This window comes from Lissotriton helveticus, chromosome 7, assembly GCF_964261635.1.
Source record: "Lissotriton helveticus chromosome 7, aLisHel1.1, whole genome shotgun sequence".
Classification (NCBI taxonomy): domain Eukaryota; kingdom Metazoa; phylum Chordata; class Amphibia; order Caudata; family Salamandridae; genus Lissotriton; species Lissotriton helveticus.
The window spans coordinates 366,065,142-366,137,230 of NC_136068.1; the positions used below are offsets into that span (position 1 = coordinate 366,065,142).

Below are 72,089 nucleotides of genomic sequence, written 5' to 3' on the forward strand. Positions count from 1 at the left end.
TTTTAAATCAAATGCACTTGTGTATGTGTAGCCATTGTAGATCTTTGGTGTGGCCAATTACATCGGAGTAGACACGAAGATTCAGACTAAGCTGAGCTGCAGCATTCTAAATCACCTTAAGGTATTTAAAACAATAATCAGTAATTCCACACAAATATTTTGCAGTAGTCTTGTCTAGAAGTAATCATTCCGTGTACTACTACTTTTCTGACTGTCTCTTACAGGCAGGAAAAGCTTTTGTGGAGAGTTCTGAAAAAATGAGAAAGCAGGACGCCTCAACTTTGGTGATTTGGTTTGACAAAACAACTTTATGATCAATCAGCATCCCAGGCCCAAACCATGAGGTCATCAGGCAAATGACCAAAGAGAAGAATCTTTGCCAAACAGTAGAATCTCCGCATTGTGAGAATGGAGTTTCAAACTCCTAGACCTCATCCAGGATGATAAAGTGAACACAGGAGTCATACATTTGATAAAGTATTAGGAACGCTGTGAGAAATAGATACTATTATTTGTGTCTCGTCGGTATGTGATACTATAGCAAAAATGTATGATTGTACAGGAGGTGCTAAAGGATAAACATATACATTAAAGATCGTGGGATGAAGGTGGAGTCTTAGGGGACCCCAAAAGGAATGTTGTTATGTCTACCAGAAACATAGATTGTTAGATAGCTGAAATGGATGAAGACAGAAAGCAATAGAACCGATTTGTACCTTCAGATACATTCCTGATTGAAGGAGATGATAAAGGAAGCTACAATGGGAAACATTACCAAAGGCCACAAAGAGATCCAGTAGGTTAAGACATCTGAGCACCCTGATCCTGATCCTACTTCAGATGGTGCAATCCTGTAGGAACGAGATGTGACCCCAGAAGCTATTTCCTAACACCACCTAACTACTGACTCCATTCAAATGGGGACAAAAGATTCCAATCTTGCCACTACTCAGGGGAAAGGGGAAGTGAATAAGAGATAAGGCCACGTCCTCTGCTAATCTGGTCCTTCTGAGTGCAGATACTTCACACTGGTTCCCTCTCTGGTCGCTACGGAATGCGTCTGTGTGTATCAAAGTCTTCCCTCTTTCCCACTTAAGAATTTGGTGTTTAGGAAAACAGTATATACGTACTATTTAAACACATAGGGAGGGCCTTATACTATGCAAAGAATCCCGGGAATCATATTGTAATTTCCTCAAAACTTCCAAAAGTGAGTTAAAATGGAAATTGCATCAGAGAATTAGTGAAAAATCTCCAAATGTCCAATAATAGAGTTTAGAACAACAGTCTTGTGAAAAGGCACTTTTCTTTCTCTCATTTAATGTAGTTAGATTTTTCAGGTACTTCAAAAGAACTGTATAACAGATGAAGCTTAAGAACCGGTAACCATTAGGGGAAGTCCTTTTCAATATCACATTTATAAATTGAACCTTACCAATTAATAGCAGCAGTTCTCTCTTGGCTAGTGCTTTACTTAATCTTTTGCATGTCCCCAACGTCCTTCAGTGGAGAGGTGATGCAGGCGAATAAATGAACAAGCACCAGGACTCCCCGAGAGGCAGGAGATTAGCAGGGACCAGGAAAGCAAGCAGATATCCAGCCCTCAGGATAGGCTGAACAGCGTGGAGGTAGGCATGGAACAAAACCTTAAAAGACAGGCGCTGCAAGGTAACTATTCAGGTACATTTTGTTTAATAGCAGGCATTATGCAGGATTTTAGATGCAGCTATTATTCCTGCCACGTCCAAACGTCCAAACGCTCGAGGATGCAGACTTCAAGAATGGGCATGGCTTCCAACCCACTGGATGTGGTAAAAAAGACTAGACTGCGCCCTGCGTGACGGCACCCACTTCCTGGTCAAGGTGGTCTTAGTGTTCTCCCAGATGAGCTGTGGCCGCCTTGAGAGGTGGCAGCTAGTAAAGCACACTCCATGCTGTAAGAGGTCCAAACACAGTGCTTAGTGCTTAAGTTGAGGTGGTGATTTCTAGTGCCTCGCACCGGTAGGTAATTGTTAAAACTGGAAAGTGTGATAATCTGCCACATGGTGGTGCTGTTTGATTAATTTAGAAATGTGTACAACAGCAGTTGTTTGTTCATTCAATGTATCTTAAAAACGACTGAAATCTGTCTCCCAAGCCATTCTTATAGCTTTGGAGACTGGAATAGTGTAGCTTGTCACACTTGGAGAAGTGCAGCAGTTAGTTGTTGTGTTGGTACTGATATGGCAACTCTGCCAGTGCCAATGGGAGGTGCAAGCTGCAGTGGCCTCCTGACAAGGCCTAGTACTTTTTTTTCTCACAAATTAAGTACTGTACTAAAAACCTGACTGAGAAAGATCTAGAAATTGATAATGCTCTAAATATTAAGTCAAACGTTTATTGCCAACTTTGGGGCTGATTTCGATCTCGCTCAGAAGGACTCCAAACGCGATCAGGCCGAAAAGTACGAGCCTTATGTGTGTTTACCAACCGACTCGTACAGCTGTACAAGCGAGCAAGTACGATGAGAGAAACGCAAAATCGCGACCGAATCGTTTCCGTGTCTGAACCGCTCCGTACGTCTCGTCCGTAAGAAAACCGTGCCGTGCAATGGGGGCGATTTCCGACCGAGCCAGTACGATGCATGATTTGGACAGCCGGATCGAGTCAAGGCCTCCGACACATAAACACTCCAGGAAGCGGACTTCGTTGGTCCGCGCCGGACCCCCTTTCACCCGTAGTCGTACGAGTCGGTCACAGGAGGGACTCAAGATTCCCCCTACATATGCATGTACGGTGCGGGTGGCACAGACGCGTCCCCACTGCAAGGGGCACCCTTGTGCGCAACATACCTTTTTCCTCAATGGGAGCCTATGTACGCATTGTACAACAGGTTACCATTGATTTTAATGGGGCACCGAGCGACCCGTGTCCGTCAACACTTGTTTGCATCGTACTCCGGTGCTCAGAGCCCCAGAGCAAGAGTCGATCGGAAAGCCTTCCGGATCCGAGTCTGACGTAGCCTTCTCCCAGCGAGATCAGAATCGGCTCCTTTGTCTACTAACTAAGGGCCCGATTCCGATGTCGGACGGACTGGAGTCTGTTCGAAATCGGTTTGGTACTGAAACCGAATGACCTCCTGTCATTGGTTCCAGTCCAGGAATTAGGATGCGACCAAACCCTGTTCGGTCACAATCCTATACTTTACAATGGGAGCATGCATTCCGAACGGAATGCATGCTTTCAATGTAAAGAGCAGGGGTGCAGTTCATTCCTAAACCCTGAGGCAGGCACCTCTAGGTGCCTGCTACCGGGTGCAGGGATCAACAAGGAGAAACCAAGATTGCCCCCTAGGCCACCATTCCACGCCTTGCACCCATGGGGGGCCCTGCTGTGGGCCCCCAAAGACAGATTCCCAATGCCTTTCTGTGTCAGAAAGGCCAGCACAGAATGGCATTACGAGGTTGCCATCATAATCCCTCGGCCGGAAAGAGCTGGCTGAGGGATTACTGCAGGTTTCTGAATGGCAGACGGCTTCTCCGGTCCATTCGGAAAACCAATTTGGATTCCCTTCCGACAGTCCCCATCAAAATGGGTCGGTCGGAATGAAATCTGAACGGGCAATTCTGATGTGGTTGGAATCGCATCGGAATTGGGCCCTATGTAGGAAAAGGTAGTAGTGAAAATAACAGGTAGTTTGTAGGGTCCAGAGGACTGATGTCAGGCTTTCTTTTAATGAAGGAGTCACAGATGCCTGTTTCCATTGTTAGGGGACCATGTAGTGGAGTTAAGTGAAATGTTGCAAAGATTATTAGGAACAGGTCTGGTAACATCAAACCCTAGGTATAAATTGTGGAGAAAGGGGCAGATATCTCTAAGAGAACTAGACATGATAGTGGGAAAGATGACATGCATTGTCTCTATGGTAACCCAAGTGAATTCCATAAATGAAATAAAGTTAGGAGAGATAGCAGATATTCAGGAGTGTCCACTGTTGGTTGAAGTCCGAGAACAGCTTCGATATTGGCGATCTTATCTTAAAAATGACCAAAAAGGGGTGAACACAACGCTTGCCCAGGGCGATTGGTATTACTGCAGTCTTTGGTCTGTAAGAAGCTTTTAATTATACCAAACGTGTTCCTGAAGGGGTTGGAGGGATGATCTAATATGTATTTTAGGTGGTGAACATGGTTGGTCCCAGACTAGGGAGTTGGGGGTCTCTTCTTACTGATGACGTACTGGAACGAGGATGGGTACATATAACGAGACAAAGTTTGTTTCGATTCTATATATTCTAAATTCTAGGTCGATAGGGGGGTCTTTAATGTATGTGCAACTTTACTGTCTTTTAACCCATCGCGGCTCATGTAGTATGTTTACCTATGAACTACGATCATTTATTCTTGTGAAAATCTTCAAATCGTCCACGGATGGCCGATTACGTGCGTAATACAAGTTTTATGCCGTAAAGTTGCCGCCATAATGACGGTTCCTATTCTAAAACCGCAGGGTGTGGTGCTATAAATAACTTTGTTTGCAGCATTTTGGAGAATAAATTCCCGCGAGCGATCCAGACATCTGTGCTGTGATTTCGTCGATCACTGAACATTAATTTGCTGCAATGCAACGAACATGCCAGCCATGTTTCTTCATCCAAATGAACGAGATTGGCCATGCTTTGAACTGTAACGTATAAATGATGCTGCACTGCGGGTATGCCTAATAGTGGGATAACATAGTGCATGCTTCCCACATTGAGTACACTAAACAAACTCCATCACTGGCAGGAAGCCACTTGTCAGCTGTGCATCCGGAAAATGATTTTTTTTACAAATTCCTGCTGTGAGTTTTTCTTAAGAAGAGGCATAAAAATCAGCAGGACATGATGTTCAGCCAGCAACTGTCAAATTTAGGAAAGCTTAGAGGGGAGGTTTCGTCTGCCATAGTTAATAAATTCAATTTATAGATATTCTCTCAGGCAAACTATTTTTCAAACCATAGCCAAAAACATCCAGTCCTCACGTTTCATTATTAACTGAGCATGTTCAAGGGGCCTCTACTGATGAAACAGGTGAATATAAATACTCGAATCCCACGGCGGTCAGTTCAGTGTTTAACAGACGTTATTGATGGTTATTTTATTTAATTATTTGAAAAGTTTAATAAAGTGCGAACATAACTGTATGGGTATCAGAGCGCTGTACAAAGTAGCGGATTGGAAGGGAGGTAGAGGCATGAATGCAACACAATAAAGAACCTTAACTACAAAAATGCAACAAGAAAAACAAGAGCAACAACCCATCTTGTGGGCCATGGTATCAGGAGAGCAACAAATCCTATGGAACACGTGGAGTGACAAAATTACCACGATGAGCATAGGTATCAAAGAGTATCCTCAGGAAATAAAAGTTATTTAAGGTGGCATCGGTTGGTTTGGGGTGGTCGCTATATGTTGCATACGATACATTGCAAGGCATTAAATATGCCACATCAGTAACATCGACTAACTGTAATATTGTAATGTAAGTATATACTGTGCGTGCTTTAGCACTGGTGGTGCCCTGTGCGACAATCTTTGTTAGCGCTCCCCCAAACACCTCCTTTTCCACAAATTTCCTCACGCCCAGTCTCCACCAGTGCTCCAGATCGCTCCATAGTTCCTTTGTAACATGCATTTAATTTGTTTTATAGTGCAAATCATACCAGCGTATGGTGTCAGAGCACTTTATATCACACTCACATTATACAGAGCCTATGAATCATACAAGGTTAAATCAGTCTAATGAAATGTTACATAAAACAATGAGGATTTCAAGGTGTAGAGGAGTCACATGTCACCGATACCAGTATGCAGTATAAGAGTGTTTGGTCTGGAGAAGCTCAAATTTAAGATTTACAACGTGCCACAGTGGTTGGCTTTGCTAATAAGAATGTATTTCTACCCAAATGAACCCTTTTTAGCAACATGAGCATAATGAAAGACTGGGGGAAACAAATAACGTTCTAACCTACACAATGCAGTTTGCATGCAGCTCCTTGATGACAGTTCGCTGTGTTATATTAGGGATGTAACTTATGAACTGCAAGAAACAAAAGAATCTCTGTGACAAATGAAGTAACCTATTGAGGTACAATACAGATCTGTGATATGCATGGTACACTTTCTTTGCAGTAGGCACAATAACCCTATGTGCTACTTTATCGTGAGTGAAAACAGCTATTAGACAAAACTCTGATCTCTCACCAGAGAGGAAATTGTACAGGCAAGACGAAATTGCAGCTCCGAATCCGACTTCAAAGCATGTACTGATGCATTGATACAACGCTTTAGACATAGGGGCTATGACAGAAGTACACTAAACAAAGCACTAACAAGAATAGAGAAAACTGAAAGAAAAGACACTCTCGGGGAAGACACTAGAAAAAGAAAAAAGTCACTAAAATCAGAATGATTACTAATTATAACAACCTCTCAAGTGTTCCTAGTAAAAGTATGAATAGGCACTGGCCCATATCAGTGCACTTAAGGATGCCATTGGCAACAAACCGGAGGTAAATACAGAAAAAGGATGTGTCTTAGGAATCTCCTAAGCCCTAGCTACCCCACACAAAGAACCAATACCGACTGGATAACTCTCCAATCGGTTGGTTTCTTTGGATGCGTATGCTGCACAGCTTCCAAATGGGCCCAGAATAAGAAACTTGATTTCAAGGGCCCGGGAGGTAAGCAATACAGGATTAAAACACACATAAACTGCAGAACGAATTTGGTAGTTTATATAATTGAATGCAGGTGCCACAAAATATACGTGGGAAGCACCATAAGACTCTTACTTGAGAGAATTGGGGAACACATGAGGGCAGTGAAACAGAGTGACCGCAGATACCCTATTTCAACACACACTGCAGACTGCCACGCACAAGGACAACACAAGGATTTCTCTTTTTTTGGGCTAGAACAAACCATGAGACACCCAAGGAGGGGGGGGGGGTAACAGAGAACTGAAACTACGCAAAAATGAAGCATCCTGGATCTTGAAACTGCGGGCGACTGAAACAGGGATAAATGTGGACCAAGAGATGCACAATTTCTTAGGTAGATGAGTACACCATCACCTGATCCCATTCATACTACCTAACTGTGCAGCGAAACATAATGGGATGTTCTGATTTCTGATGTAACAATGATACCTTATATTACAACCTAAGCAGCAATGTATCAATATGTTATTTAGTGTAAGGTGTTTAATCATGTTTGTACGCTTCTTGACTGTCACTCACACATACTAGTCACTGACGAACTTATACGTGGAATAAGACATACACACAAACATCAACAGGTATGGATGACTGTATTTAGATTATGTTTATAAGTGATGAACCACATCACTGTAATATCATGAAATTGTATTGTAGAGAACATGTGGCTCAAAATGTACACATCGGACACCTTAGCTGCAATATATCTATATGTTATTGAGTGTAAGGTGTTCAATCATGTTTTTATGTTTCTTGAATGTCACTCACACGTGATAGTCACTGACGAACTTATACATGGAATAAGACATACACATAAACATCAGCAGGTATGGATGACAGTATTTAGATTGTGTTTATAAGTGATGAACCACATCACTGTGTTAACACGGGATTTCTGGTCTATGGTTATTATTCCAGATCCCAATTCAGGTCGACTAAATCGTTGGTACCTGTCATTGAGTAAAAGGCAATCCACTACTAGGACAATCAAATAAGGACTTACTCCACTCTGAATAAGCACTTACTACAAATAAGTTTTAAAAGTTTATTATAAAGCCAAAGTTATCTGGAGATACAAACATCTCAGAATAAGATTCAAAAGATATACGGGAATCAATACAAACAAAAATTCTCTAAATGCTCTTAGTCGGCAGAATGATATTACTAAAACAAATTCAAACAGCATTAAAGTTGCTAGAATCGACACTAACTGTAGCTTATGCGTCATTTACAGAAAGGAAAAGTTCAGGTTAGACTGTCCCTACACTAGACTAAGTGACATCCCTACTTAACAAGATCTTTACCTAAAAAGGTGTCAGCCGTGGTGACTTCCAAAGAAGATCACACACTTCTCTTAGTCTTTGTTGCAAAATCGATCTCTTGCAGTTAACCTATCTGCCTACCCATCCGCTCTCTTAGGCTCCTCAGACCATCTGCTCTAACTCCACCCAGGGGTGCTGTCCCTAATACAAAATCACATTTCCAATAGAAACGCCCTTAGAGACGCCCCTCACGTGGTGTTGGTTCTGGCGGCAATTTCCATGCTGGTACTCCTCTGGGTCCATCGTTAGCGTTGACCTTGCTTCCCAGGCTCTTCTCCTGCTGGACGGTACCCCCCAGGAAATTCCTGAAGCCTCCTACAGGTCTGTGCCGGCTTCTCTGAACAAAGCCCATTCATCACTTTCCTGATTAAACCCCCTCGCACCTGCAAACAGACACTTTCTCTGTGGGCCCCAAATTCCGGCCTCCACCATATCTCCTAAGTCGTAAACCATGTAACAGGCTCTGTGTCTTGTGCTTTACTTGACCTCTCTCTAACGAACCCATGCAGATCAAACGAAATGACTTTATCTATTCAGGCCTACTAGAATTACATGAAACAGGCCTCTGCACTCTGCAAACATTTCAATTTCTTTAGTTTAAACAGTATTCTAACTATAACACATTGATTAAATGAAACACTTCTATAAAACATATATTTCAGTTCTATGATCAATAATACTTTGCATTACAACAACATTAGATCCATATTGTGTGGAAATGCATCAGCTTCTTGTATTCTCTGTGAACTGCCATGTGGCCTACACATTTCTACATTTAGCAGAATTACATTGTCCCTTACAACAGCCACATAACATGGGATTTCAACATCATACTAACATCACTACACAATTCTATATTAGTTTTTTCACACTAGTATATGTATTATTATTCTAATTAAACACTCATATATATTTGCCACTCTATATATTTCACACTCTTATATCATTTCTGCTAGGCCAATGCAACGTGCTTGTAAATATGGTGCACTTCTACATTTTTTCTTAATTTGCGCTCTCTCAGTCCCCCCCATTGATGACTTTTAGTAGTCCTCACAATCACAACACCATCCCTAAGATGTGAATTTTCAAACTGAAGTCGTTGCAGTACCCCCTCGTTTCATCATCTCTAGAGCCCTCAGACTCCTGTACTGATTCTCCTGCATCGCAGCTAATCTCCTTCCCTGCTCCCGCATGGATCTCTGCAACCTGTTTGATCTATACCATTGGTACAGCCGCACCAATCCCCACAAAGTGAGTACACAAATCACTATTATGATGATAGGCTTCAACATGTACCAAATGATTCCCTTTCCTAGGTTGGCAAACCAACCTCCAACTTTACCCATTCCTTGACCTACTTTCTCCCACACATTTACCTTTGTCAAATCCTCAATCTCATGATGTATTTCAGTAATTTTCCGTATGTACTTCTCTAGAGGTTTTGAATTGTCTGGAATGTAAGTGCAACATTCCTGGACCTTCAAAGCCTTACAGACTCCTCCCTCTTTGGCTAACAGAACATCTAGAGCAAGTCGGTTCTGAAGAACCATTGCCCTTATTGATTGCATCTATCCCTCCACCAGCATTAATGATCTAGCAGTACTGGCGGACAACCTATCTACGACTGTAGCCAATCTTCTAATCTTGATGTCATTCAGTATGATTCCCAGAAGAGGAAATGCAGCACCAAATACATCTCCAACTACCTCCTCAGTGCTGACATCTCTTCTTCCTCTAGCTTGAGTTCCTCCCTCTATGATTTCTAAATCCTTAGCATGGTATATTTTGGGGAAGACAATCGCTAAATAGCATGATCCATACCAATTATCTGGTAGTTTCACATATGCATTCCTCCCACAAACAAAATATACATTTGGGATCACCTGCATTTCCTTCAAGAAATCCTTTGAATAGTATTCTAGTTGGAAAGCATGTTCACAACTTACTTCTCCCACAAACACATTTCCGTAATAGGTTTGACCCCTATGTATGCACAATTTCCCTTTCTTCTCTCGATCTAAAGCTATTGGACCATTACTACCCTTTCTCTGGTGTGATCTTTCTTCCTCGGTCCAATCTGTTTTCCATTGACCTTAAGATTTTAAAATCTTCTGCCTCCTATATCGAGCATCCACCTGTCCCACAAACTTTTTCTCAATTTCTGACACTGTACAAGTCAAATTATTTCTTCGAGCATGTGAAGTATCTAAAGTTTTCCATGGAAGGAAAAATTTCTGTAACCTGTCTTCACTCTTGTAATAATCCCATTTATTGAGGTGCTTGTAATTTGGCACCTCTGGCAACACGGAGTCAAAGTTCGAGAAGTAGTACTCGAAACCATCACGTTCATAAAATATGCTCAGCAATAAACTACATGTGATTCCATAAGTTAATGGAAGATGGTGGTACCTAATGCCCTCGTCTACAGATGCTGGCAATTTCATACATACATAGCAATCCTTAGCCTCCATAGCATCCACATATTCATAAAGCAATTTAGCATATGCATTTGATTTAAAATTTCCCTGCGATTCATCTACATGTAACCTCTCAGCTGCTAGCAAAGCTTTCCCTTTCTCTGTATTGTCCCCCTGTTTACCAGCAGTTGTAGGTTTCTGTGTTGATACACTTTTTGCTTCCTTTGCTGCTTTCACATCATTTTCATGTCCCACTACATATGATATAGTAACCACTAACACTATAAGAGAAATCACTCCCACTAAAAGTGTGCCTATTATGCATTTTGTCCTGCGGTTCGGGTTGCCAGCCTCCATGATCTCAAAACAGTGTAGCTCTGCTTTCTCTTTCACAGCACAAAGTCTCTTCCCTTTGCTTCTTCAGCCTTTTGAACCACACCTGGAAACTGATAATCCCCTCCGCAAATTCAGTCTATGAGTTCTGTAATGATAGACAACCCTAGCCCTTCTCCATCCGCTAAAATGGAAGTCTCTAGTCTCTTCTTCTTCTTCCACTTGGCGCTAGGTTATCTCTCAATCAGTTTATTTACAAAGTTTTTCAAAGTCTTTAGCAATCCGGCATTATACGTGTTCCAACAACTCTCATCACACACTCTAATATTTCCAAACGAAGAAGGAGTTCCTCAAGTATTGGACACCTTGAACAACAAGCCGGAAATTCTACTTTGTTTAGAACCAAGTCTCTTATTCCGCTCAGGTAAGGAGGATAAACGATATTGAGTGTCAGCAACCCTTCGACCTCCACTCCTGGTATCAGCAACTTTATTTCCACTATTATGATGGGGTCAGTACTGGTCAGGGTCACTTCCCTCACCCTCCCCGTTCTGCGTGCTTCGGACATCTGCAGCGAGGTAGGTCCACTCAGGAGTAGCGTATCTTCTGCAAGGCACTCGCACCCTCCTTGATCTTCTCGGACCTTCCTGTTCCTGTCCTTGTGCACCTTCGTCTGGATCTGAGTCTTCGGATATAGGAGCAAGGGTTCTCTCTGGAGTTGGCTTTAAGTTCGGCCTCTGTTTTCTTTCGGGCCAACTAACTTCTCCCCGCCTTGTTCTCCTATTCCTCGTCCTCACTAACCCTGGGCAGGCGGCTACGTTCCGTGCACGGAGTGTGCGTAGTGCCGGCTTCTACGCATTTTGCGTAGCAGGCGTAGAATCCGGCACTATGCACGCTCCGCAGACGGAGCGTAGCTGGCCGCCACCCGCCTCCCTCCCGCCCTCCCTAAATACTTTAAATAATAGTGTAAAAGAATTAAAAGGCACTTACCTTGCCCGCCGCTGCCTGCCGCGTCCCCGGGGCTCGCTATCTTCATTGCTTCCGTCTTGTGTATCTAATGCGCATGCGCGAGCGGCCGCGCATGCGCATTTCTCACGAGAAATGCGCATGCGCGGTCGCCCGCGCATGCGCATTAGTACACAAGACGGCAGCCATGAAGATAGCGAGCCCCGGGGACGCGGCGGGCAGCGGCGGGCAGCGGCGGGCAAGGTAAGTGCGTTTTAATTCTTTTCCACTTTTAATTTAAAGTATTTAGGGAGGGCGGGAGGGAGGCCTGCGGTGCGTAGTGGGGCTACGCAGAGTGCGGAGGTGGGCGTAGTTTCTCGCCCACTTCACGTAGCTCCGCGAAGCCCCACTACGCCCACTACGCCCAGGGTTAGTCCTCACACTCTGTTCTTGATCACTCTGGTACTGATCTGTGTCCGAACCGTATTCACAGCAACTTTCTCCTTCTGTGGCAACCTCAGTTTCACTGCCGTCCTGCCTTTCTTCTTCTGGATCTGTAACACTCCCAACTTCTTCGGACACCCCCACAGCTTGACTGATCCCCTCTAGTGGTTCACTGTCCACTGCTGGATTTTCATCTGCGAGAGGAGCTGTTTCTTCCAGGGGTGCTGGAACTCTTCGAGTATGGGAAGCGTGGATCCAATTAGGCAGTCCTCCGCACTTCACGGCAGTGTTCGTCGTTAAGATGATCTGGTATGGCCCCTTCCAGCGCACGTCTAGGCAGTTCTTCCGGACGTGTTTCTTAATTAGCACCCAGTCCCCTGGACACAAGTCGTGACATAGATCTCTGGAAGATGGAACTTCAGCAGCCTGCACCTGAAGGGACACAGAATAAAGGGCGTCAGACAGTCCCTTGCAGTAATCCAAGATCAAGTCATCTGTGATATTCAACAAAGCAGTGGTTGGGACGGTTGGAAGTATCATTGCCCTCCCCATTAGCACCTCGTGTGGAGAGAGACCTGTCCTCCTGTCGGGTGTGCTACGCATACTCATAAGCACCAAGGGCAAAGCATCAGGCCAACTTAAGGAAGGTGGCTTGGGCGCCGACTGTGATGGCGGCGTGAGCCCGGAGCTCCATCCAGGATCCCGTAATTCTCCTGAAAATCCCTGCACCGGAGCTGGCGCAACGACTGGAGAGTTCGCCCCCCGCACCCGACTCTCTGAGGCGAACGTTGCGGGAAAGGCGGAGGTCCGGCGGAGACGGGGAAAGCCTGCGCGGCGCTCCTGCGGGGTCGCGATCCAGCGCCTAAGATGGCGGCGGCGGCCCTGAGGCTGAGGTGACGGAGGTCGGTGAAGCTGCCTGACAGTGGTGCGAGAGAGGCGGCTGCCGGCGGACGCCCAGCGGGACGGCGACCTGCCAGCACAAGAGGGGCCGGCGACATCCGCGCTGAGGGGAGCGCTCGCCGGGTCGACGACGGGTGGGCTGGTGGCTCTTCCCCCACTGCTGTGCAGGTCCAAGAAGCGGGCTGCCCTTAGAGGTTGGGGCCATAGCTGGCGATTGCAGAGAGGAGGAGGGGGCTGCCGGGTGTCGGCGCGCTGCAGTGGACCCCTGTGCTGTGGTGGAGCAGCTGCTTGGAGGGAGGCCCTGGGCCCCAGGCTGCGCCCGACCTTCGGCTGGGACTGAGAGGTTGCAGGAAGAGCTGCGGGCACGCAGTGGGGCGGCTCTACCTAGGGATCGGATGCACGACCAGAGAGGAGGACGGAGGCCGTTGTCTCAGGACGCTGGGGGCTCTCACAGGGCCTGACCCGGAGGGCTGCTTTGAGGGGACCGCGGAGGTGGCGAGCTCGAGGGCCCGCTCCTTTTCTCCACTTTTGGGCCTCCGGCGTGGGCGGGCAACGAGACACCGAGTGGCGGAGAGCCGCCCACTACCGCAGGGGCGAAGTGGGATGCGGCCCCGTGCTACAGTATAGCTGGGACCTGCAGGAGGCGCGGGGCTGTGCTGCTCCTGGGGACGCACATGGGCACTGCTCCTTCTTTGTCATCGGTGGTGCTTCCTTGCGCAGGACGTCCCTCGGTGGAGTGCAGCGAGCTTGCCCCAGACACAGGAGCTGTGCTAAAGTAGGGCGATAGTCAGGCCTGCGGATTGGGGGCTGCAGCAGTACAGTTCACCCTCCAGTGCTGTGTCGAACGTTTGGGGGTTCTCTCAGATGGCGGACGTGGATGGCAATATGGCGGCTGGAAGGAGCCAGGGCGCGATGGCTGGGCCGGGCGGGTTGACGCCCGACAGGAATGCCCGGATACCTCAGCGCAGGAACGCAGGTTGAATGCTCGCCTAGATGGCATATTGGAGGCGATTACTGCGACCAAAGAGTCACTGCACCAGGACATAGGGCAGGTGGCTACGGGGCTGGGCCTCCTGAGGGCGGATCACGCCAACTGTCTGATAGGGTGAAAGACAATGAGTCGCTTCTTCAGGAGCTTAAACCTGCGGTGGTCACCGCGGAACATAAACTTTCTGATGTCCTGGCCCGACTGGCGACGCTGGAGAAAAGAGCGGAGGACTCCGAAGGTCGCAACCGCCGGAACAACGTTAGGGTGGTGGGCCTGCCGGAAAAAATTGAAGGGGACGATGCTGTGCGGTACATGGAGGACTGGTTCAGATCCACGGTTGCTCCTGAAGGCTTGTCCCCGTTCTTTTCCGTTGAGAGGGCGCATAGGGTCCCGTCTCGTCCTCCCATGCAGGGCAGTCCCCCCCGACCAATGGCAGCCAGGCTTCTGCATTTCAGGGACAGGGACCTGTTGATACAGAGGGCGAGATCGGTGGGACCCTTCCAGGTGGACAATAGCCGGGTGACTATCTTCCCGGATTACACCCAGGAGGTTCAGCGGAATAGAGCGACCTTCCTTGCGGTCAAGAAAGAGCTTAGAGAGGAGGGTATTCAATATTCGCTGCTCTTTCCGGCCCGGCTGAGAGTGATACTGGATGGACAGACTCACTTTTTCCACACCCCTGATGAGGCCTGGTCATGGCTAGAAAGGTATAGGATGGGGACCGACCGCCCACACCAGGATGGGAAGGAGAAGAAGAGGCCGACGCAGATCCGTAAGTCTCAGAGGATCCGCAAACGCGACAGGCTAAAGCAGGCGATGAAGGAGGAAGCGCTGGCAGTGGAACGGAGAGGAGCGTTGGCTGCCACGGCGACGATCACGGGCTCGCTGCTCAGGGAGTTGGAGGAGGACTCGGAATCGGAAAGCGGAGGCCGCAAATCGGGTGGAGAACTTTCCGAGGCGGACAGCTCTGGGGGACCGTCGGTCACGCCGCAAACGGCGGATGGGCTGTTTAATGTGTGAAGGTGGGGGTGCGCTGGAGGCTCTACAGTGGTGAACATTTGTCCAGTTGGCCAGCGTTTAGCAGGTACTCTGTTGTAATTTTCACATGGGATCTTGGGCGTGGGGTGTGGGTTGACCTGCCGCGGGTTGGTGTTGAGTTACCCCCCTATTGCCCTTACGGCTCCTGTGGCGGCTGCCACAGGTTAGTGAACTGTGTGTATTGTTGTGGGTTTGGATGGAGGCTGAAGCGCCGTTGTCAGGTCCTGTCCTGGGGAGTGGGGTTGGGGTAGTTTTTTGGGGTGTTGGGGGGGGTGGGTGTGGCTGCAATGATGTGCTGGGTTGGTTGATGCGGGCGGAGGGGAGGAGAGACAGCAGCGATGGGGTCGTTACCTGATGTGAAGTGCTTAACATGGAATGTTCGGGGTCTCAGAACAATGTCTAAGAGATACAAGGTGCATGCTTATTTAGTGAGGCGGGGTGTTCAAATTGCCATGTTACAGGAAACTCACTTAACCAAACTTGAGTGTGATGCACTGCAGAAAAGGTGGCGGGGCCAAGTGTTTGGAACCTCTTATTCGGCGTTTGCGAGAGGGGTGCTGATATGGGTCAGGGCGGGGGTCCCATTCCAGGTCACGGATCGGGTGGTGGACCCCGGAGGTCGATATGTGGCAGTGAGAGGGAGGCTGCATGGTTCTGAGGTGGTGCTATGTAGTGTTTATGCCCCTAATGTTGACCAGGCCCGTTATTTTGATGTCCTCTCGGGCTCCTTAGCCCAATTTCTGACGTGCCCCATTGTCCTGGGGGGGGACTTTAATTCTATCACAGATATAGTGTGGGATAGGTCCCACCCGCCGCTAGCGGAATCCCCGGTGCGTAAGCTGTCGGAACGTAGAAGGGACTGGCAGGACAGGTGGGGATTGCTGGATGTGTGGAGGAGGCAGCATCCTACTGATAGGGATTATTCCTTTCATTCGGCGCTGCACGATCTACATGTCAGAATTGATTCTATATTGTGTGACGCCCATATGGCGGCCATGGTGACCCATACTGAGTATCTTGCTAGGACCATCTCGGACCATAACCCTTTGCTGGTGGCGATCAGATGGCAGAGGGCAAGATCTGAGATCCCCACCTGGAGGTTACGTCCGGACACTTTAGAGGACCAGGTGTTTGGAGACACGGTTAGACAGGGCTTAACGCTGTATTTTGATGAGAATGAGGGCTCGACTGCAACGAGATCGCTGGAGTGGGATGCAATGAAGGTGGTGGTGCGAGGTGTATGCATGGGCAGCTTCTCGAATGTACGGACGTCCGTACTGGCGGATTTGGGGAAAGCGGAATGTGTGTTGAGAGACATTGAGAGGGTTAGGCCGGAGCGACCGGATTTGCAGGAACGACTACTGGACGCGAAGGAAGTGGTGGCAAGGGAAACGGAAAGGTTGAGATGTTATGATTATAAGCTATACCTCATAAAGGTCCATGCGGAGCGGGATAAGGTGGGCACGTTGTTGGCAAAGATTGCTGACCCAGTGCCGAGGAGTGGCCCGATTCTGTGCATCAGAACCGAAACGGGGGAGGTGGTCCATTCACCGGAGGCCGTTTTACAGCGTTTTCAGCGGTATTACACGGGCCTGTATGATACTCGGTTGGAGGCGGGTCCCTCGGATATCAGTGATTATTTACACGAGATACAGCTCCCAGTGCTAGACGAGGAGCCAGCGAAGGATCTGGGGAGTCCGATCACTCTAATGGAAATCCGTGGGGCTATTAAACAGATGGCCAGGAACAAGACACCGGGGGTAGATGGGCTGCCTGTTGAGTTTTATGCAAAATACGCGGATGTACTGGCGCCCAGATTGTTGGCGGTGTACTCAGAGGCGATGGCACTGGGGCGCCTCCCCGTTTCCATGAGAGAGGCGCTGGTAATCCCGCTTCTGAAACCGGGTAAGGATGCACTGGAGGTGACGTCCTATAGGCCACTGTCCATGCTGACGGTAGACTACAAAATCTTGAGTCGCATATTGGCTACCCGACTGCTCCCGCATATGACCATGTTGGTGCACGGTGACCAGGCGGGGTTTATCCCTACTAGGAACACAGCCATTAACACGCGCAGGCTGATCGGTATACTGCAGGATGCCTCGGGCTCGGACGGCGCGTCGGCTGTTCTATCGGTGGATATCGAGAAAGCCTTTGACAGCCTTGAGTGGTGTTACCTGGATGCGGTGCTGGAGAGGTTCGGACTCGGTGAGGGGTTTGCGAGCTGGACGAAGGTACTATATTCGTCGGCCACGGCCAGGGTGCGAGTGGGGCCGCTTATATCATCTGCTTACCCGGTGCGTAGGGGAACTAGACAGGGCTGCTCGCTCTCTCCCCTTCTGTTCGCTCTTGCGATGGAACCGCTGGCGGCACAGGCCAGGGCGGGGCACTCCTTTCTTGGAATCTGCTGCGGCGTGAGTACTCACTACATTTCCTTATATGCCGACGACATGTTGCTGTACTTGGAGGACACGGAGGTGGCCTTGCGTGGAGCCATGAGACTGCTCTCTTCCTTTGGTGCATTATCAGGGCTCAAAGTGAATTGGTGTAAGACCTGTGTTTTTCCGCTGAGAGCGGAAGCTCAGCGCCCTACTCTTGCGGCGAACGTGGTATGGGAGGACAGGTGCTTTACGTACCTGGGAGTCCGGATTTACCATGATGCGGAGAGCCTACTGGAGGGGAATGTGGGGCGGTGTATCAGAGGATTGCGCGGCTGCATGTCCATCTGGGCTACTCTACCTTTGTCGGTGCAGGGACTGGTAGCACTGTTGAAAATGGTGGCACTCCCTCGACTGTTGTATTATTTCAGGACCTTGCCTATCTGGATCCCGCAGCAGGTTTTTCAGGAGCTGCGATCAATGATTATTGAGTTCCTATGGGGACAAGGTAGACGCAGGGTGGCGTTGCACACCATGACTCGGCCCAAACTTGAGGGGGGGCTGGCAGTGCCGGATTTTGAGTTATATTATCTGGCAGCCCAGCTCCAGATTCTGACGCAGAATGTGGCTTGGGAGTTTAGGGGTCCTGACCGGGTCCGGGGGATGGGTATCCAGAGACACGTTCTCTCCTACATTGTTATGCAACAGCGGTTGGCATTGCGGGGGCTTACTTTAGAGGAAAAAACCCTCCGACTCTGTTGGAATAGGAGCCTGAGGCAGGCACGAGCAGTGCGGCCATATGCCCCGGAGATTCCCATTGGGATGCTGACGGCTCTACCGCATGGGGGTGATTGGTCTCCGCTGGCGGTGTGGGAAGAGCTGGGGCTACAGGTGGTGGGAGATCTGTTTGTGGAGGGGGTGTTGGCCCCGTTTGCGGTGCTCCGGGAGCAGTTTGGTCTCCCGGATGGGGATTTTCTCCTGCACGCAGCGGTAACTGCGGCAATACGGAAGCACTGGAAGGGGGGACTGATGGAGCCGAGCATGACCATGGCCTGCCAATATGTGGTGATGGCCGCGGGTACAATCAAGGCGGTGACCTGTCTCCACTCACGGATGTTGAACGAAGGGCTGGAACCGCTCACGGCGCTGAAAGCTACATGGGAGGACAGTGTGGGCAAGCCTATTCCAGATACTGAATGGGGCCACATTCTGGCTCGGACATGGAAAGGTAGCAGGAATGCCAGGTTCCAACAAATACATTTCTTCCTTTTGCACAGAGCATATCTGACCCCGGGGAAACTCCACCGGCACTTTAAGGTAGAAGATGCGGCATGCCCGAGATGCCTGGAGGTTGAACTGGACCACATGATGTGGGGTTGCCCAAAGTTGGGTACGTATTGGCCCGAGGTGGGCGCCCTTCTGAATGCGGTTACGGATAGGGAAGTGGACTTTGACATGGCGGCTTGCCTCCTGCTGTGGTTTCCCCACACGGCAAAAACGAAAGTCACGAGCAAGTTCATTGATTTGGGGCTCATATTAGCGCAGAGGGAGATCACCTGGCGTTGGAAAACCAAAGAAGGCCCGGCTGTGGGACGTTGGACGAATGAGTTGTTGAAGTGGTTGAAGTGCGAGAGTGTATTGAGACTGTGGCAGGCCACGAAACTGGGGAAAGAGAAGGGATTAGAGGCAGCTAGAGCTTGGGAAACAATTGTGCAGGCTTTGAGTGATCGCTTAACGGTAGACACGGAGGAAAGACTCTCGGAGGCTGAGTTCCAGGGAACTGGTAGCACGAACGTTTGATCAATATTGACGACGCACTGTTATATCCAACGCATATCATCGCCACCCACACCAGCAGCAGTTAGAGGGGGGGGGGGATAGAGGAGTACGTAGACTGCCCTGTTAGATCATAGAAGTAGATGGTGCAGAGTATGCACCGGGCGGGTGGGCCTGTTGCAGTAGGAGCAGGTTAGGTTCTGTGGATCTATTGAGCTGGGATGTTAATAGAGTGGTGGGTACGACCCCTCTAGGGGGCATTTGGGGGGGGGGGAGTTGTTGTTGAGGGTACAGTAAATGCGGAACCAGGATTGTGTTGTTGACCTACCGTCCCTATGTGCCAGGCGGGGAGACATCTCTTGCACACTGACTTAACGCCGCCCTGCCTCCGGGATGTGGGCTGATGGGCTGTGTACTACTGAAGTTCAATGTGGTGTCTTGTATGAGGACGGGGCTGAAGGTTGATACTCTCGATGTTTTGTCTGTAATTCTGCAATAAAAACATACTTTAAAAAAAAAATCAGGCCAACTTAAGGAAGTCGATGAACATACTTTGGCAATTCGGCATTTCAACGTCCCGTTTATCTGCTCCACGATACCTGAAGCCTCTGGTCGATAGCTACAGTGCAACTTCTGATCAATGTTCAATGCAGAGCAGAGCATCTTCACAATTTCACTGTTAAAATGAGTTCCTCGATCTGATTCCAGGTAGTTTGGCACCCCGTAGCGCGGGATCAACTCTCTAAGTAACAATTTTGCTACTGTGAGTGTATGGCACCTACGTGTAGGGTATGCTTCGACCCATCTGGAAAATATGCATACAACCACCAGAACATACCTGAGGCGGTTGACTTTTGGCATCTTGATAAAATCTAATTGCATTCTATTGAAAGGCCCCCCAGACCTCCCAATGTGACTCATTGTAACTGGTGTTCTTTTCCCTACATTCAGTTGCTGACATGTAACGCATCTCCTACAGTCTGCATCTGCTGCGATCCTAAACTTAGGACAATACCAAGTTTGCCTGAACACCCTCAGCATGGCATCCCTTCCTAAGTGTACTGGACCATGTATCTGTCTTGCCAATGGACTCACTAATTCCTCAGGTAACACTGCCCTTCCATCTGCTGAAACCCAAAAGTCCATCTCACTTTTCACACAACCTGCTGTTTCCCATGCCTTTTTCTCAAAGTCAGGTGCATTGTCTTGCATTACCTTCAAATCCTCCCAAGTATCCACTGTTTCTAACATCATTTTTAATTCTGTCTTTTCCTGAATCCCACCTACTTCCACCTCCGTGAAAGAATATCCATGCTCCGCGCAGTAACGGGCAACTTCGTCTGCGTATCTGTTACCTTGCGACACAAAATCTGTATTTTTGGTGTGGGCTATACATTTAACTATTGCTATTGCATCCGGACCTTGTAATGCTTCTAACAGCAATCGCACAAATTCCCAATTTCTGATGGGCGAACCAGAGGAGGTCATGTAACCTCTCTGAGACCACAATTGCCCGAAATCATGAACTACACCGAAACCATATTGGCTATCAGTATAAATGGTGACTCTAATTTTTCTACCTGCTATGCAGGCACGGGTCAATGCAATGATTTCTGCTACCTGTGCAGAGTGTACTCCTTCCAGGCAAGCGGCTTCCACAACTCCAGTAATGGTGCAAAGAGCATAAGCTGCTCTCAACCGACCAGTATCGTCCCTTAAACATGAGCCATCAACAAAGAAAATTTAATCGGGCTCAATCAACGGCTCATCCACAATATCTGGTCTGGGCTTCGTGCATAGTTCAGTCACATCAAGGCAATCGTGATCTTCACAGTCTTCGCCTTCTATATCATTAGGAAGTGGCATCAGTGTAGCAGGATTCAAAACAGAGCACCTCTTCAGGGTCACGTTTTCCGCAGCAAGAATAACTTGCTCGTAACGCGTGAGCCTACTGTTGGTCATGTGCTGTGTCTTGGTCCTGGTCATTAACAATTCCACAGAATGCGGTACATACACCACTAACTGGTGTCCCATCACTATATTCTCACAACGTTCAATGCTGACACCTGTTGCAGCAACGGATTTGAGACATCCGGGCAACGCTGCGGCTACCGGATCTAAAGTAGCCGAGAAATATGCAACTGGTCTACGGGCATTTCCATGAGTTTGTACTAACACTGACAAAGCACAACCTTCTCTTTCGCAGCAGTAAAGTGAAAATGGTTTCTCATAGTCTGGCATCCCCAAGGCCGGAGCACGACACAGGTCCTCTCTCAGCTGTAGGAACGACATCAAACACTCTCTGTCCCATGGTACCGGATCACTCACCTCCTTGTGCGTCAGTTTCTGTAAGGGTTTTGCTTTCAGTGAAAAGTTAGCTATCCACTGTCGCCAATAACCAACCATTCCTAGGAACATCCTGACTTCTCTCTGTGTTGTAGGCGCGTTCATTTTCATTATCGCCTCTATCCTGTCTGGTGACACTTTGCGCTTTCCCTTTTCTATCCGATGACCCAAGTACTGTACTTCGGTCAGACAGTACTGCAATTTGTTCGGAGATACCTTGTGTCCATTTTCAGCTAAATGGTTCAGCAAGGCAATGGTATCTGTCTTACAAGCTTCTTCTGTTCCTGCCGCAACAAGTAGGTCGTCTATGTACTGGACCAGAACCGAACTCTGTGGCAGTACTAGACTTTCAAGATTTTTCTTCAGTATCTGATTAAAAATTGATGGGCTATCTGTAAACCCTTGTGGGATACGACACGATGTTAAAACGCGGTTTTCCATTTTAAAAGCGAAAAGGTACTGGCTATCTTCATCTAATGGGATTGAAAAGAAAGCCTGACATAGATCTATCACTGTGAACCACTCAGCTTGGAATGGTATCTGAAACAATATTACTGATGGATTCGGTACCACTGGACAACATGAAACAACTATGTTGTTAATTTTTCGAAGATCCTGTACTATTCTAAATTTCCCACTAGGCTTCTGCAAACCCATAATCGGTGAATTGCATGGACTACCCACGATTTCCTTCAGTATTCCTTGTTGAATCATAGAATCAATCACAGGTTTTATTCCTGCTATCGTCTCCTGGGACAATTTGTATTGAGGCGTTCTTGGATAATCAACATTTGGTTTCACCATGATCTTTACTGGTTCTACACCTTTGATCAATCCTATCTCTTCACCAGTAAAATCCCATACCTCTGAAGATACTGCCTCACGTAAGTCCCAAGGAAGGTCCTCCACAGTCAGAGTAGGATACAGTTCTATACATGTTCTCGAGTTTGTAACTTTAAAAGTAGCATCATCGTCAGTAGTCTGTACCTCCACTCCCTGAGGTGTGCAGTATATTGTGCAGTTCAGTTTGCACAATAAGTCCCTTCCTAACAGACACACAGGACTAGAATCACATACCACAAACTGATGTTTATTGGTGTAGTTTCCTATTTTTACTGACACTGGTTCCGTCAAAGGGCTAGTCATTCTCCTGTTTGCGACTCCTACCACTTGAATTGTTTCCCCCGACATTGGTAAATCTGGTACCACTGCTGATCTCAGAGTTGATCGAGTAGCTCCAGTATCCACTAAGAATGTTGTAGGACACCCTGCCACTTCAGCCTCAACAAACGGTCCCCTTTGATCCACCTGTAGAACTGCCCCGAGGGTACAGTCCTCTTCTCTGCTTACACGTTGTCCTGTCAATGGATCAATGTAATAACATTTTTCTTCATCTATAAAAAGAGGCATTTGTCTATAGACCTTTCCTCCTGTCGCAATCTTTGGTGGCTGCGGGTACTGAGCTCGTGGAGCCGAAGTCCCCCCTTTGGCCACATTACTTCTTGTCACTGTCACCCTTTGGACTGGGATTTCCTGGACTTCCTCCTCTACCTCTAACTCTCCGTTTTCAGGGTTATAGGGACACTCGCGTCTCCAATGTCCCACCTGGTGACACTGGTGGCACTTTGTCGTTTTCTTCAACGTAGCAATGTCTACTCTAGGTCTCGAGTTTTCCTCGCTGTCTTTATTCTGATTACTCGATTTCCGTCCCATTGTCCCTGTTCCCTGCTGCTGTCCACCCTTTCCAGCTGACTGCATCTGCACCATCATGAGCTTTTCCTTTAATTTCTTTGCTTTAGAATCTATTTCATCACTGCAGTACCTTGCATACCTCAAAATCTCATCCAATGGTTTGTTTTGCCAACAAATTAAATGTTGCTGAATCATCAAACAAATATCAGGTCTCAACCCCAAAACGAACTTTGATACAAACTGTCCTATATCCTTGGGATCCATTACATCTATTCCACTGTATTGTTTGAATGCTTTCAGCAATCTCTCATAATATTCATGAACTGTCTCCTTGGGTTCCTGCCTTGTTCGGTCTATTTTTCCCCAATCTATATCTTGTGGTGGCACCTTCTCTTTCAGCCATGTCATCACCCTTTCATATTTTAACATTACACTTTCTGACGGTCCATTAGTAAGAGCATCCCTCTCTGGTTCTACAGTTGGCCAGTCGCCACTAACCTTGCATGTTGTCCACAAATCCCCTGGAACCACAATGTCAAACAAAGTGTTCAAATCAATCCACAATACCTTTGAAATCTTGACAAACCTCTCTACCTGCTTGTACCACTCTACAGGGTTCTCTCTTAACTTTGGAATGCGGCCAAATCTCCTCTACTCCAGGGCACATGTACATAATTCCCATTTGCTATTTCTCGCAAAGGGAATGCCTCCATCTTCATTAGCCTTCCCTCTGGAGACATCGCATTCACGCTCCGTCTAACAGTTCCCTTTTTGGACCATCTCTCTTCCCATTTGTCCAGATCTCTCCATGCTCTTATTCCTGTGATCAGTTCTCTTATGTGTGTCTTTAATCCTGTAGTTCTCTTCTCATCCAAATCCTGGTCTGAATACTGCAACCTATGGTTACCCTGCAGTGTCTTTGTTCTGGACAAATCTACCATATATTTTTCTGCTAGTTCAGACAGTTTCTCATGAGCTGCTCTTGCCTTTCGAGTGATGTCCTTAGCCATAAACAGTAGCTCATCTTGCTCGTACGTCTCAATCCTTTCTATTTGCAACGTACCATCTATTATATCTTCCAGATCAGATCTTAAGCTGGACACATATAGTCTTTTAGCTTTCACCACAGCTTTCAGTACGCCATCTCTAGAGGGTCCATTTACATCTCTCCCATCACAGCTCTGAGTCCTACGTCTGGGCTCAGGCGTGTTATGGGGAGTCCTCCCTTGTTCCCACCTCTCTAGGTCCCATGCAGTGCCATCCTCTCTGGGTGCATGGTGAAACACCTTTCTATTTCCCATAGTCCCAGAGTGTCCATCCTGCCTGGTTCCCCTAGGTGCATGGTAAGACACTTCATTATTCCCCATTCTTTCACAATTTGGCGGTGACCTTTGATCCCTCGACTCATGGCAAGATCCCTCGCTGTTCCCTGAGTTCCCATGATTCCAGTGCTGTACGTTTTCCTCAGGTGCGTGGTGAGTGCACCTAAACCTGTCTCTGTACTCTCGTGTACTTTGGTCTCCCTCACTTTGCATGAGACGAGACATCTCTCCACATCCTGTACTTCTCTCTCTTCGCTCCTGCCCATTTCCTCCATCACTGTATCGTATAACTCCTCTACTCTCCTGACTTTTACCATCCCACTCCTGACTGCTTGCGCTAGCCCCGCAGTGAGACAATGTCTCTTTTCCTCGATTTCCCCATTCTGCTTCCTCTCTTGACCTGTTGTTCGGTGCTTCTGTGGACCCATCCCATTCTCTCAAGTCAACCCTCAACTCTTTTTAGGATTTCGGCCATGGTCCCCTCAGGTCCATCGGTCCTCTCTGACCCCCCTGCTCTGTTACGGGATCCCCTGCCGAATCTAACGGGGTGCTCCACGTTATCGGTCCTGGCAATTGCCTCCAGGCATTTGTCGTGTTATTCCTCCTTTCCATCTCGACTCTTTCCCTGTCTAACTGTTCCTGTTCTCCCTCTTTCCCCTTCTCTGGGCGATAAATCGACCGTATAGGACCTATGGTAACGGGTACTTGAAGAGCATCTGGCAATTCATAAGACTCAACTCTCTCTGTTGCTGGAGTCTTCTGTACCACAACCCTTCCGACTACACTCTGTATGGTACTATGTTGGGGTGACCCTTCATCTTTGGTAGGTACCCAATCCGCTAAAGGGAGTGGCCTATACCCTTCTATGCCAACTCTGTCTTCCCTTGGGAGCCTCGTGCCTTCCGTCTCCCTATTGTCCGGGGGTGGTCTATCCATCAACAACCTATTTATTACAATGTCCTCCGACTCACTCTCCTCATCCTCTTCCATGAGCCTCTTTTCTCCTGCAACCTCTCTCACTGGGTACAACTTATCCACCTCAATTGCCTGTACCCTCCATCTCTTGGCGTCCGCATCCCATTGGGCATCTCGCACTGCCCTTACTGATCGCCTCACCCTTTCCTGGCGCCTGTTCAGATTTCTGTCGTGCGCCGCCCTAATCCATGCGTTAAGGGCCTCAAACTGTGTTGGTCTAGGCAAAGGTCTCAATGAGGACATAACTGCTTTCAGCTGATGTAATACTTCTAACCTAAACGTTCCGTATTTCGGAAAAATCAATTCCTCATTCCCTTCCGTAATCTTGCTCCAATCACCAATCAAAGTATAGTATGCAAACCAACGTTCGTTGCCATATAGTAAGCTGGTGTACCCTCTGGCGGTGCCTCTTCTCCATAATAAGAATTCCTTCTTTTTCTCTTAAAAATCTCCCTCAAACATTTAAAACACTTCATGTTCAAAACCTACAAAATTTCTATTTTCTCCGCGTTCTCTGACCTCCTGATGACAATACACCAATCTCAGCGCGGTTTCCGCTAACTGGCCTATCAGAGCGCGGCTTCTCACTGACATCACACCAACCGCCCTATCCCAGCGCGGCTCTAGCTGACGTCTCACCAACCGCCCTATCACAGCGCGGCTCTAGCTGACGTCACTCGTCCCCCTTTGCAGCAGTTCCCCTCCTTTCTCAGCTCGTCTCCGCGATCATGCATGCGTCCCATTCATACTCCGAAAAATGATTACTTCCGTCCAAGCGATCACTTTCCTTGACTGTACGTCCACAGTCTAACTGTAATTGTCACCTTAACCGACGAAATGTCTTTCCGTGTACGTCCAGACAATCGCCTTCTCTGATAGGTTACTTAAACACGGTAACTTTCGACCTGCGTCCGTTACCCACACTCTCACTCTTGCATTCCCCCTATCTCGGTCCTGCGGCGGTCAATGGTACCTCATGACCTCCTTACTCTGGTCGACAACTACTCTGGATGTTCGATATACCAGAACCACTTAAGCTCTACCTCGAACTTAAGATTTTCACCAGTTCACCCGTTTACCAGGTTACCAGTTTACCAGGTTGTGCGCGCTCACAACCTTCTCTCAATCACACTACAGGCATTCAACTCTGCATGACATTACAATACAAATATAACACAAAACACCGCAATCTGTCCACGCATGACCCTTGTTATACTCACTCTCGTCCGATTCTGCTGCTTCTCTCGCACCGTCAGCACCTTCTTCGGCACGCGATTCTTCCGCTGCTCATCTCTCGATCTCTAGGGGCCTTGGGATAATCTAACCTAGTCTAGATCACCTTCCTCAAGAAGATAACCATCCTCACTCTGCTACCAACTGTTAACGCGGGATTTCTGGTCTATGGTTATTATTCCAGATCCCAATTCAGGTCGACTAAATCGTTGGTACCTGTCATTGAGTAAAAGGCAATCCACTACTAGGTCAATCAAATAAGGACTTACTCCACTCTGAATAACCACTTACTACAAATAAGTTTTAAAAGTTTATTATAAAGCCAAAGTTATCTGGAGATACAAACATCTCAGAATAAGATTCAAAAGATAATACGGGAATCAATACAAACAAAAATTCTCTAAATGCTCTTAGTCGGCAGAATGATATTACTAAAACAAATTCAAACAGCATTAAAGTTGCTAGAATCGACACTAACTGTAGCTTATGCGTCATTTACAGAAAGGAAAAGTTCAGGTTAGACTGTCCCTACACTAGACTAAGTGACATCCCTACTTAACAAGATCTTTACCTAAAAAGGTGTCAGCCGTGGTGACTTCCAAAGAAGATCACACACTTCTCTTAGTCTTTGTTGCAAAATCGATCTCTTGCAGTTAACCTATCTGCCTACCCATCTGCTCTCTTAGGCTCCTCAGACCATCTGCTCTAACTCCACCCAGGGGTGCTGTCCCTAATACAAAATCACATTTCCAATAGAAACGCCCTTAGAGACGCCCCTCACGTGGTGTTGGTTCTGGCGGCAATTTCCATGCTGGTACTCCTCTGGGTCCATCGTTAGCGTTGACCTTGCTTCCCAGGCTCTTCTCCTGCTGGACGGTACCCCCCAGGAAATTCCTGAAGCCTCCTACAGGTCTGTGCCAGGCTTCTCTGAACAAAGCCCATTCATCACTTTCCTGATTAAACCCCCTCGCACCTGCAAACAGACACTTTCTCTGTGGGCCCCAAATTCCGGCCTCCACCATATCTCCTAAGTCGTAAACCATGTAACAGGCTCTGTGTCTTGTGCTTTACTTGACCTCTCTCTAACGAATCCATGCAGATCAAACGAAATGACTTTATCTATTCAGGCCTACTAGAATTACATGAAACAGGCCTCTGCACTCTGCAAACATTTCAATTTCTTTAGTTTAAACAGTATTCTAACTATAACACAATGATTAAATGAAACACTTCTATAAAACATATATTTCAGTTCTATGATCAATAATACTTTGCATTACAACAACATTAGATCCATATTGTGTGGAAATGCATCAGCTTCTTGTATTCTCTGTGAACTGCCATGTGGCCTACACATTTCTACATTTAGCAGAATTACATTGTCCCTTACAACAGCCACATAACATGGGATTTCAACATCATGCTAACATCACTACACAATTCTATATTAGTTTTTTCACACTAGTATATGTATTATTATTCTAATTAAACACTCATATATATTTGCCACTCTATATATTTCACACTCTTATATCATTTCTGCTAGGCCAATGCAACGTGCTTGTAAATATGGTGCACTTCTACATTTTTTCTTAATTTGCGCTCTCTCAACTGTAATATCATGAAATTGTATTGTAGAGAACATGTGGCTCAAAATGCACACATCGGATTTCAAAATATACCTGGGTCTGCAGATAGGACCTTTCTACTCACAAAGCTAGTTTATGACTGTTTGGGTTCTCACCCATGTCCCCACTACTCCGAATGTATAGATATAATGATATTAGAATTTTGGGGCAACATCGTGATCAGTACGCTAATGGGGCCACTACTTACTCTCACAAACTAAATAAATAAAATAAAAATACGCATTCACGAAGGTGTAAATAGTGTGACCAAATAAGAGAAAACATTGATATTGGTAAGGTTTGTTTATATACAAAACAAATGCTGCCATTTAGCAGAAATAAACGAAAGAAGGGGAAATTTTCATAAGTATATACGGCCGCTACCACCATTCTAAGATGGCACCTACAATGGCAGGCACACGAGATCACGCGCAGTAGCATGATCATGTGATCAGGAAGTGCAGCATATCTCACGTCCGATAAAACTAGCCGGCACTCGCACACGAGTTACCAGCGTGAGAGACCGAGATGCGAGGACGTGCCCGACAGACACAGGAGAGGTAGGTGACTATAGAATCTCTGGAATAGCATGCACAAAGTTCTTAGCTTTCAAGGGGGCTTTCTGTAATAGAGGCATTCTAGAGAGGCGGCCGGTTTAAAGATCGGTTGTCCTTTTTCATTTTCTACCCAGATTTGGAATACCGATTATCGGAGGGGACCTAAATAAATTTGGAGATTGGATATTTTTTCTCCTCACGCCACGGGACCATGTGGCATGGAAGTATCACCACACAAAAAGTATGTACTTTCGACACTTATATTCTATGAAGGCCAGCTTTGTAGCTTGTGTGGATATGTTTGTAAATATCAGGTTACCTGTTGGTGTACAAACTTTCCTTTTGCTTCTTGTATTCACAGAATATATTACTGAGAATACATGCAGGTTAGTGAGTTTCATTGAATATGATTATTTGAGCACCAGTCACTATAATGGTGATGGCAATTCTGGAGATTAAGGTTTTTCTTCTCACAGACATGTCACTGGGTGACGTAGCTGTGTGTTCTGATGAAATAGGAAGCGTAGGAATACACATATGGATAACTTCCAACACATAAATAACCAGAATCTTCATGCACCTGCTGGGATAAATGGGAACTATGAATTGTGCATTGTTATATGTATGAGCACTATGAAGAACGAAATTGCATGCAAAAAATGTCACGCGAATCAAATATCCATTGGCACAACACCCTAATCTATTGACAAGTACAAAATGAGGCACATAGGAATTTCACTTGGATGTTTCCTTGGGAGCCCATGTATTCACCCAAATCTATGCTTTATGCATTTTATAATATAAAGTCTTACACAATGTATATATGTATTTTACCTAGCCGTGAACAAGACGCATGTACTAAATTACAAGAGGCGACGAAACACGTGTTGGCTTGGAAAAAGAAAGAGAAAAAGAAAGAAAAAAGTTTACTGAATTGTTCTACTTTGTTTTGTGCTTTTACTATACTCTGAAAAGAATGTTTCTTTGAATTTACGTGTGCTTGGGTATAGTTTTGCTTTGGTCTGTTGGTTTACCACAGAGATCTAGGGAGAAAGGTGGTTGTCCCTAACCCTAGAACACCGTCACCAATATATGAATACATAATGAAGAATTCTAAGTGAAAATACCCGATAGCACCTATTACCTATCGCCTATACCACTGATCCCACTTTAAACTGCTTACCATAGCGGTAACCCCACCACCAGTAGGCTGCCTGTGTCTGGTTCACCACCATCGTGAGGCCAATTACCGCCCACCAGATTGTGATGGTGTGCGATTTGCTGGTGGGCAGAAGGCTAGGAGGGATTGACTTGGGGGCCCATTGCGGGCCCCCATTGGGCAGGGGCAGTTTTGATTTGCATTTGCCCTACCCCTATGTTTCCCTGCACCATGTGGCAGGCACTGCTTGGTGCATGCCACAGAGTACAGGAAAAAGCAAAAACTGCCTTTTTAGCATAGTGACTGGTGCTGCAGCCAGCAGCATCTGCTGCAATATTAAAAATGCCTTTTGGCTGCATTGAAATATCATACGTGGGTCCGCCTCCTTATAGGCGGGCGGTCCCCATCACCGGGACGATGAGGGACGGACAGAAGTCCGTCCGCCATCGTAATCAGCTCTTGTGCTACTTCTAAACACCCTCCACCCTGAGGTTAGCTGCACCAGCTGCACTGCTCTAGAGCCGGCTCTGAAAATATATAAATCCACTTTTTGTTTCCCCTTCCAAGGTTTGTATGGGTGGATTTAAGAATATTATGTATATTCTCATCCTACAATATAGTGATAGGCTTGATGTAGAGATGCAATTATATTGTAGGTTGGAACTAACAACTGATTTATTGTTACATACAGATGAGGATCGTACCTTGTAATCAGATTACAACCATAATATTGTTGATAAATAGCGTCCAACATAAATTTCATTTACAAAAATATCGTCCTATTGGGTGTAAATTTTCTTTAAATAATTCCAATGGAATGCTATTTTTTGTAGGTGATATTTAGGACACTGCTTTTATGTCCAACAACATTCTGACTGCAATTTCAATGTCATACAAGAATGTTCAGAGCTTTCACAGAGCATGGCATGAGAGTCACACCTATGCCTGTTACAATGTCAGTCGTAAAATCTCTGACCTAAGGTCAGTTTCTATTCTGACCGGCTGATTACAGTACTGCCGGTTGGAATTGAAACCAGCCGGTCATTCAATTGAAACCAGCCGGTCATTCCTTCTGGCTTCCAATGGGCTAAAGGAGCCCGTCGGCCAGTCGGAACTAGCCCATAATCTATACGGACTGCTTTTTTCGTTATCCTGATTATGATGCACGGTTTCCAACAGGCTTCCCATGCCGGGCTTTCTGACATGGAACGCCTGTTGGGAAGCAAATTTGGCGGCCTCTAGCAGAGCCCCTTTCCCCTGTGGCCTCCGTTGGGGGCCGAGGGGGAACTTATGGTGCCCGCCTCTTAATTCCTGCACCTTGTGGCAGGCACCTTGAGGTGCCTGCCATGGGGTGCAGGGATTTACACAATCTCCCATTCCTCTATGGGTGCTTGTGTTACAGCCAGTTTACGGCCGTAACACAAGCTCCCATAGAGAAAGGGGAGAATGTGACAGCACCATATCAGGCCCATTTTCCGCCCGGTCACCTATGTGACCGGCGGAAAACCGGTGGATGGTCTTTCCATCCGCCGGGGCCCCACGCCATCCTAATATGGCGGGGGTATGGGTGGCGGGCGGGGAATAATATCGGGCGGATAGCCACTGCCATAAGGGTGGTGGTGATCCGCCCGACATTATAATAGACACCTTAGTGCGAAAAGTGGATGTGAGATGAAAAAGTTCCCAAGTGTGCGTAAAAGGAAAAAGTGAACCCTGATCACACAATTGAGGAACCCAAATCAGTCCTTTAGTTCTCCAGGAAGGCATGTAAATATAACGATTCATTACTTGAATATATTCATTATGCCAAATAGTAGAGCTGAGAAACAAGGGTAGAAATGTGGAAGATTAGGAACGGACAGAGGTTAATAAATTACAGGCATTTTTGATAATTGAAGTAGAAAGTTTTGGAGGTTTTCACATCCAAAGAAATGCAGATAATAGTGCATGCATTCTCTTATAAGACTGAAGAGGGTCATGTAACGGTATATTAGAAAGAGTAAAAAGTATGATAGCAACTAACATCATCCTAATGGTGGCAAGACAACCCCACCAAGGCAAGTGCAGAGGGTGCCATTTGCTGTTTAGGGAGGACATTTTCTGAATACATGTATCAATGTTGATAGAAATGGAAGAGGTGAACGATGAAGTGAATTATTGGAGACCAAGGTATTTAAGTGGTTTGAATTGCCATTTGAAATTAGATGAAGTCAAATCTTGCCTGAAGGTGAATTTGTTAAGATAATAGTGCATGCATTCTCTTATAAGACTGAAGAGGGTCATGTAATGGTATATTAGAAAGAGTAAAATGTATGATAGGAACTAACATCATCCTAATGGTGGCAAGACAACCCCACCAAGGCAAGTGCAGAGGGTGCCATTTGCTGTTTAGGGAGGACATTTTCTGAATACATGTATCAATGTTGATAGAAATGGAAGAGGTGAACGATGAAGTGAATTATTGGAGACCAAGGTATTTAAGTGGTTTGAATTGCCATTTGAAATTAGATGAAGTCAAATCTTGCCTGAAGGTGAATTTGTTAAGATAATAGTGCATGCATTCTCTTATAAGACTGAAGAGGGTCATGTAATGGTATATTAGAAAGAGTAAAAAGTATGATAGGAACTAACATCATCCTAATGGTGGCAAGACAACCCCACCAAGGCAAGTGCAGAGGGTGCCATTTGCTGGTTAGGGAGGACATTTTCTGAATACATGTATCAATGTTGATAGAAATGGAAGAGGTGAGGGATGAAGTGAATTGGAGACCAAGGAATTTAAGTGGTTTGAATTGCCATTTTAAATTAGATGAAGTCAAATCTTGCTTGAAGGTGAATTTGTTAAGGGCAAAATTTCACATTTATCATTGTCCAATTTATATCCAGAGACAGAGGAAAAGGAAATGTCTTCTGATGTAAAAGCAGGAAGTGAAGATTGGGGTTTAGAAATAAATAAAACAATGTCATTAGTAAATGCAGCAAATTTACTTTGTTGAGAATCATGAGTGAAGCCGTGTATAAGGGCATTCTGATGAATCCAGAACAAAAATGGTTCTAACGCAAAATTGAAAAGGAATGGGGAGAAGGGGCAACCCTGACGAACTCCTCTGCGAAGATTGAAGTAAGAAGATATCAACCTATAACACAAATGGCGGCCTTAGGAGAGGTAGTATAAAGAAGAGAAATAAAGACACCATTTTTGTGCAAAAACCAAACTAGGCTAAAGTATGAAATAAATAAGACCAAATAACATGATGAAAAGCCTTATTAGCATCCAGGGCAATGGCCACCATAGAATCAGGCAGTATTATCCGAACAATACCTACCCTTTACAAATCGAGATTGCTCTTTTCCCAGGAGATCAGAGAGAAACGATTCAAGCCAGAAAAAGCTAATGCTTTAGAAAACATCTTATAATCCAGGTTAACAAAGTTTAGGAAGAAGCAATTTGGAAAAGTGTATCTAAAATCCAGCCGTAAAACCATCATGACCTGGGGTCTTGTCCTTTTTAAGGGAAAGCAGTGCAAGCTAAAGTTCTATTTGCATGATATCAGACTCTGAAGAAGAGAAGTTGACCTGAGATAAAGTTGGTTTGGACGCAGAGGATAAATAACTTAAAAATTCGGGCTTTGAGGGGAGACTTTCCGGAGTATAAAGAGATGGGTAAAATTGTTGAAATGGAGCTAAAATGTCTGGATCCTCACGATGAAAGGAACCAGTATCATAGATAATTGATGCATTGAGTAATTTATTGTGTTTAATTTTAAGATAGTTAGCTAACAACTTCCCAGATTTGTTTTGACCCCTGTAGAATTTAACACTAGTTTAGAGGAGAAAAGAAACCACACTATCAGTAGAAACCTTATTAAATAGAATTTTGCTTTTAATGAGTTGATTTAAAAATTGCTGAGAATGACAAGTATAGTAAGAGTGCTCAAGACGTTTAATTTCAGCAAGAATTTGTTTAGAGCATGATTTAGATACTCACCTTTTTTTGAAGTTGAAATTAATCATGAAGTCATGAGCTGAGGGCTTAAACACATCCTATACAGTGTGAAAAGAAAAATCCCCATCTGATAAAAAACAAATCAAGAGCACAGGTATATAAGGAGGAAGTAAAGTGATGTTTATTAGTAATGAGTTATTGAATTTCCACCATTTAGAAGAGGTGGTTTGGGGTAAGATATCTAAATGCACAGATACCAGGGCATGATCAGAAACTAAAAATAGAACCAATATCCACTGAATGTAGGTATTTATTTGTTAAACTTGATTTGCATTCTTGGTATAGCGCACAGCTCATCCCCGAAGGGGCATCTTGATGCTGCAGGGCAGGTAGGTGAGGGAAAAGCAGCAATTAGAACAGCCAGGTTGTCAGGTGTTTCTTGAAATCATCTGAGCTACGGCATGATCGAATGGAAAAAGGAAGTTTATTTCAGTGGAGTGAAGCAAGATAGAAGAAGGCATGACCTCAGTATTTGGCTGTGCAAATAAGTTGGGAGCATAAAATAGATTGATGGCTAGATCTGTGGTTTTTACAGATATAGGGGGTAAGCCTATTGAGGAGGTATTTTGGCCCTGACCCTGAGAGAGAATGAAGGATGTGAAATAAAAAAAATACAGTCAATTTGGGATTGCGTATGATGTACTGGGGATTTTTTTTATCTCCCTCAAAGTGAGGGGACACTGTCTCCCAGCATCTGTAAAGTGATGTCTTTGAAAACCTTGTGCAAAATGTTTTGCATTTGTTTGGTATGTAAGGAGATAAGGAATTTCTATTCAAGAAAGGAACAGCAGGTACATAGCAGTCACCCTCAAGGACTAGGTTGTCATATGGATGTTGCAAAAGCTTCTGTGAGATCAGGGACCAAAATTGACAATCAGGTGAATTAGGACCATATATATTGAAAAGAACAATTGGAATCTTATCATTGCATAATTTAAGTAATACCCACCTTTCCTCCGCATCTATTTCCTGAGAAATCAACTGAACTTTTGAAGACTTGTCACACAAAATTACAACTCCATGCTTTTTTCCCATAGCAGGTAAAAACAAACTTCCGCCACCCACCGATCCATAGTTTCATGGATTTAATGTCAGATACAAGGTATTTCTGCAAAAATCTATGTGTGCATTAAGCTTTGACAGATGAGTAAGACTTGTTGTCTTTTGATTGGAGAATTCAAACCTCTGACATTCCAGGAGACCATTGTCAAAACCTTTTAGATAAGGCAAATTGAAGTTTACAATCAGACCTCAATGGAAAGATAATATAATAGAGCCATACAAATAATAAAGGAAATAACAGCTTAGGAAAGAGAAGAAAAAGTAGAGAATCCAAAAGAAGAAAGGAAAAAGGGAAAAGAAGAATAGAGCCAAGAATGAAAATGAAACAAAGAGATGAAAAAGAGGAATCCAGTATTATCATGGAGGAAACATAACAAATGAACAACACAAAAGTGAAACATACCTAACAGTAATTAGATGAAGGTGGGAGGGGACCGCAATGTGAAGTAATTATGTCCGATCGACAAGGGCGACATGGTGCAGGAAGGGTAGTGTGACATAAACGGGAAACAAATACAACCATAAAACAGATGTAACACCTGTAGAAGAAAAAGGGAACAATGTAAATGTTAAGCCAAAAATATAACATTGTAAGATAATGTATGACAACAAATCAACATCAACATTAAGAAAGGAATTATACATATGTGAACAAGGGCTCGTGGAGCCCGAAACGCGTATTGCCCTCCTGTTTTACCAGCTGACACTGCAATGAAGTACCTGTGAACTCCAGTGGTCCGTCTTCCCTCTTGCTTGCTTCGCCGGTCCTGGGTGGATTTGGAAGTGGCGCTTTGGAGTTTCAAACGCATATATATATATATATATTCACTGAAAAAACCATAGGTTATAGACCATATATAGTTAGGAATTAGCATTTAAAAAACCTTATTTTACTCACACAAAACCATTGAAATTCCATATATAGTTAGTTGCACTAACTATATATCGCGCACCCGCAATCCACTGCTAATCATGTCACATATTACATCATTCATGACATGGTCAGTGACATCACTGATGACATCACTGATGACATCTCAAATGACATCACTGATGAGATCACTGATGACATCATCCAGTGACAGTGTTTTTTTTTTGTTTTTTTTTCCGTCTTGTCCTTCTTCGATGATTATTGCTGCAAAAAGCAACATGGGCTCTTGTAGTTCCTGTCACGCTTAGCGTCCTTGGTTTCCAGGATGGCGGCAGTTGTTGTTTATAGTTACCGGACATAGGAGGCTGCCATTGCTTCAAGTGCTATAGCCAGGCCATGCTGTCATACGTTTTTGTTTTGATATTGGCTCTGGGGAGCTCTGGCACCGCCGCACAGAGCACCCTGGCATGGCTGGATACGGGGCCCGAAACGGCGGAAGGAGACTTGAAGGTAGAGACGGTGGAGACCGGGACTGTTGACATCTCACCCAGTCCCGACCCTTCAAAGTTCCCCGATGCTTCATCCCTCCTTGACCTCACTCAGGCCCCTGGAGAACTCACTTCGTCTATCCCCTGGGGGGACCGAGCAGCCACTCCAGACTCCACCCAGGACGATGGAGATCTCTCACCCCCTCTGGTCCGGGCAGTCCCTGGGTCTCCTCACGCTGCGGTCTCCGCTCTTCAAGCACCTGTAACCGACATTGATACACTTTGTGTTTGTAACTTGCTGGTAGCGCAGTGTGATGTCAACTGCTGCTGCGACCCCGACTGCACTGCTTCGGATTTCAGCGTCTTCTCCGAGTGCTCCGTTCCTGTTGTCATGAACGACGAACAGCTTTGCACCCAAAGAGTAGCTCGTTATTCAATGGATATGGCCAAAGCCATCCCGGAGAGAGTTGTTCAATTAACAGATCAAGTTAATCCAAATATTTTCTGCATTTACAGCACAAACTATGGACCTGCACTGACATTCAGTAATCCTGAAATACCAACGGAGAGTAATTTTGATAGTTTGGTGCTTAAGTTTGGTGCAAATTCTTTCACCCCATCAAGAAGCACATTAAGTCAAACAAGTGGAACTGGTAGATACGAGTATGGGACCCCAATTCAGACATCTGACTCTTTCCTCGCATTTCCGACTTCCTTAATGTCATCTCAGTGCACAGATCAAAATCCTGCAGGCTCCAAAGTCAAGTCAAACGGTGCCAGTAAGCGTCCAGTCCATCTTTGTGACATCGATAGATGGGACATTTAACCAAGTGAACCTCACTTTTCCTGAGCCTGAATATAACCCGGACACAGGAGTGTGCACAAATGTGGTGCTTAAGGTGAAGTACTTCATCACGTACACAGTGGAAGGGTTAATAAAGAATGCAGCTGTTTCCTTTGTCCTTGGAGCCATAAACAGAAGCATGGTTCCAGTGCAGCAAGACTTTCAAATCCGTTTCACCCAGCAAAATACAAGTCCAGTTCCTCTCAGTGGAAATCCAGGATATGTTGTCGGCCAGCCAATTGTGGCAGGATTTAAACCAGCAGGATCTGGTATTATTCAGAGCACTAATAGATATGGGCAGCTGACAATGATGCAGAGTTCATCACATCAGGACTGTTTGGCAGTTGAAGGCAAAAGAAGTCCAGTACTATTTAGATATAACATGGTGTCTGGCTGTAAATTGAGGTATTCCACTAATTGCCAGCTAACATCTGACACCATCACTCAAGTGCTCAGGGGGCAGAACTTTCCAGATTATGTGGCATCTTTTGGAAATTCTCAGGCTGAAAATGTGGCAGACTGGGTGACTATCAATCAGATCAGCACAAGCCAGGAAGGATGCCAGGTTCCCATATCTCTAGAAATCGTCGTGAGTTGGAAGAAATATGGATCCTTGGTTAATCCTCAGGCCAAAATAGATAGTGTCACGGTAAAAACGACGTATGCGTCTCTCAAGGAAGGAAATATTTACCAGATCTCGAGCCTGGTTACATTTGTTGATATCTCGGCACCTGCACAGCCTGGTTACAAAGCGCAGCCGACCATTGATGCCAAGTTACCGTTTGATTTCTTCTATCCATTCGTGTAAAGTAAATATTGTATCATGACGGACACAGTGGCCCCTTTCTTTCTCCCCCGCTCTGTACATATTTGGACTTGCAATGTCCTGCCTGTAAATAGATAAAGCAGTGTCTCCGTGACACGCGATTGTAATGAGCTACAGCACTCTACTCATATTTTCTTGAGTCTGCATATAAATAAAAAAATAAATAAAACAATAAAATTAAACTGATATGGGGATAACACATGAATATCATATCTGTGTCACATGCCCACCAGTTAGCCCATGTGTCGCTCAGGTTTATAGTTTTGGAAAAGGGAATGTGCCCAACCGAACCTCTCACCCAACCAAGCCATAAACATGGTCAGTGGAAGGATTTCCTTCCCCCCCAAGGCAAAATGAGATTGAGGTTGTGCCAACCTCTGTCTTGAAAATGAGGACACTTGGGCAATCGTCGGTATAAGCAACTGTAGTTCTTACAGGCCTATTTTGGTATCACATTCAATGTCTTTTTTGGAGGCTGCTGTCAGTCCTCGCGAGATGATAAATCATATCATAACACAACACAACATCTTATAGCCCAGATGGAACAATTGATGGCTTCTTTATAAGTATTCATATATATTATACATTTGGAGTGGTCAAGAATGAAAAGTGGTGCAGTGCATGTGAGGAGTGACAAGGGTAAGATATTGATGTCAACTCACATCCATAGTCAACTTTGCATTATAATGCATTGAAAAAGAGACAAGGGAATAAAGACATACTTAACTGCAGTATGTGTTACAAATCATGTATATACAGTCCAACTACATGTATCCTCAACGTTTGACCAAACAAGCAAAATTAGTAGAGTAATGTAACGGCTGGATCTTCATCAAGGCAAAAGACAAGGGAAGTACCCTCCAATGTCTACAATATGCTGCCAGTGAGACAGGACAATGAAAAGATTGAATTGCTCTGAGCTGCACCTTGCAATCAGGAAAGTTGTCATTGTAGCCCCTCAAGTATCTAACAAGCAGCAGCGTGGTAGTGCTACTTCAATCCAAGGCGCACATCAGTGACCAAATGATCCCACAATAACTGGTGCCCGTGTTGTTGCTGTATGGAGCGAGCTGCAATCTCAATCATAGCGCTGGTCCTTGTCATGAAACATCTTACAATGATCCATGCTAAAACACAGGAGCAGCATCCTGGGAGCACAGAGCTGTGGAACATCTTCACGCCGCTGTGTGACACCAACACCAACTACCTCATCTTCAGCAAGTTAGTAAAACCTGATCTTGTGACTTAACCGTAACAGTAAAAAATGGTCAACAAGAAAAGCCACTTCAGTTAGACTTCAATCCCATAGAGTGAACAGAGAACCACCAACATTGCTGCTTCCCTTACCACCTGACGAGAACTTTCCCGCAGTCAAGATGGACATTCCAGACCTCAGTCCTGCTACTGAAACCTAACCTCTGTCTCTACATTTATGCACAGAATCACCTGCTACTTTCAGTTTATGCAACCATGTATGTAATGAGTTTTATTTTTGTAACTATTTCATTTTGGTTTTAATAGATTTTCGAATTATTTAAAAGCTAGTCACAAATACCTAATCAAATCCAAAGGGGAAATCACAAGAATAAAACAAAGTTATTAACCTGTGTGTTTCTGTAAAGTTTAAATATGTTTTACATATTGAAGAATGAGTAGATGTATAAGTGTCTGGACGAAGGATTTAGTAGGTGCATGACTGAATGTATGAGTGAGTGATTAAATGTGTCTCACTGAGTGCATGGGTTAGTGACTAAACTGTCTTAATTTGTGCATCATTATGTCTGTTGTTCTGTAAACTGCTGCATGTGTTGATCAGTAGCTATATGATTAACTATATGGGTTATTGATTGATTGTCCAAGTATTTGTATGGGAGACTGAGTGTGTGTGTGGCTGGCTGGGAGGTGTGTGACTCTGTGCAGATCAATGTGTACTTGTATCAATGATTGTATAAGAAAGTAAGTATGTGTTAGTATATGTTTGAAAATGTAAGGTGCTCTATGTTTAACTGTATAGACAAGAAAATGGAAGTGTGATTGATTCTTTACAGGACTGACTAGGTGTGTGAGTAACTCCATGGATGAGTGGCAGAGTGTGAGTGTCTGTATAGGTGTATGAGTGCATATGATAGTGTTGTAAAGATGAGTGATTGTATGTATGAATGATTGTATGGGTGAATGAGTGAATGTGTGTGTAGACGTAGGAATCAGTGAGTACGTATGTAGTAACTAGTATTGGTGTGTCAATGGTTTCAAAAATTATACTCTGTATTTAACACTGGGTGAAACAGAGGTTATATTAAAATGTGAGGAGATGCATTGTATTGTCACATGAATTATATCATCAGTGATGTGGTCATTGATGTCAAATGAGATGTCATCAGTGATCTCATCAGTGATGTCATTTGAGATGTCATCAGTGATGTCATCAGTGATGTCACTGACCATGTCATGAATGATGTAATATGTGACATGATCAGCAGTGGATTGCGGGTGCGCGATATATAGTTAGTGCAACTAACTATATATGGAATTTCAATGGTTTTGTGTGAGTAAAATAAGGTTTTTTAAATGCTAATTCCTAACTATATATGGTCTATAACCTATGTTTTTTTCAGTGAATTTTCAAGGTTTTGTAAATGCTAATTCCTAACTATATATGGTCTATAACCTATGGTTTTTTCAGTGAATTTCAATGGTTTTTTAATAGCAAATATCATAAGCTGTCGAATGTCAAGTACGTGGTAAGTGAAAAAATTTTCGTGTTTATGCACACTGATCTGCTTTGAATGGTGCCCCCCCCCCTCATTTCTATTAGGAGTACTCTCTCTTTGCACATAGTGAAGGGTAGTTAACGCAGGCCTTTGCCCCCGTTGTAATACGTCGTGCCTGCTTCTCTCTCCATTTGATTGATTGTTATCCAAGTATTTACTGTTTTAGAATTGGTTCTCTTTGGTTCATTCTCTATTTACAAACAAACACAGAGTCGCAATACTCTGTTTAGTCTTTGCAGATAACGAAAAATCGTGTAAAAAGAAAAGGAATCGAGCAAAATCAGTAGGCCACTAATGGGATCTCTTTTTGACCTCGCTAAAATAGAAACATTAGGAACAACCCCTCATGACAATTACAAAACTAGTGAGATGAACTGAACTCCACACAATGATGGCTGCAAAACAGCTCGGCTCCGCCACCCACCCCGCCCAAAATAACGATAAAGAGCGGCTGCCATGATTGGTTGCGGAATGGCCACGACGGAGCTACGAAATGGTGCTGCTCTCATGCTAACCCCAGCTTCAGTCTGAAACATCCAGAAACACTGTAGACTACCAATTCGATCAGTTCCGGTAGCGCCCCAATGTAACCCGGTAGAGAAGAACTAGCCCTCCCCTCTTTGACTGATGGTTCTTGTTGCCTGTCCCTTCTGTTGTCATTTAACAGAACTATTTAGCCTGCTGAAAGGGGTTGTGTTCTGACCGCTGGTTGGTGGAGACATTTTGACTATATTCTGGACCTGCGTTGTCGCGTAATGCGTCATATGACGCGCCGCGTTAGCGCATCCGGAAGTCATCCGGAGCGCGCAGCGCGTAACGTAAGCATAACAAGTCATGTGACTTGTTAATAAAACTTTTCATTGGTTCATTTTACTTTTCTTATTCTAATGATGAAAGGCTTGGTCATATGACCTAAAAATTACGCTTTTTATTACTTCCGAACATTATTTTTTCTTAAATATATGTTATAATGTTCCAGGCTAATGTACTTTCCCGGAAAATTTACAACTGTCCTGCAAGTAAAATATATTCTTTTTTCGAGAAAAAGAGCGTTTCTTCGTCCCATGACGGAGCCGTTGAGCAAAAGAGGGTCGACCTGCTGTCTTAGTCGCCGATACGCCTGAATATGAGATTCTTATCGATCACTTTATGTTGCAGGAGTAGAAAACACAACAGCCCTTGACCATTTATCTTTACTGCGTTCCTTCGAATTATACCTTTTACCCTTCATGTAATTGGTCTGCTTTATTTCACTTGCCTTTTAATGATTCTAAAACAGTGACTATTATTAAAAACTTTACCAATGTATATACTACTACCATGTTTTCTTTTAAAAACCTTTATTGTGAAAATTTCATTATACAAATACGAGCCTATAACCACGTGGGCCGGCCACGGAGCAAACTGTAATCGTATATGATGAGTAGACATTTACACTGTAGAGGAACGTAACGGGCGGGCCATTAGGTTGCAAGAACTAAGGTGTCTAACAGTTACGGAATCGGTGGACGTACATTTTATAATTAAAATACGACAGGGCCAGTTACAATAAAATTATCTAGATATACATTTGCGGGCAAGTACCATGGGTGACGTTAATTCGAACTTTCAATAGTACAGTAATCAATAACACATCAGAACTTAATATCAATAGGGATGTCGAAATATTCAATCAATTGTCGTCCACGCCCGCCATGTGCTTCAAAACTGCATACGTATCTCGTGATTTCAAGGTTCTGCAACCAGTACACAACAAGGAGTTACGAGTCCCATTTATTCCGGCGCCATTTTGGGCGAGGACGGGCAGGTCCAGGATATAGTCAAAATGTCTCTACCAACCATCGACTATGATGATGTTCATATGCTGTATTTATTAGAGTAACACTCATCTGTCCACATGAAATTAATTTGCCACAATCTAAACATGTCATTTTAATCTTTCCAAAGTTCTTCTAAATATTTGGGACCGTTTCCCTTGCCTCTGATGCTGTCAGTGCCACTTCTTTGATGAATGTACTAGCAGGTCAGGGGTTCTCCTCCAAATCTCTCTTTTATGCAGCACTATAATTAATTGGTGCTACCTCTCCATATGACGATGCATGGTATAGTTACCATAACTATATTTTTTTTCGGTTCCTCTGGAGAGTTCATCGTGGCAGATGAAGCGTGTAACGTACCGGGCATTTACCTTTTTTTGCATGTACAGGAAAGGAAAAAAAAATCGAGCGTCCGAGTTCTAAGGTGTCCCAGGGCCATTTTAGTGGACCAGGCCCAAATCCAAAGAACAGGCCGCCATTTTGAGAGTCCTGTTGCAGCCGCCTGTCGCTGTAGCATCAAGAGCAGCCGAAACTCAGCTGAATGGCAACTGAAACGGTAAAGGGGCGCCCCACTACAGCAGACGAGCCTCCACCTAGGAAGGCCCGTTCATGCCGCCTCCCCCCCCCCCCTTCGGACACCCCACGCCGTTATTCGGAGCAGTATTGTAGGATGGCCACACCAGTGCGGCAACTTGCTAGACATCACCTCGGTGGTAACCGAATCTCAGCGCCTTGTGGTGTCTCCTCTTCAGAAAATATTCTTGCGCTACCTTTGCCCCATTCACACATCGGTCCGCTACTGACGCCATCTCACAGGCTAATGGGGCGCCCCACGCCGAGTTTCAGCATTGTAGGATGACCACACCAGTACAGCAACTTGCTAGACATCACCTCGGTGCCATCCGGATCTCGGCGCCCCACTGCAGATGAAGTACCTCTCAACTATGAAACCACCACGGTGACATCCGGATCTTGGCGCCTTGTGCTGGTTCCGGCCTATTCACACATCGGTCCGCTACTGACGCCATCTCACAGGCTAATGGGGCGTCCCATGCCGAGTTTCAGCATTGTAGGATGACCACACCAGTACAGCAACTTGCTAGACATCACCTCGGTGCCATCCGGATCTTGGCATCTCAACGCCTAGTGGTATCTTCCATACAGAAAATATTGTTGCGCTGCCTTTGGCCCCATTCGCACATCGGTCCGCAACTGACACCATCTCACAGGCCAACAGGGCGCCCCACGCCGACTTTTACCATTGTAGGATGGCCACACCAGTACCACAACTTGCTAGACACCACCTCGGTGCCATCCGAATCTTGGCATCTCAGCGCCTTGTGGTGTCTTCTAGTCAGAAAATATTGTTGCGCTGCCTTTGGCCCCATTCGCACATCGGTCCGCTACTGACGCCATCTCACAGGCCAACGGGGCGCCCCACGCCAACTTTCAACATTGTAGGATGGCCACACCAGTGCAGCAACTTACTAGACACCACCTCGGTGCCATCCGGATCTTGGCGCGTTGTGCTGCCTTCGGCCTATTCGCACATCGGTCCGCTACTGACGCAAACTCACAGGCCAACGGGGCGCCCCACGCCGACTTTCAGCATTGTAGGATGGCCACACCAGTGCTGCAACTTGCTGGACACCACCTCGGTGCCATCCGGATCTTGGCGCGTTGTGTTGCCTTCGGCCTATTCGCACATCGGTCCGCTACTGACGCCGCCTCACGTGCCAACGTATTTTCTCCGCATTTTATACCCTATGCCGCATAACAGGTCATGTGACTTGTTTATAAAACTTTTCATTGGTTCATTTTACTTTTGGTTTCCTAATGATGGAAGGCTTGATCATATGACCTAAAAACAACACTTTTCATTGGATGAAAACTTTTTTTTTTTCCCAAACGATGAAAGCCCCACCTTGTTTCTGGATGTTTCAGACTGAAGCTGGCGTCAGCATGAGAGCACCACCATCTCGTAGCTCCGTCGTGGTCATTCCGCGAGCAATCATGGCAGCCGCTCCCCACCAGAAGCCTACAGGAGTCGGGGGCCCCCAAAACTTTTGATGAATCCTCAAGGCGGAGGGGACGCTTTCGAGAATGGGGTCCAAGACCTAGCAGACAAGCGTCCGATTTCCAAGGTGTCCCAGGGCCATTTCAGTGGACCAGGCCCAAAAAGGAAACAGCCTGCCGCCATTTTGAGAGTCCTGTGACAGCCGCCTATCGCTGCACCGCAAGAGTGGGCGCAACTCAGCTGAATTGCGGCTTTTGACACAGTGGACCAAAACCGGACGGAATGGCAACTGAAACGGTAAAGGGGCGCCCCACTACAACACACGAGACTCCACCTGGAGAGGCCCGTTCACGCCGCCTCCCCCGGGGCGCCCCACGCCGTTATTCGGAGCAGCATTGTAGGATACCAAAACCAGTGCAGCAACTTACTGGACATCACCTTGGTGCCATCGTTCTGCTGCCTTGGAACTATTCGCACAACAGTTTGCTACTGATGACCCACCCCCCGCGACGCCCCACACCAGAAATCTGGACGTTGTGCTGCGTTGGGACTATTCGCACAGCCGACCGCTACTTCGTTGTTTTTCCCTAAAAATGTTTATATGTTATTACTGTTTTTGTTTTCTTGTATATATTTATAAGTTATTAAAGTTTTATAATCTTACTACTTTGTTGGAGTGCTATATATTTTTAATGTGACACATAATTGTAAAAACTTTGATGTACAAAGAGTCATCCCTGGAATCTTCCGCTTCAGGCTCGGTCCCCTCCCCAATCACAATACAGGATGGTTTTCAGATAATAGGAACGCGTCTGCTGTGACGGATCTCATCGAGTGTGGGCCTTGATCTACTATAACTCCTTTGAAGAGGGGTGATTCTTTACAGCTGGGGCCATAAACTACATCTGCAGGGCTAGCTGATACCCTAGGACCGGCCTGGACAATCGGACACAGAGGAAAAGGAGTGTCAGAGGGTGCGGTAGTGAATAGGGCGAAAGGGAGGTGTCGGGCGGGCACAGGGTGTGATTCTCAGGGAAGAGCAGCGCAGATGGGGGGTGGTTTATTACCCATGCATAAGACAGAGAGCGGGGGTGACCACTGCCTGGGGGAGATGCTTGCGAGGGTGGGGAGCCATGCTAAGGATCGACAGCGTGCACAGTGTGGGTCTGGTCAAGGCATCTAAAATGACTGCCGTGCACGACAAGAGTGTGGCATTTGAAAAAAGGCAAGATGGCGCAGACAATGTTTTTCAACACTTCCTGATTTCCTTCGAATCGAACGTTAACAGACGTTGGGGCATATTACCAAAGTTAAGCGATATTTATCCCTAATGATGCTTAGCAACGATTTTTTTACCGCTAAGCATCGTCAGAAATTATCGCAGATAAACCTTGCTATTATCAAGGTTTATCGCAAATACGATAAAAAACGACCGCAATGCATTAATATCGCTGAAAACTCAGCGATATTCATGCATTACCGAGCTAATGCTCTTAGCCATGTTATCCACCTCCCATTGGATAACATGGCTAAGAACTGCTCAGCTAACAGCAGAGTACAAAGTTCCCCAGGGGGCGTTAAACCGTGTGGAGCAAGGAGTTGGTATTATGAATACCGTGGCTGTGAAGAAAGGGTTCCCTAGTCGGAACTTAGAGAGCCTCACACACCCAAAGTAATAAGCGTGAAACACACCCTTACTAGAGGGTGTCCGGTGTCATCATCGGCTCACTGCCCCTCGTCAGACCGGCGCTGCAATATCTGACGGAGTCCCCAAAGGTACTCTTTTGACGGGGTTCTTTTAGTTCCTTGCCGATGGTGGATGTGGGTGAGGATGAAAAGAAGGTGTAGTCAGTGCAGTGGTGAGTGAAGGCGATAAAAAAGGTAATCAGTCCACTTGCAACTTTAATAACGTGGCTGATTCCTTAGTTAAAAGGGGTGGGAGGGGAGTTTAGAGACCGTAAAAGGTGTACAGAACAATAACTCTACCCCCTAGTGTGGTCAACATGTTTCTCGCCAAAAGGCGATTCGTCAGGACCTAAAATAAAGTACTACACAAAGAAAAGTGAACTCAATGCTCAATCTATATAAAGAAAGCAAATACAACCTCGCTGGGTCGGAGGACAAGAGGGCCAAGGGGTCCTGCTCTATTTAGGCGACCCTAAGGGGATTGAGAATGGGCCCCGCAGCAAGCTCCCGTGAGGCCAGCGTAATAAGAATTGGATACACCTATTGGATGTAAAAATAGGTAGCTGGTAACTGAGACAGGTAAGGTTGAAGTGTAAAGTGGATGTGAATGGTGGTACACTTAGTATTGGCAATAACGGCCCCAGATAGCGCGTAGGACGCTCTCCCTGCATCAATTCGTAATCGGGTGAGGGAGAGAGAGAGAGAGAGAATGGCTGGGCGGGATAATCCCCATTTGCTGTGGCTCCCTGGGTAGCAGTACTAATCAATTGATGTTAGGCAAGTAAAATAAATTAAATTAAATTAAACACTACTCCTATCCATTGTCGCATGGGACAGCGAGGCAGGTGAAGTGCAGCCCTCAGCCCCTTCAGCCATTGATCAGGCGAGGTGGGGGCGGGTGCATGGTCGAGTGGGCCACAGTGTGATGCTCTAACATATTGTGCTAAGAGATACGCTCCGGGGGACTCCCGGGAGGGTTATGTATAGCAACAGCCTTCCCATGTTTCTATATAGATGGAGACCCGGCGAACTGGGGGCGGGTCAGATGAGTGGTCAGGCGGGGCAGACTAGTTTAACTACCCTCTGCATAGTGGGCCTCCGGTAAGGCTTCCAATCAGCCAGGTGATCTATAGCGGGTCCAGGCGGTGGTCTAGCAACTCGGCCCGATATTGTCCCGTCAACCACGCTCCATGATGACGCTGGGGCTTTAACGGTCTCGAGTTGAGCTTACCTTTGAGTAGACACTGGAACGGCGGAACACCTACCCCTCACGCTCGCGGCACCTGGTCAGGGTGCGGAGCTGCTGGTGGAGGTTTCTACCGGTGTCCGCCCTTTTAAGGGGATGAGGGCGCATCTAGGTTGCGTCAAGCGCATGCGCAGTACCCGGTATGGGGATGAAGGCGCATTGAGATTGCGCTACGCGCATGCGCTGTACCCGGTCTGGGACAATGGGCAGAATTAGATGCTCGGATGGTACAGTGAAGGGGCCAGCTTGGGAGTGGCACAACGTGCTTTCACAGATCGCGAATGGCTTCGAGATCAATAGCTCAGGGAGGCAGGTGTAATTAGACCAGAAGGGGGAACGTTACAGGGAATACCTAAGTGAGTATTCATGCAGTGTCCATAGGGAGTGTAATGGTGCGAATGTTAGCGCATATAGTATCGTAGTCTGCACACGATGTCAGGACACTGTCTGTAATGACCGTATGCTGCCGAGACTGCGTGACTAAACCCAGTCAGTCCGTGGAGTAATGAACAAAAGGTGTGCTGTATGAGAGAGATCAAGGTGGACTGGGATGGCAGAAATAGTAAGGGGTAAGGAGTTGGGCTATAGGTTATGTAGCACCATTAGTCAGGGGTTTATGGCAGGAGAGGGATGTCTGGGATGTGATACCATTACAGTGGGGGTGGACTGGTATTGGAGTAGAGGTATCTACCTCGAGACACTCGCCCAGGGAATAGCGTCATTCAGCCCAAATGTATCTAGCTGGAGACGATGCACCCATCTCTGTTCAAGCCTGAACAAAGCTTGTCTAGTCATGGCTGGTTGGGACTCAAGCACTAGCCATTGGATGCTGTCGGCCGGGTGATTATGTTGTTTATAATGTTCATACATTCTCGTATGAGTTTTGGAACATCGTATGTTGCTTTTATGCTCCGTTATTCTCAATTTGACCTGTCTCATGGTCATCCCGACGTAAAATTTGTCACAAGGGCAGATAAGGAGATAGACACACTTGGAGCTGTTACAGTTAGTATGTCTATTCAGTTTCCAAGTGAAAGAGTCTGTTAATGTGATTTCTTTACACTGTCTAGATTGGGGACAAACGGCACAGCCTCCGCACGGGTAATGTCCAACCACGGGTGGAAGGTCCCATAATGTGCGTTGTCCACCAACAGATGATTTCTTAGGCCGTGTATGTATCAGGGAGTCTTTGAGGTTTGTTGTTCGTTTAAATGCAAACCTAGGCTTGGGTAAATCAGTACCCCCTGAATTGAGGATGCCCCAGTGCTTGTTCACTGTTTTCTTAATGAAGTTTGAATTCCTGGTGAAACTAGTGACACATGTTATAAGATTGTCGCGTTCTTTTTGGTGTACTTCTAGGAGGGCATCCCTATGGTTGTTAAGGGCTCTCTTACTAGAGTCTCGTATCAATTTGGTGGGGTACCCTCTGTCGAGCAGCTTACTTTGTAAGGAATTAGCTTCCTGTCTGTAATCGTCCCTTGAAGAGCAATTCCTACGTATCCTCAAGAATTGACCGAAGGGAAGATTTTCGCGTAGTGCTCTGGGGTGATGACTGTTAAACAGAAGGAGGCTGTTTCTGTCCGTCTCTTTACGAAACAGAGTGGTACTCAGACCGGCTGGTCCCAGCCGTATCGTGAGGTCAAGGAAGGGTAAAGCTGTCTCTGACATCGTCCCAGTGAATTTCAGGTAGGGATTCTGTAGGTTAATCCAGGTGCAGAACTGATTACAACTCTCTCGGTCACCCTTCCATAGTATCAGAATGTCGTCGATGTACCGACGCCATAGTGTAAGATGTTGTCGGAAGGGGTTAGAGTCGGGATAGATCAACTGGTCTTCAAAGGCCGCCATGTAAATGCAAGCAATGCTAGGAGCAAAGGTCGAACCCATAGAGGTACCTCTGATCTGGTGGTACAACTGTGAACCATATTGGAAGAAGTTTTCCGTCAATGCAATACTTGCACATGCCATGATGAAAGATATAGGGGTAGGCGAGGACCACTCCTGCTGCATCAGGGCGGATTCCACGGCTTCAAGTGTGGCTGCCTGGGGAATGTTCGTATATAATGCTTCTACATCAAGCGTGAGAAGTAGGTCTACATCTTCTCGCCCTTCAATTGACTCAATGAGACGTAAGACATCTCTAGTATCTTGGAGGTAGGAGGGTATTTCCTTTACAATGGGTTGAAGAAACACATCACAAAACTTAGATAGAGGTTCTAATAATGAGCCAATCCCAGAGACAATGGGTCTCCCTGGGACTGGACTGGTCCCTTTATGAATTTTAGGTAGAGTATAAAAATACGGGACCACAGGATGCTTCGTCAGAAGAAACTCTGCCTCTTTTTTAGAGATCCAGCTATTGGCTTCACCTTCAATGATCAGACTGGAGATGTCTGTAATTAGTCTGTTAGTTGGATCTGCTGGGAGGGGTCTATAGTGGGTAGTGTTGGCCAGTTGGCGCTTACACTCTGTGTCATAGTCGATGGCGTCTTGTATGACAGTTGCTCCCCCCTTGTCAGCTTGTTTTATCACGATGGCGGTGTCATTGCCAAGGGATAGGACTGCTTGTCTTTCAGCTTTGCTCAGATTATTATAACTACTGGAGTGTGGTTTATTCTCCAAGGATTTTAGTACAGCCTTCTCAAAGGTCAATACCTCAGGAGGGACCATCCCGTCCGCTGGAGTAAAAGTAGAGGGGTTATGTAGACCCGTGTCAGTTTTATCACCGGGAGGTTGGTCCTGGAAGTAGGCCCTAAGGCGTACTTTGCGGAAAAATTGTTTGATCTCACATATTTCTGTAAAACTGTCCGGGATGGGCGTGGGAACAAACCCTAAGCCCTTTTCAAGAGTAGTCGTTTCTATGGGAGAGAGAACTCTGTTTGAGAGATTGACCACTAAGCTCTTCTCCCCCTCGTTACACTCCTGGTTTCCATCGGGGCTGATGTCGATGGCTGGTCTTGCCACTGCACCCCTCTTGTGCCGCTCCGTTTGCGCCCTTTTCCTCTGCCCCAACCTCTGTCGTGAAAAGGGTTCTGGGGGTAGAATTGTGGAGGGCCTTGCGGGTAAAAGGGGTATTGCCATGGAGGCAGCATTTGTGGGGGTCCATGGAACATGGGTCCTTGATGGAAGCCCCGGTTCCAGTTGGGGCGCCGTTGCTGGCGGTTGTTGTTAGCAGTGGTACCAGTACTCGAGTCACTGCTTGAGGACCCTCTTCGACTTTCAAAACCAGAATTCTCATTGGAGGAGTACCCAGTTTTCTTATTGGTGTATCCTTCCTTAAGGTAAGGGTAAACTTTTTCTTTCTCAAACCTTGCTACATCCTTTTCAAGTTTGGACAATTTCTGTTTAAGGAGATATTCCTGATTATCGGCAATCTCCTGATTAATCTCTGCGAGTTTAGCTGTGAAGGCCGTTTTAGCATTTTTGTTCACGGCTGTCTTCATCGTTGTTTCTATAGCTGTAATTTTGTCCAGCAGAGCGTCTGCCAATCTCTTGGCTGTTTTGACAATCAAGAAGAGTAGGTCTTTCGTACACTTCCAGGAGACTTGACACCAGTCCCCTTTGAACTGGTTGTCTTCTAGGAAGATCCTGGGGAAAAGGTTGACTATGAGTCCCTGGGGGGCGATATTGGCCCTCAGGTATTCAGCCATCATAAGTCCATGTATGGTAATACGTAACCACTCCTTTTTCAAGGCGGTGAGTATTGTCCAGTCGTCAGTAGAGGAGCCAGTGGCGGCAGCCTCTGATGTTCCCAAGAGTGAAAAAAAAAAAAAAAAAAAAATAAGAACTGCTCAGGGCAGGTGCTAGCTTTTGGAGATATTCGCGCTTATCGCGAATATTTCTAAAAGTTGATAATAGGAGATAGCGATGTTAGCGACTGTTTCCAGTCGCTAACATCTTGGCATGCCCACTTTGCATGTCATTAGTAATAAATATCACTCACATGCAAAGTGGGGCCCAAGATGGTCGCTATCTCCTACTAGCCTTCGCTAACTGGTGTTAGCAACAGCTAGGTAATACAGATATAATTTTATCTCCGCGAAGCGGAGCGCTGTTACAGATATATATCTTGTTTTTGAACGTTAATTTCTCAAAATCCACTGAAGCACATATATTGAGACCTAGCAAAGGCACATCGAGCTACCAGTCCCTACAATTTTGCAAGTTTCGTGCAAATCCATTCAGCCGTTCGATTATTATTATTATTATTTTTTTTGCCCCGCGGGGCCCTTTTAAAACCTCCACATCAAACCTAAGAGGTTAAGGAGGATCTACTATGCCCCCTTATGGTCATTTGCCCCTTCGCTTTGGCCTCCTCTTGTCTCTCGATCCTACCGAGAGACAAGATGGCGGCCGCTACGGACTGTTTGCAATGTTTACAGACGCCGGAGAACCAATCAGCTTCGCAAACCTCCGTTACGCGAAGCGGAGCGCTGATACAGATATATATCTTTTTTTGAACGTTAATTTCTCAAAATCCACTGAAGCACATATATTGAGACCTAGCAAAGGCACATCGAGCTACCAGTCCCTACAATTTTGCAAGTTTCGTGCAAATCCATTCAGCCGTTCGATTATTATTATTATTTTTTTTTTTGCCCCGCGGGGCCCTTTTAAAACCTCCACATCAAACCTAAGAGGTTAAGGAGGATCTACTATGCCCCCTTATGGTCATTTGCCCCTTCGCTTTGGCCTCCTCTTGTCTCTCGATCCTACCGAGAGACAAGATGGCGGCCGCTACGGACTGTTTGCAATGTTTACAGACGCCGGAGAACCAATCAGCTTCGCAAACCTCCGTTACGCGAAGCGGAGCGCTGTTACAGATATATATCTTTTTTTGAACGTTAATTTCTCAAAATCCACTGGAGCACATATATTGAGACCTAGCAAAGGCACATCGGGCTACCAGTCCCTACAATTTTGCCAAGTTTCGTGCAAATCCATTCAGCCGTTCGGGCTAAAAGTGAGGCCAACCGCCCTATGGAAAACTCAATGTTAAAAACACGTTTTGGGACCCCCCTTTTTTCTTGGCCCCCCCTTGACGAACCCCCCCCAAATTTTCAAGGGCTGCTCAGAAACAAAATGTGCCATTTTCCTGAAAATTTCAGCCAATTCCGTCCACAAACGCCAACGTTATTAGACATAGAATTTTCAAAAATCCCATAGAGAAAAAATCCTAACTATATATACCTACTGGCGACCGCCAGTAGGTAATATATATATATATATACAGAATATTCTCACCACTTCCCAGGCAGGTGAAATGAAATACACGGACCCAGCGGCTCAGACTGGTAGTTGTTCTTTATTAATTACTCCTTTCCTCCGTTGGCGCGTTTTGAGCACCAAGTGCCCCTGCTCACACAACGAGTACCGCATGAGCCTTTCTTTTTATGTTTGCTTAGTGTACCACCCTCATGTGAGTCACATGGTAGCATGTATAGACATAGAAGACATTGTTGTTGAAGGCTTTTTGTTTTTTTCTATTCTTTCGTTTTTTTCTTTAGTATTCACATTTGTATTACTATGACATTTAAACATTTAAACTTACAAATTTTTTCTTCAATTATTGTTGCAGCTTCAATGCTTAAAATGTATAAAGTGACAAGTGCAATAACCTTATGATAAATATGTCGAACAATAAATACAAAGGCCATAGGCTTCCTTGTATAAAATTAAACCCCACAATTCATGAGTCTTCTGTCTCATAAAATGCAGTAATATCAATTTTAGACCCTAAACAATGAAAAATCAGTGCATCAAAATACAGGCCCCAGGATGCTTGTTTCCGGTCCAGGGAAGACATGGCTTGGCAGTTCGGGCTGGACTGTTCCCATGAGGCACAGGGTCAGACTGATTTGCATATGGCCATGTCTGAACTGGGGTGGCTAAGTGGGCTAAAGAATGGTGATGGATTAAACCCAGATCAGTTGACTGGGGGTGAGTGTTTGATTTGCTCAAATGCTCCGTCCATCATCCCCTTTTGTATCGCTTTGTTCGCCCTAAGTGTGGCAGGGTATGCTCAGACGTGAGTCCCTTGCTCACTTGGCCACTGGATTCAAGATAGCCTGGCTGATGAGGATTATGAATCCGAAACCGGTCCCAGGATGCTTGTTTCCGGTCCAGGGAAGACATGTCTTGGCAGTTCGGGCTGGACTGTTCCCATGAGGCACAGGGTCAGACTGATTTGCATATGGGCATGTCTGAACTGGGGTGGCTGAGTGGGCTAAAGAATGGTGATGGATTAAACCCAGATCAGTTGACTGGGGGTGAGTGTTTGATTTGCTCAAATGCTCCGTCCATCATCCCCTTTTGAATCGCTTTGTTCGCCCTAAGTGTGGCAGGGTATGCTAAGACGTGTGTCCCTTGCTCACTTGGCCACTGGATTCAAGGTAGCCTGGCTGATGAGGATTATGAATCCGAAACCGGTCCCAGGATGCTTGTTTCCGGTCCAGGGAAGACATGGCTTGGCAGTTCGGGCTGGACTGTTCCCATGAGGCACAGGGTCAGACTGATTTGCATATGGCCATGTCTGAACTGGGGTGGCTGAGTGGGCTAAAGAATGGTGATGGATTAAACCCAGATCAGTTGACTGGGGGTGAGTGTTTGATTTGCTCAAACGCTCTGTCCATCACCCCCTTTTGTATCGCTTTGTTCGTCCTAAGTGTGGCAGGGTATACTCAGACGTGAGTTCTTGCTCACTTGGCCACTGGATTCAAGATAGCCTGGCTGATGAGGATTATGAATCCGAAACCGGTCCCAGGATGCTTGTTTCCGGTCCAGGGAAGACATGGCTTGGCAGTTCGGGCTGGACTATTCCCATGAGGCACAGGGTCAGACTGATTTGCATATGGCCATGTCTGAACTGGGGTGGCTGAGTGGGCTAAAGAATGGTGATGGATTAAACCCAGATCAGTTGACTGGGGGTGAGTGTTTGATTTGCTCAAACGCTCCGTCCATCATCCCCTTTTGTATCAAAATACATTAATGCATCAAATAATTAGTGCAAAATATTCTTGTGCAAATTTTGTATCTAAATGTGCAAATTTCTGCAAATATATAGGGTCATTATACAGTCATTTATTCATTGTTCATCCTCTTCAGGACCTATCTTAGTTATTGCATCAATGCGTGATGAAAACCAAACTTGAGAATACTCATCTTTTTATGCTGCATGAATGCAAACTTAGCAAATATCCATTTGCCATTTCTCTCAGCCTAAATTCACAGATATATCTACCACCCTCTATGTGCAATAGGTGCGATCAGTACTAAATAAAGTGCTTTAAGTGCTTAACAGTACTCATTATGTTCAAGACTGTTATAAAATCTTTTTAATAACATATAAAAAACCTTAAAACCAACACTATTTTTCTAAAACCCTCACTGTGTACAAATTTAAAGAAGTGATTAAACAAAGTGATTAAAACAAGTTTGTGCAAATAGGGAGCTGCTCATCATCTACAGCTCATATTAATTATATAGCTGTTTCACATCTCACTTTTTCAGATATTTCTGTCATCAGCATGTAAATATATATGTACATATTTGTTCTTTTTTTAAAGACAAAAAACAAACACTACAATATAATATAACCCCCTAATAACAACTGTTTAGCAGGCAGATTCAAAAGCATAATAATGTAATGTTGATGAAGTTGAAGGAAACAGCATCCATAACATCTGCTCTAAAAGATCCAAGGAAATTCATCAAATAAGACGGGTCATCTTAGGCAGTTGTTCTATTATTATACATGACTTTGAAGAGACATGGATGAAAAAGTCTGAACCGGGCACCCATAGCATGAAGAGCAGGTCTCTGCGCCTGTCCTCAGTGCTTTTGGAATAATCCTGGGAAAAATAGATATCATGGACTGACCAAGAAATGTGTTTGATATGTCTAGCAGTGGAAATAATGTGAATTACCTCCGTATCCTCTAAAAAACTACAAGGTGACATCTCTAGGTTTCTTAGAAAGTAAAGCACTCGAAGGAGGATGACCCAATCTATGAGTGCTCTGAATGTGAAGCAACTGACTTTTTGGTAACTGTAAAATCTGGGGCAAAAAGTTTTTAAAAAAAGAAATGCAGTCCGCACCTTCTGTGCCCTTGGGAGCCCATAAATAAGAAGGTTATTCCTGTAGTTTCTGTTTTCAAGGTGTTTGACCTGTTTCTGTAAGGAGGAAACCATTGCCTGAATAGAATCCACTTAAGACATGTATCATTAAAAGTGTGATTTGATGCTTCAACGAAGACAGACATTCCTCCATAAACAACCATCTATCACTAATAGTTTGTAGCTTGGCATTAGTGTCTTCCATAAAGGGGCACAAAGCTCTAATTTCCTCCAGCAAAAGATCTAGCGAAGCCACTGGTATAGACTTGGTAGGAGAAGTCGGGTCTTTTCCAAGCCTCTTAACTGTTGCCTCACTGGTAGAGGATTGAGGTGTTGTGGTAGTTAAAATAGGAGAAGAAGAGGCTATACTGGACCCTGGAGTTGATGTAGTGTACCACATTGCAGTGGAAAATGATTGCACCAGCAGGCGCCTTCGTGAATTACCCATTTGAGACTTAAATAGTGAATTATTAGTTTATGACCTGCCCATGTGCTAAAATCACACCTTGTAGGAAGGTGGCTACCTGACTATGGTTACCCCAGATTTTTTGCCTTGTGTTTAACTGGTTTTCGACTTATTTGGCCTGGTTCCCTGCTAATCAGGGCCCCAGGCCATCTGCTCTCTCTGTAAAATGGATTCCATGTACCCTAGGTGCATAACTAGATTGGCTTGGGTCACCTTATCAGCCCCTGTACAGAGCACTATAGGTGCCCAGGGCATAGGTGCATCCAAGGCCTACCAGGGGCTGCAGCATATCTTTTGCCACCCCTGGCTGGCTATCTAAAATTGACACAACTGGCTGATCACTCAGCTGGGGCAAGGTGGTGTAATCACCCCTTGCTTAGATATAGTATGCCTATATCTAAACCTATCTGGACACATATAAACCTGTGAGCCACTCCTATGGCAGGCCTTAACAATCCTGGAGGCAGAGTGCGTGGTTTAATGTGAGATGGAGCTCTAGCATGAGCTGAGCCTGTCTGCAGCTGTCGGGAACAACTCCCTAAGCTGTTCCGGGATAATGCCATACCATATACTCTTAAGTGCATTATAATCCTCGCAGTTATATAGCAACTTTGGTTTGGCTTTATCAAAACATGTCGTGTAAGGTGTCATACGATTTGGAATACTATCCCCTCGCCAGTCCTGGCGACGGGGATAGCATTCCACCCCTCTAGAGGGAGAAGACATGTTACTTTGCTAAAACGCGGTTGATTTTTAAAAGAGCCTCAGATCCACAAAATGGATGCTTCTGCCACAGACACAAGTCTGACCCCCTGTAGCTGACCGAAACTCAGCCAAGGAGGCCTGGACAAAGGATTTCCTGTCGCAGGGAGGTGTCACACCACCCCAGACAGGAGATAGTGGATTGTAGCAGGGAGGTTTGAAAGAAACCAGACACTGCTTGGGGCGCACAAGGCTGCCCCTTGCATAATCCGGCCAAACCGGTTCTGGGGCACACCAGCCCCTGTCCCAGCGCGGCCTGGATCAAAGGAAAGGGGTGTACCCACCCCCTTCCTGGGTCCCACCCATAGGAGGGGACCTAGCAGGTAATCCAGCCCCCTAGATTGGCATAAGAATGGGAGCAGTGCCAATGCACTTCAGATTATCCTGATGAAACATAAGAAACAAAACTCTGGACCCTTCGACATCCTACTCAACGTAGAAGACTGAAGAATCTCCCTTGTGGTCAAGGAGTGACCACCCTGTGCAAACAGGCACCATCCAGCACCTCGACGTCTGCTTTGTTGCAGTTCCCGCCGGAACTCAAGCAACAGAGATCGACGAGATTAAGCTTGCCTGCCTTCCTACAGCCTGATCCACAGTCCCTGCAGAGCTGAGACCCGTGGAGGCGACCGGAAGCGTGGGGCACGCCATCTTGAAAAGACCACGAGACGCTGACCGTGCAGCCCACGAGTGACCCTCGAAGCTGTACACCGGGGTTTGAGAAGCCCCAACCCTGAGCCACTCTTGCACCGAAGTTCACCCCTCTACACTCGACGAGTGCTGCGTGGGGCTCTTCTGCTTCTTTTGGCTCAACGTGTTGGCCCGGTCACTTGCCAGCTGGCTTGTGGCCCCTGTGCCAGCGAAAACCGAAATACGACTTTGTGATTCTGGTTGCTCCAGATTTGCACCCGCTCCCCTGAAAAGGAGCACCCACTCTGACCCTTCTGGTCCGAGTGAGAAGCAATCTCCTAGTTCCACGTGGATTGCTTTTGCCAAGTGTGATTTGCTCCAATCTTGAAGCCAACAGCGCCGACGGTGAGAGCCTACGTGGGACAGCTCGTGACCCGCTCCTGGACCTCGCAGATGCCCCAGAGCCCACGTGGCAGCGGAGAGAAGCTCCTCAACAACGACCTGATTGCGCCCGACATTGCCTGGTTCCGTCCTGGTTCCACCCTGGTCACTGCTGAGTGACCCAGACTCTGTCCCCTCTGCTTTCAGGTACTTTTCTATCCGGTTCCACCCTTGGACCCCACCGGACACTTCTCCTTCACATCGCCTGCAGCATCTTCAGCTTCAAGCACCCAGAACCTGCACGACGAAACCCGACGCCACTTCGACCCTATGCACCCGCTTCCTGTGGGTGAGGTAACATTGCAACGCCGGTGTTCCCACACTGGTACACACCTCTAGGGTCTGTGTCTAAAGTTTTGTTCTTCTAGGTTCAGCGGAAGTATCCTAAAACTCTATTTGTGTAACTTTTACGCACCATTGACTTAACATTGGTGCATGCGTGTGCTTTAAGCACTGCACCCGAATCCCGCGGGCTTTTCCCGACTTCAGCATTGCTTGTCCCGACTGCTCCCAGCGATTCCCTAGGCCCTAGGCCTAACCACTGTTCGATTGGTATCTCGTATACCACTTTCTTAATACATGGTTTGAGTGGCCACCCGCCCTCATCCATAATTGTGCAACTTTGTATGTTATACTGTGCTTTTGATTTAACGCTTGTGCCCTGTTGTAAACAGTACACTTGCTCATAAAGAGTACTGGGGATTATTCTTAGAAATAAATACATATATTTTTATAATATATACTTGTGTGGTGTCCTTTCATTTGATATTACAGGACTGTGATTGGTAAAACAGCTCGCTTAACACGACCTCTTGAGTTGAGCCTTTAAGGCTGCTTAGTCTATGCTACCATTAAGATAGCTTGTCTACAAGGTTGACTTACAACCAGACACCATAAGGGATTGTTTGGACTGATACAAGGTGGTTCCAGAATTGGAAACATCATATATCAGGCCAACTTCTCACACACCTCATAAAAATAAAGACGCAGTCACTGTAAAGCAAATATTACTGCTGTAAAGACAACTCTAAAAATTGCACAACGAATAAAAAAAATAGCAATGAACAGGAAACCCAAAGCAGATGCTGCACTTCACATAAAAAATTCCCTCAAAGCAAAGCTTAAATGCTTGTTTCTACAGGTTCAGTGCTCCGTGAGATGAGGAAAAATGCCTTTAAATTGATGGAAATGCCTTTAACCACATGGGTGCTATAATGATTCCCCTCCTATGCTGAAAATTGTTGATTCCCATTGTTCATGACGAGCTGGGCTCGTCATGAGCGTGCGAGGAGGCTACCTCATGACGAGCCCAGCTCGTCATGAGCGTCGAAGGGGTTAAGAATAATGTGCCTTTAAAGGAAGAGTATGCCTTTAAACATCCATCAGCAGGCAGTCAGCTGTTGTGTAAATCAATTCCTTGTCCGGTATTCAAAATGATGGCCACTACTGAGGAGAGGAAGCGAGCCACCCAAATAACATCATGTGCATCCTCCCGAACTTCAAAAAGCAGAAGTGTTGTGGCCACCATGCATTACCGATGCATTCCTGGTGCCGGAAGATAACTAGAGGTCGGTGTCCACAGTCTCACTGTCTCCTCAAGTGCTGCTTCCCGGAGCTTCAGAGGAACATGGCCATCTTGCCCATGTGGTAAGCTACACCTACTAACAAAGCAGCTCCTAATAAATGCAAAACAGAAATCTTTATTGCAAAAATTAGAAGCAAGTAATAATTCAGCACATAGTGGCTGCAAGCCCTCTAGATCTTGATCCAGTGGCTTCAACATTTCCCACATCTTACCTCTAATGTGAGATAAAGGTAGATGGTATAGTCCAAGAGACTGTCTTACAAGTATCTTGTATTGAAGCTCCAGAAGCCTCAGCAGAGGAAGCAGCCAATCCTCGTTTGGACCAGCCTTCAATTTTTCCTGGTAAAGAAGAGTCCTTTAAAACATAAGTCATGTTTATCCCAGTTTTAATCCATCTGCTCAACGTTGGAGTTGAAGTTTTATGTCCATGCTGAACCATAACAAAATGAATAAACAAAGGTCTCTATCCATCAATATGCTTTTGATCTTCACGGATATATATTGATTACCACTACACATACAAATAGTGCTTAATTTTGAGCCGGCGGTTGCCGGTGAGGGCTACCAACTCCTATTTGTGGGACCAGTAATCATTGTTCTGCATCAGATATTAACCAAGAGTAAGAGTGTGAAAAAAAGCTCAAAGTGGAAAGATGGAGAGAGAGAAAGACAGAAAACTGTGACAAACGGGGAAGCAGTGTGAGATAGAATAGCTGGGAGTGTCTGGCTGTGGATTCAAGAGACATTCTGTGATTTTAAGGCTAAGGAGCCTTGATATTCCACGTCTATTCCGTCCCTGTTTACATTTGTTTTTAATCTGTACTATCACTTCATCTTTAGGAATATTAGTGTATAAAGATTCTACAGCAAGGGTAACTAAGAATAGGGTGTCATGTTTCTGAATGTCGCTGCACACTTGTATATCATTAATGAATTGCTTACTGTCCCTGACTTTAGACTGGATCCAAGGGACCTAATTTTTGATGTAATGGTCAATGAATGAGCAAATGGGCTCCAATATGGAGCCACAGAACAATACAATGAATCGTCCCAGTGGTTTATTGAAGTTTTTATGTAGTGAATTATCACGTTATTGTCTTTCCACACACAATGCTATGTGGGTGTGCAGTAGTGTGGAGTGACCTGGTTGGGCACTTGGTGATGGCAAACACTGGGTGATATTATTTGTTTATTTGTTTATCGGAGCACAATTGGCACCTAGACCATGACAGTGGACCATGATGACCTTATGCTGCACTGACATGATGGTGGGGAGTCACCTAAGCACTATGAATATTGATACTATTAGGGCATTGATAAGTGATTGTATTCATTGATTTCAATTGGCATCCCCACACAATGGAGGCAGTTTTGATTTGCTTCTATTGACCATGTTGTGATTGATGTTTTTGTCTATACCACAGTAGATGCTTCTTATAGAGGGTGACTACATGAAATATCAAGCCACTCACGTGCCGAGTGTTGAGAAGAGCGATCTTCATTTGAACATTGTGATATTGGATAGGATATAAGTACAAGGGCTACGTTTTTCTTTTTTCCTCATGCAGATGTGTTAGTCAGATGACAATGTCCTGATGATACCCCATTTATTGTGATGGCAGATACTGTTGTGGATCCAAGACGCCCACCTTTCAGTCCTGACCATAATCCTACTATTGCTACCATGGGCGAGTATGGCCATTTTATCATTACCTTTGATGTTATGTGAATATTGGGCTTTCTGTATTTGTCCATGTTGTAATTCTCAGCCCGAGCACTGTGCCCTTAAGCTTGCTATGTTTATTATCATCAGTCATGTGGGCTACATTGATATCTCAGCCACCCGAAGGTATCAAAGCACTTTACATAGTTGGCAAATGTGTATGTACACGCTGGTCAAGCAGAGTTTTGCTGAGATCTTGTGGGATCTCAGCAAATCTTGATGGTCATCTTGGTTGGGCATATCTGTATTTATACCACGCCCAAGATCACAAAGCTTGAGTTGCCTTGAGAATTTGACAGCGAAGAACATCTGCTGTCACATCGCTGCACACGGATGGAAGAAGCCAGAATACTCATCCCAGTTAGGATGCTGAAGCCCTTCCAGAGCGCTGCGTTGCTGTTGCAGTACTTCTCATGATACCCTGACTTTGGAAACCTGTAAGAAACAGACAAAAGGACTTTATAGACAAGGTATTGCTTTTTGTTATGTAGATGCAATAATACAAATGTGCAGTGGAGCTCCTATAGTCAAAGATTTGCTGTAATCAAGATATTGAGAAACTAGACTAGTGGCTGTTCTTGTTTGTTATGAGAAAGTCACAAGATTGCACTGCTTAGAACGCTTCAAAACTTGCAAGACTGAAAAGGTGAAAGACTGTGTTGCATAATCATGAAGAACTTGTGTGCTTAGAGGGAATGTGTCTATACGTTCTCTTTAACAGAAACTCAGAACAGGAAGGACATTTACCAAAAGAGAACTCTACTACAAGGGTAATTACTAATCTCATTGCTTGTTTCAAGCTTGCCTATATATATGTAACAGTGATAGGACTTGTTAAATCTATGCACTTATGTTCTGTAGGGTGAACATCAAAACCTGCCCTCTGAATCCAGTTAACCATAACCCATTCCCTGAAGAACAGCATCAAAGGCGTGCCTTCATATGAGATGCAATTGCTAGCAGGTAGTTACCACACTCATAGCATAGAAACTGAACCACAGAAAGGGGTGTACGGCTAATCATATAATTACTCAGTGACTGATGACCCTTTTGTTTCTCTTTTAAGGTTCGACAGCTGCATACACTGAGGGAACACCCATGCAGAATACCCAGGACGTTCTCCCTTGTACCACAACTATATTCCTTGCTGATCTTCACATTACAGATAGACACCAGGGAAGGAGGAGGAACATGGCGGCCGCAGCTTAACGGCCGCGGACTCGCTACCTCGGGCTTCTTATGGCGGCTGGAAACCAAGGCTCGAGAAGTGCTAAATTTCCTGTTTTTTTACCTCCGATTCCTGCATTTCCTTGGTGTTTAATCGTTTGCATTCCCTCCTGGGTTGTATTTCTGTGGCGGCTTCTTTCTTCATTCCAGTTATGCGAGGAAGCCTGCTTGGGCTGTTGCGAGTAGACCCGGCTGTGGTTGACGCTCTAGGCTTCAAGGGCTTCCCAGGCGGCGTGGGCGGAGCGGCCGCAGGGAAGCCGTGCGGGAGGTGGGAGGTTGCCACAATTGAGAGGAGATGCAGCTAACTTCATTCTCTGCTACTGCGTTGCACTAAAGGAAGAGTGTGCTACTCGGTGGGTGATTACCTGGGCTCTGAGCAGGTAGGGGGGGATCCAGTCTTGGCGGGATGCTTTGATTGAGGTCTCCAAGTATTTAAGACACTCATTGAGTGACCAACAGACAGGCAAATTGGTGCGTGGAACCTGGACGGACAAAGAGAGGACCCAATCCTTTAGCGCTAGTAAGGGTGGTTCAGAGGGGAAGACTGGGTGTTTATTGACTGTATGGACTGTATGGAGAGGAGTGCTAAGACTCAAGAGGGTACATCCCCCCCAAATTTAGCAGATATACATTGCGGGCAAGGGCAGCTAATTTGACAGCCAATACAGTGATAACTCACTCTGATCTACCCCAGCCAGTTTCCCCCCCTGTAGCAGTAGCGGACGTTAGAGCTATACCAGGACAGCGCAAACAGGGAGGGTGGCTGGTGGTTTTGTAACACCAGTAAAAGCTAAATCCGAAAAAGGCAAGGCAAAGTCTCGGGACAAAACAATATCTGCCATAAAATCGAAAATCACTTCATCTTTGAAAACCTTTTATCAGGTCATGTCACTTTCTTCAACAACCCCACTGCCCCCGCCATAGTCTGTACTAGCAAATAAAAGCACGCTTAAGTTCGTCTCTGGGACAACTCCTATTCATACATCGGTCTCCACACTACCCTTGGCTCCTACGCCCACTCCTGCTCTCATAGGGCTAAATGGGATGACAACGGTGGACAAGGTTAGTGAGCTCACACAGTTAAATCATGCCGAATCGCCCCAGCCTTTAATATCCGTTGAAGTCACCAGCACAGAACTGGAGGTCCATCCAGCGATTAGTCTTACTAACAGATACTCGGTGCAGGGGCAGCAAGAAGATCAAATGCAGGACCATGATCAAGATCAGGGCCTAGTTCAGGGAAAGTGTTGTGCTGAGCAAGAACTTCTGCAGAAGGAAGGGTCGGAGCAGGAGGTGGAGCAGGCTCTGGTGCAAATGGTGCAGATGGAGGATCGGGGTGGTTTGGTCAGTCAGAATAATAAAAATAAAAATCTAACTCCCGACGACCCGAGTACATCAACATCAAACACAAATTCCCTTGCAGACCTACTCCTGGCCTTGAAGGACGAGATGGCATGTAGATTCACTGTTTCTGAGACAAACCAAGCAGAACTGGCTAATAGGTTCTCTGTCTCAGAAGCGAACCAGGCTGCAATTCAGACATTGTGCGAGATTCTTGCTAAGAAGTTAGAGGAAGTCACTGCGAGGATTGAGACAATTGAACAAGAAATCCTGTAATTGAAAGAATCGATTGAGATTACTACCTCCCATTTGGAAAAACTATCCTCTCAAAATAAGGAATTGAAGGATGACCTCGAACGATTGGAGAATCATTCAAGGAAAAATTATTTGAAGTTCTCAAATATTCCCGAAGCCATTGAGTGGGAGGACATAAGGGGGTTCATGATTACTTTATTGAATGGCACAGTTCTTAAGAATCACCCAAATATTTATCTTAATTATGAAATCCAAAGAGTCCATAGGGACCCCTTCAAAAGTAATCCGGGAAGGCAGAAACCCGGTAAGATACTGGTAAATTTTCTTTCATATACCGTTAAAGAGCTGATCTTAACAGCTGTTCTAAAGGAAGAGGTTATATCCTCCCCATTTCCAGAATTGATCCCCCTTCTCTTTTTCCATCAGATCCGACATCTCGCATATAATGGCCACAAGGCAGTGGGAGCAGGGGAAAAGACTAGTAGAGTTCAGTCAGTCAGTCCTCAGTCAATTTCCTTTATTCTCGATAAATTAATATCATATAAAGACAGAAAGCACAGTCATATAAACATACAAGTAATTACAAAGAAATTGAATAAAAAAAATGTACAATTGATTACAGTTGCAATAAATATTCAATAAGATTAAAAGATTCATAAAAATAGAGCAATGTTTGCCTTAAAAATCAATTCATGACTTAGTAAAATTAAGTATACGTGTTCAAGGCGTCTAATTATCACAAATATTTAAGAGTGGTGGGAATGTGACATTTCTCCTTCTTATTCGATTTGCTGCAATTAGAAAACAGGCAACATGAAACATTATTTTTGGTGAACCAAGTTGTTTTAGGTACACTAGTGCCGGTCTAACTTGTAAAAATCCTGCCTCTCGCAGGATTGGCAGCAAATATTTCCTCCTGCACTCAATAAACTGTTCACAGAACTTCAGGAAATGTAGGGTATTTTGGGGTGAGAAACTGTCACAAGAGCAGGGGACTGCTTCTTCAGGGGAGCAGCATTTATCATATACACCCAACGTATAATGAATTAGGTTGAGCCGGAATCTGGTCAAAAGAAACCGATGATAGGGTTTATTTACTATGACTAGATACGGTTCCGGCCCTGTACAAGTTATCAGTGCATAATTTTCTCGTACCCTGGATTTTCCCATCTCAATCCCTTCCCGCTCTAGAGAGAGAAGATCCAAGAGGGCTTTTTTCGTTAAACTAATGTCTTTTTTAGTTATAGTTTCTGGAGATGTAAATATACCCGTACGCCCTATTCTCTGGAATCCAGTTCTTATATATGCCAACCAGGGGATTTTATGAACATTGTCCAGCATCTGACAATCCTTAATAATTGAATGATTAAGCGTGATCTCATCGTTCATCCATATTTTTAACCAGTAAATCATGGGGGCGATTTTGATCCAGTCAGAAATATACCCAAGTCCCAGTTCTGTATGGGTTGAAAAGGTAGGGGTGGATTGGGGAACTGAGAGTACGCTACGTAAAAACTGGTTCTCCACTAATTGAAGTTTTTCTTCCCTGGTGTAACCCCAAATTTCACACCCATACGTTGCAACCGAAAGGCATTTAGATTCATATACTTTTAAGATTGCCTTAATCGGTTTAGCACCCAGTTTTTCACTAAACCCCATAAGTCCTGAGACTGTTCTTTTAAATGCCACCGAGCGGCTATGATTTTGTGCCGGCCAGGTGCCGTTCTGATCAAAAACCACCCCCAGATAGGGAAATGTAGGGACCCTGGAAACCATTTCGCCATTGCAAAAGAAGGTTTTTGCCTTGGTTTTTGATTTACTTCTTCCAATGATTAGAACCTGAGATTTCTTGGCATTTACTTTTAAATCCAGATTCTGCATAAAGGAACCAAAGCTATTTAACAATCTTTGTAGGCCTACCCCCGTTTGTGATATAAGGACCGCGTCGTCCGCGTGTAGTAAAACAGGTAAAATCATTTCCCCCACACGCGGACTATCTGCGAGAACCTTTCCTAGGGTATGTTCTAGGGCATTTATATATAGGGTAAACAACAAGGGCGCCATGATGCACCCCTGCCTAACGCCCCTATCTGACCTAAATTGTTTAGTGAGTCTACCATCTGAGTTTACTCTAATTTTGGCCGTGAGGTTTGTGTGCAGTTCTGCTATGAAGTGCACTAGGGGTGCGTCTACCCCCAATTCAAGCAGGATGTTCCAGAGTTTGGATCTATTTACATAATCAAATGCAGAGGAGAGGTCCATGAACCCCATGTACATGGACCCCTCCCTTGCCACAGTATACTTATTAATTAATAGGTGTAAATTCAAACATTGATCTATAGTGCCATGTTTAGCTTTAAAACCATACTGAGTTTTCGACAGGACACCTTTATCAGCAAGACTATCATTCAATCTATGCAACAGAACCCGGCCCAAGATTTTCACAGAAGAGTCGATCAATGAAATCGGCCTGTAACATGTAGGGTCCTGCCTAGACCCCTTCTTAAAAATTGGCACAATAATTGATGTAGTCCATGTAGAAGGGATACTGTCCTGTCCTATGGAATTAAAAACGTTTGTTAGGATTTTTGCCCACATTTTGGGGGCGACTCCGAACAAGTCCGCAGGCACCCCGTCCGGGCCAGGGACCTTATTTTTGGTCATTTCCCCGATGGACCTTTCAATTTCTTCGATCTCAAACCTTAAGCATTTTGCAGCGTAATTAGGGACATAGTTCACGGTATTATCTTCACTCTGGGGGACACTATATATTTGCTTAAAGTGGGCAATCCAGGCCTCATCAGTGATGTTACAGTCTAAAACAGTGTTAACATTGTTTTCAAATAGTGGCTGATTTATAACATCCCAAAATCTGGCGCTATTTTTCAAGACTTCAGGTAACAATAGATCAGTCCAGGCCTCATCCCGTAATTCCCTTTTTCGGTTAAATACAGCATGTTTATATTCACCTCTACATTGTGCTACCAATCTCTTATCCCGTGGAGTTGTCTTCATGGATTTCAGGAGAGCGGCATGCGCCAAGGAACACTTTTTATCGAACCATCTGTGCTCCCTTTGAGGTTTACGTTTATCCCTAACTGTCAATTTTTGGTTTATTTGTGCAGAAATAGCGTCAAATGCATGTATTATGGTTGGTCCAAATCCCGTATCATCTAAACATGCATTTATTACGACCCCTGCGTCTGTTAAAATTTCGGCTATAAAGGCCTCAGGGACAACTTTTCCCCATTTTAATTTCCTTCCCTGGTCTGTTGATTTTACCTCTCTTACTGGCCTTTTGGGGTCGGGTCTTAAAGTCAGTGCGCCCACTGCTGCTAATTCAATTATCACAGGATTGTGATCGCTGAAGGTAGAGACCTCTGTGAAATACCTAAGAACCAAACCTAACATAAAAGAAGTTAAAAAAATATAATCAATGACTGTGCCCGTGTCTCCATCCCTCCCTTTAAATGTGGGGATCCTTTGTCCTACCTCACTACACCCTGATTCGTATAGGTTCTGGTTAGCTAGAAAATTTTCTAGATCCTCCCCTTGTTTTGTGTGTTCGAAGTGAGGGTTTGCTGAGAACTGTGGTCCTTCATACACATCATTCCCACATTTATTTTCGCATGGATGGATATTCAGATCCCCCATGAGAATTACTTCAAAGGATTTAGACTTACTACTATGCAATGATAATAACTCCCCTACTAAACCAAGATTGTTATCTGTATCTTGAGAGTTATAAAAATTTAAAAATAGGATATTACCCAAGTCAGGTGCCAAGAGCTCTACCGCCAGACAATTTTGGCCACCCATGTCTAATTGAGTTAGTGATCCTTTTATTTCTAGGGAGAACAGGGTAATTAGTCCCCCTCTAGCTCTTCCAGCCCCATGTTTCCTTGCTGGGACATAAAAATGAGAGTAACCATCCAGGGAAAAACTATTTTGAACATCCCATGTTTCTTGTAAAGCTATTATATGAAATGTTTTTAAATAGCTAATCCAAATATCATTCGCCATTTTTGTTTTTACACCTGCCATGTTCCAGCTCGCTATTCTAAATGTTTGATTAGATTTGACAGCGACCTTAACAGTCTCGTTTTGTTTTAGTCAATCGTTTTCTTCTAAGTTGGAGAGTGGGCCGAAACGGTTTGCAAGGGTGCAGGGTGGTGGATAAGTTAAACTGGTATTATAATTTGTGCTACAGGAAGGGATGTTTACATCTTTGACATACTGAGTGGTAGGGTGAGCATGTTGGATAGGGGGTGATATTATGTTCCCATCTGAAGCGATTGGGACGGGAAGTAATCCTGTTCTAATCTGAGGGGGGGATAGAAGAAGCCTAGGGGGAGGGGTCTAATGCCTGGTTGTGTGATGCCAGAGCCATCCCAAAGTAGGCGCTCTGCCACATGCTGGGTATTAAAGTTTATCACCACACAGTCCCCCATGATTGATTTTGTTTTAGGGCCTACCCATCCCACCCTTCTCACCATATTTATGTGGCGAGCAATATCCATGTCACCACTACAGTAATCCTGACACCAGTTTTTAGTTTTTTCCATTAGATATTTTGAACTCTCATAAACTTTAGTTTTCAAGGGTGGAACCCCTGTTAACACGACTACTAGAGGGACTGCTTGTGTGGGAAGGTATAACCTTGATTTGCATGGAATTAAATTTTTATCTTTGACATTATTTGACATAATTGGCATGTCACAACACTTTTTGGAGTCAGAGACACTTGATTTCGTACAAGGTTGCCCTATATGTTCCCCCGGTGCCTGACCACTAATCCCTGATATAACAGTGGGTATGGGGCTGTCTATTAAAGGGCCACGTTTTCCATCTCCAGTGCATGCCTCTGCGGGCAAGGGCGCTTGTATCCGACCTCCTGTAATATGTTCACGATGTTCTTGTAGGAAGGACTCTATCAAGTTACACTTTTTTAACAAGCCTGCCACACAAGTGTTCAGAACATCAATTATGTCCTTCGCTATACCTGTCAGAATAGGCTCTATATGTAAATTTACAAGACCTTCGATTTTGTTGCTAAGTCTATTAATTAACTCGTCTTCCCAGAGTTCATTCAGATTGTCTGTATGCTTAGTCTTTCTGGAACATTTTGGGGATTTTTGACCTTCCCCCTGTGTTGTAACATGCGATAGAGGAAGAATCTGTCCCTTTTCAGCTATGGATGTGATGTTAGAAGTGCCTTGATCCAGATCCGAATTGGAGCTTACAGCCACCAGTGCGTCAGACTGGGAGACAAGGTTGATCAAAGTGTTTTGCCCATCAGGGGCTGAGCCAGGTGTAGGGTCTAGAATATGAGAGATGGCTAGTTCTTTTTCAGCATTAGCGATTTCTTTAGTAATGGTTCCCACTGCAGACGTCAAATAAGAAAGTATGGAATCAGCCTTTCTAGGCATCTTAGGTTTTTTACTAATAAGGGTCCCATTGCATGTCTGTTTGCGCTTACCCATAACAGGAGTTCTCAGGGGGGTGGCCTGTCCTGTCCTTGGTCGTCCGTTGACGGCCCGCCATCTGCCCGGGCTCAGCCCGGCTTCCGCCCGCGCGCGTACGCGACGCGGAGGAAGCTGTTGCCTTTTGTGCGCCTCTTGGCGCTGGAAGCAGGAAGTGGGCGCTGTTGTACCGTGGCAGGCTGGGAGCTGTGGTCCGCCTCGCTCTGCGGCCGTGCGATGAAACTGCTCGGCGGCGGGGGCGACCCCAGCCTCAGGAACCCAGCAGCGCGGCGGTGTCCAAGTAGGTCTGTGCGGCGACCCCTCCTAGCGTCTGTGCTCGCTTGTTGCTCTCCCGCTCCTCAGTGGGAGCTGTTGCCTTTTGTGCGCCTCCTGGCGCTGGAAGCAGGAAGTGGGCGCTGTTGTACCGTGGCAGGCTGGGAGCTGTGGTCCGCCTCGCTCTGCGGCCGTGCGATGAAACTGCTCGGCGGCGGGGGCGACCCCAGCCTCAGGAACCCAGCAGCGCGGCGGTGTCCAAGTAGGTCTGTGCGGCGACCCCTCCTAGCGTCTGTGCTTGCTTGTTGCTCTCCCTAGTAGAGTTAAATAGTCTCGGGGATAAAGCACAACTGAGATTCCCAGCTACATTGCATGTGATGTGGAAGAACCACATGCATATGATCCGAACCACGGAAGAAGTTGACACTCTTATTGCAAAGATCCACAGTGAAAAACAGGGAAGGAAGTAAAGGAAGAATATAGCGGTTTCTCTGAGAGCATGGTTTCCGGTTCCTAGTACTTAGTAGTTTTAAAGTAATTGAATATAGCCCGAGGGAGCAGTGTCCGAATAGGCGAAGCCCATAGGAAGGGAGGGTTCCTGGGGGTGTAGGGGGGTCTAGGGACCATGGGGGCACAGAGGGGAGGGGGAAGGGGGTGAGAATAGGGTGGGGATCAGAGAGGGAAAAAACATAACAAAAAAATATTCCTCATCACACTTGTTTAATAACGGGCGCTACCAAATCCCAGTAAAAGACACCCAAGCCAATGACAAGTAATATGAAAGGGGGTCATAAAATCCATTTTATTTCTTGAAATCTGAACGGTTTGAGATGCCCGCGTAGGCAAAGGTTGATCCTAAAGTACTTAGAGCTCTCACCAGCACAGGCTTGTCTGTGCGGGGTGCGGTAATTATCCCTGTATACAAAAAGGGAGACCGTGCCGAACCTTGTAATTACCGCCCAATCAGCTTAATTGACACTGTTCAAAAGGTTGTGGGGCGAGTGATTATTAACAATTTGCTTGACTGGGCGGAGGACCACAACATTTTATCCCCTTTCCAGGCTGGGTTCCGCAGAGCAACTAGCACTGTGGACCAGGTCTTCCGTTTTCAATTAATCCAGTGGAGGACTGTGGTACTGGGTGGAGGTAGTCTGTACGCAGCATTTGTTGACCTGCGGGCTGCATTCGACCTGGTACCAAGGGCGAAATTGTGGGACGTGCTGGCGGCTCTGGGGGTTCCAGGGATCCTGTTGACCATGATCATGAGACTGCACGAAGGCACTTACGCTAAAATCCAATGGGGTGGCTATGGAAATGACACTGTCGAATTTCCCGTTGAGCGTGGGGTCCGTCAAGGATGCTCAATGGCACCAACATTGTTTACCCTTTTTATTAATGGCATTGTTCCCCGCATGCAATCTCAGGCTGTGGATGCTCCTTCTCTCGCAGGTGTAAAAGTTCCTATTTTAATGTTCGCCGACGACACCTTAATTTTATCTAAATCCCCTAGTGGTCTGCAAAAAGCACTGGCAATTTTTGACAAGTTTTGTGGTGATCACGGCCTGGAGGTGAATGCTTCTAAAACAAAACTCATGGCTTTTAATCCTCATAGAAATTTTAAATCCAAAATATCCATGAGTGGGCGCCACCTTGAATTAGTAAATTCTTTTACTTACCTGGGGATTCTTATCTCTAATGACAATAGATGGAACCAACACATAAATATCGCAGTATTAAGACATAAGCAATTGGCTGGCACCATCGTTAGGGAACATAGGAAATCACTGACCAAGCCGATCAAACCACCCTTGATCATATAAGAGGCTAAGGCAATAGGGTCAGCATTGTACGGGGCTGAGTTGTGGGGGCAAGAAAACCTGCAGGAGTTACAAACATCGGAGAATAATTTCCTAAGGAAACTTACAGGCACCCCACAGAGCAGTCCGCTTTTGCCTTTGAGAAATGAGCTTGGCAGGAAAGAAATC

At 45.5% G+C, this 72,089-nt stretch overlaps 1 pseudogene; it reads left to right on the plus strand.

Annotated features, from left to right (window-relative positions):
* The first annotated feature begins 36,526 nt into the window (after nt 1-36,526).
* On the plus strand, nt 36,527-38,463 carry LOC144766768 (tectonic-1 pseudogene; annotated as a pseudogene).
* Nucleotides 38,464-72,089: the final 33,626 nt, after the last annotated feature.